General features: G+C 42.7%; 1 protein-coding gene across 1 annotated transcript; it reads right to left on the bottom strand.

The window, feature by feature from the left end:
- Nucleotides 1-15099: 15099 nt before the first annotated feature.
- Nucleotides 15100-55939, bottom strand: LOC308668400 (cytochrome P450 2J6-like; the record flags this gene model as incomplete). The annotated part of the gene is made up of 9 exons (XM_081328278.1): nucleotides 15100-16340; nucleotides 23567-23708; nucleotides 26295-26482; nucleotides 29369-29507; nucleotides 32531-32707; nucleotides 36629-36789; nucleotides 37370-37519; nucleotides 38739-38901; nucleotides 55772-55939. 9 exons carry the CDS (start codon nucleotides 55937-55939, stop codon nucleotides 16162-16164), a joined length of 1467 nt encoding a protein of 488 aa, XP_081184404.1. The 3' UTR covers nucleotides 15100-16161.
- Nucleotides 55940-72089: the final 16150 nt, after the last annotated feature.

Below are 72089 nucleotides of genomic sequence, written 5' to 3'. Positions count from 1 at the left end.
CCCATCCGTCATCATCAGGCTTTAGCTTCCTTTTTCTGGGAGAAGCATGTGGCTCTTTGTTCCTCTTTTTTAAACTGCCAGAGGGGGTGTGTTCTGTGGAGGTGTGCTCTGATTGGGTAGGGGACCAAGTGTGTTCTGATTGGGTGGGAGTGTGTTTTGAATGGTGGGTGTGTTCTGATTGGGTGGGGGGGTGTTCTGAGTGGATGGGCTGGTCTCAGCTGCCATTGAGATAGAAAAACGCCCCCACAGCATGAATAAACGAGATGATACCTCTCGTCTACCAGCCATTTGGAAACCCGCCTTGATTGACAGACAAGGCCCAGCCACCAAGAATGATACCAGACCCAAACTCATGATAACATCACATGACATCACCACCACACAACCATTCAAAAAGCAAATCCGAACCCACAACGATAAAGACACACAACCACAAATGATGACGGATGGGATTCCGTCGAAACGTTGCGCCTTAGTTCTACGCGGGGAAAAACCCGAAAAACCAAGGATCCACTCAAAGGCACTGCTCTCATAGGCCTACCACACACCCAACATTTGGTTAAATTGAACATCCTATGCACTTATTCTGCAAATTCCACAAACAAATTTTTACCTTCATTTCCCAGGCTGCTCTGGTGTGTTATTGTGGGAAGTCAGCCCTCCCTCCCAGAGAAGGAAATATTAAAAGTGCAGAAAAATACATTTCCTAAAAAGAAAAACATGCCCAGTTTTTCTTAATAGCCCCAAGTCTCCCTCCCCTAAGCAGAAACCAACCCTATAGAAATGCAGATGTAAACCATTCAGGAAGGTTGAAGCTAAGAAGACTTTAGACATCTAAAATCTACATACCCCGGCCCCAAGGAGGTGGGCTGGGACAGACAACCAGCAAGAATCCTAGAGGGGCACAACTAGGCTCAGGACAGAATACGTGACAAAGGAAATACAAAGCTTGAAACAGAAAATAAATCCAGACAATAGAGTCCAGGGGGTATAAAAACTCACTACCCATGTGTGGTCACTCTTTCTTTTTTCTGTTGGATCCATCTTTCTGTCTGGCTTTCCTCTGCAATAAACTACAACCTTCTTTTCTTCCCAAAGCAGTTGCCATGTTTATTCCCCGCTTGGAGGAACCATGATGAAGACTTTTCTTCCAACAATTTTGGCACCCCAGAATGGGACTCCAGGCTAACCTCTCCAATGGACTGAGACTGGTAAGCCCATCCTGCCTGCAGCAGACTCCTTTGCGTCTGTGGATGGATTTCCCAGGCCCTGCTCATGTGGAGCCGAAGGTAGTAAATGTTCTGTACCAGCCTGCTACCGGCCCTGCAGAAAAGGCAGGGACAACCCCTTTACAAATGGCAAGAGGCTGGAATTACGCCTGCCAAATTTATAGCTACAAAAACAAACAAGACACGAACCAAGAAACAGGAGCTTTAAGAAACATGAACTATCCAAGCGGTTGCCTTCAGCAAACCAGCCCTCCCCACACATTCCCATTATATAGAGTTCAGGGTGTGGCTTCTCTCTGCCTCCTTCCACAGCTGGGTCTCCGTGGTGACCAAATGGGAGGGGCCTGGCTGAGGGCTCTCATCAGCAAGATCTTCAACCCCCTCAGCAAGGTCTTCAACACCCCCCTCCTCCTCCTCTGAGTCATCCGACCCAACTGCCGAACCCACAGGCTGACCCTGAATCACAACAGTAAAGGGAGTTTTGGGTTTGAGCTCAAGGTCTGCTTTGGAAAGAAGGTGAAGGTGAGTACCTCTAAATTTTAACTTTAAAGCCCAGGGGAGTGAAAGAAATGTGTGCATGTCTCTGGGCGCGTGAGTGAGAAAACCCTTTTGGTTAGAGTGCAGGACCTTTTGTTAGGAAAAAGGGAGAGACTGCGTGAAAAATGGAATGGAATGAGAGAATTGGATTTGGGCAACTAGCGGGTTAGGCCCCGTAAGCAAAGCAAAGCAAAGTTAGGAAATTAAGCAGAGGTCCTCCCAGACGTTTGAAGTCTGCAAACGGCGGTGGTGAAAAGTGAAGGTAAAGCCGGTAAGACAGCATCCACGTACCTTCTGCAGGGGAGCAGAAGAGTCCTCAACAGACGCCTTTTTGGTCTGAAACCGTGGTGGTAGATCCCTAAAGGAGCATCCCAGTTCTCTGTGAGGGATCCAGAGTGCTCCTTCAGTTCCTTTTTTTGACCCAAAAACTGTGGCGGTAGGCGGAAGTCTCACTAGGAGGCTTCAGTGCGCCAGACCCGATAGAAGCCTGGGGTGTTCCAGTTCAAGGGTCGAGATAGGCTCCCCAGTAAAGCTTGCTTGAGGTCTGGGGCGGGAATCAGCTGCCCGTTCAGGCAGGTATGAAAAAGAGATAGGTAGAGAAACTATATATGGCCTGCTTGCACCAATTGAGCCATCACTTTTATCTTACGTTTATCTCTCTCCTCTCTTTGCATAAACTTTCTGAGCCTCTTTTAATAAATCTTCTATTGTTTTACTTTCCCATGTGTCTAATTTTTGCCATTTTACCCTAACAGCTTCCCATGTTTTCCCTACAAATTGATATTTCAAAATCATTTGATGTCCTGGATTATCAGGATCCAAATGTCCATACTTTTGAAGTTGGCTTTTTAATCTTTCTAGCCACTCAGTTGGTGTTTCCTCCTTTCCTTGTTCTAATGGCAGTGCCTTCTGAATGTTAAGACACTGAGGCGCTGCATTTTTAATAAAAAGGTAAAGGTAAAGGTTCCCCCGCACATGCGTGCTAGTCGTTTCCAACTCTAGGGGCCGGTGCTCATCTCCGTTTCAAAGCCGAAGAGCCAGCGCTTGTCCGAGGACGTCTCCGTGGTCATGTGGCCGGCATGACTAGACGCCAAAGGCGCACGGAGCGCTGTTACCTTCCCACCGTAGTGGTCCCTATTTTTCTACTTGCATTTTTTTACGTGCTTTCGAACTGCTAGGTTGGCAGAAGCTGGGACGAGTAACAGGCGCTCACTCTGTTACGCGGCACTCGGGAATCGACCCGCCAAACTGCTGACCTTCTGATCGACAAGCTCAGCGTCCTAACCCACTGAGCCACCGCGTCCCTTTTTTTAATACCTTCTATTAAATATCCCCTATAATCAGCCATAACTTTCCTCTCTGCACTCATGTTACCTTCCCACTTTGGATCTGCATCAGGGATTTCATTCTGTTCATTCTTTTGTGGAAACTTTTTCTTACGTTGTTCCTTAGCTGCTCTCCTAATCATCCCATTCTCTTCTCGTGTAAATAACATATGAAATATAAATTGCATTTCTCTCCATGAATATTCCATAGGTCCTAAAAACATTTCAACCTGTTTTCCTACTTCTTTTTTTTATTGAAAAGTTTTACAGTTCATTTTATTTTTAACAATCCCCCCTCCCCCCACCCCTACCTAACCCTCCCTATCCCTCCCCCCCATTCCCCCCTTCCCCCCCGACTTCCCAGAGCTAAGTACAAGGTATAAAAACAAAAAACAATCATAAACATCCATATGCTAACAACAATAAACTATTAATTCTATCGCCCTCTAGCTCATATAAAATGACTACAAGCAATACTAATGTTAAATATAAAAAGAAGGAAAAAAAAGAAAAAAGAAAAAAGAAAAGAAAACTTATTCAAATGCTAAATGAAACTTTTTAGTCCCATATTTGTTCTGGATATAATCGATCCACTTTTTCCACTCCATAATATAACGTTCTTGCGAATGATCTTTCAAGTAAGCCGAAATCTTTGCCATTTCCGCCAGGTCAGAAACCTTTAGAGTCCATTCTTCTATAGTTGGCAGTTCCTCCTTTTTCCAATATTGACCTATTAATAGTCTTGCTGCTGTAATTAAATTCAACATCAACTTAATGTCCACAACAGTAGCATCTGTAATTATGCCCAGCAAAAACAATTGCGGACAAAACTTTATCCTTTGCTTAAAGATCTTTTGCATATTCCACCAAATTTTTATCCAAAAAGCCTTAACTTTTTTGCAGGTCCACCATATATGAAAATAGGTTGCATCTTCACCACCACATCTCCAACATTTAGGTTGATAATTCGGATACATGCTTGCAAGCTTTTTAGGATCTAAATGCCATCTATAAAACATTTTATAAAAGTTCTCTCTTAAGTTTTGAGCTTGCGTAAATTTTACGTTCCTCACCCAGATCTTTTCCCAAGTGTCCATTGTAATAACTTCTTGAATATTCTGGGCCCATTTTATCATACAGTCTTTAACAAGTTCTGTTTCTGAGTCAATATCTATCAATGCAAGATAAATCTGTTTAATATGTGCTGGACCCTGATTTCTAATTTGCTTTATCAAATTTTCATCAGTCATTGAAAAACCAATTTTCTGGTCTTCCTTCCACCTGGCTATTGGATTTTCTACTAATTTAGGCAGTTCCTTCTTGAACTGTCTGATTTCAAAGGCCGTTAGAGGGGCCTCCACATAACCCAGATTGCCTTCTCCTATAGGCACGTCTAAAACGTGCTATAAAGACTTGTCCCATTTTCTGCTGTCTTGTGACTATAGGAGAAAAGCCTTCTGACATGCTCTTTTTCATCTCTTCCTCTAGTTCCTGATTATTTTTGGCTAATTTTTTGGTTTCCTTTGGTAGGTCCTGTAATGTATTGGGATTTTACTTGAACTGTTTCATGTGTCTATCATGCAACAACAGTAACAAATCAAGACTGATTTGCACGTTCACCTGTATTCTACTTCGCTCACAGCTTGAGAAAGAAATGGGAAGAGGTGGGATGGAATGCAGAGGCAATTGCACTTCAGTATCATCTGAGACAATGCCCAACCCAAGGACATACTGAGCAGGTGGACTCATGTGGCTTGCTGTTTCCCATAACAAAATGAACAGAAAAATTGGTGGACCTAATGGCCTGTGTGTGGCCCACAGGGAAAGGGGGAGGGGGATTAACTATGCTAGCTTTTGCACAGAAAAATCCAGAGCTGGTTTCGCTTCATCTGTGCCAATATGGTTTATTCAGTAAAGTTTATGCTCTTGTCTTGGTAAAATAATGTCCCAGGAGTTTATTTTTCTGGATCCAGCTGGACAGGCGACAGTGTCCACTAGACCTTCTTTTCATCAGAGTAGACATACCCAATTTCTGTAACCGTTCTTTGGATGTTTTAGCCTCCAGTTCCCTGATCATCCTTGTTGCTCTTCTCTGCACTTTTCTTCATATATTCGTGTGTGTGTGTGTGTGTGTGTGTGTGTGTATTCATATTTTTCTTCATAGACGTTTCTTCATATGAAGGCAAAATAAAAATACAGTATCATATGAAGGCGAAATAAAAATACAGTATATCACTAAACTCGTTAATAATAATTGTCTTCTGCATCACCATCACAGGAAGCTCTGCTGGCAAGGATTTCCACCTCACGCAACCTACAAGCTCCTGGCTCCACCCATCTCCCCATCACCCCATTTTTTTTCTGATTACTGTACGTTTCTGTCTTTCACTAGAAATCCTGTACAAAGAGGAAAGAAAGAAAACAGAACAAAGATGGCTGCCTGCTGTAGCATTTTATTGTTATCGTATGCTTCAAGGAATGAAACAGAACAAAACCAAAACAGAATGAAATCACCCAATAGAATGAAGCCACACCTTGGTCTGGTTTTTCTATCCAATAAGACTTCCCCGCTGTGGCTGGGGGAGACTTTTCATTTTAAACAAGGAAATTTTACTAAAGTAAACTGTGATTTTATTATTACATAAGTACATATATTATTGCTAGCATGCCATCTATATCTAGGCATTAATCCTGCTGTTTTTATTTTATCGAATTATCCTTTCCCCCACCCCCACCCCTTTGGTTCAATTGCATCCAATTCTCTGAGACAGCTTGAACAAGTCCCTGTAGTTTTCTTGGCAAGGTTTTTCCATTCCGTCCTTCATAGGGCTGAGAGTAAGTGGTTGGCCCAAGGTCATCCAGCTGGCTTTATGCCTAAGGCAGGACTAGAACTCATGGTCTGCAGCCTGATGCCTTAATTACTTCATCAGACTGACTCTCCAGTTATCTTAATATCTTACTCCTAAATGCTAAATGCTCCTTAATGCTAAACTTACACTGAGATATTGTTTTATATATTAGCCTCTATGCCTACATTATGCCTTCAAAGTCCTATTTCGCCTATCGCATTTGTTTGTTTATTTAACAAATTTATATAATCACCCAAGTTATACACAGAGATTCTGGGTGGCATCATACAACATGAGGGGTTAATAAAAGCTAATCATAATATTCTACTCTATATCACTACAATATGATTTGATGGCTACTCCATTTCTTTGGTGCTAAACTCTATACCATGTTGAGTTCCTATTGCTTCTCTTTAAGGGTGTGAATCGATGCATGTCAAGTTTGGAGGCTTTAAGATGCGTAGACTTCAATTCCCAGAATTCCACAGCTGGGATTGATGGCTAAGGGAATTCTGGGAGTTGAAGTCCACACATCTTAAAGCTGCCAAGGTTGAGAAACACCGCTCTATGTTCTTATTCAGCAGATTTCAAATGGGGGTTCTTAGATCTTGGAGTATTCCAAACTACTGGAATAAAGGTAGTCCTTCATTTACAACCACAACTGAGCCCAAAATTTCTGTTGCTAAGCAATACAGTCATTAAGTGAATTTTGCCCCATTTTATGACCTTTTTGCCATAGTTGTTCAGTGAATCACTGCAATTTTTAAGACAGTAACATAGTTATTAAGTGATTCTGGCTTCCCCATTGACTTTGCCTGTCAGAAGGTCGCAAAAAAGGTGATCACATGACCCCAGGACACAGCAACCGTCATAAATATAAGTCGGTTGCGGCTTCAGGTTTGCTGAGGCAACTGCCATGGACATCTGGAAGGTGAACTCCATCTTCTGCACCCAGTTTCGCTTCCTTGGAGGACCCTGGAAAGGGTTAAAATTCGCCCTGTATGGGCGACCAGCAAGGAGAGGATCCTCGTTAGATTGCAGGAGGGCAGCAGCCCTTCCGCTTGATCCAGGGCAGCCCTCCAAACTGGTGGACGAAAGACCGGTCATAGCAATATGGCTCATCACTAGGCTGCAGACAGCCGAAGTCACAGTTACCACCAGGCACTTTTAAAGCAGTGTGGATGAGACCGGGTGAGATCTGCCTCTTTTAAATCCTAACTATTTTCTTTACCTGCATAAGCTGCCTAAAGTACTTTGCCCCCTGTGGAGAGGGGAGGGAGATTTTTACCCCTCCCTCCCTCCAGAAACAGCGGTGACTGACTATCCAGGGGAGTTTAAAATGTTGAAAGAATAATTTGATTCTAATTGGAATTCTATTTTTTAAAGTTTGTGGACTAAAAGATTGGGATTTTTACTTATAAGAAAGAAGCAAAATTGAAAAGATTATAAAAAGTTTGGAATTTAAAAGAAAACTTTAAATGGCAGAGATGACATCTTGTGGCTAAACCTGATACTACAACTTGTTATTGCTAAAAAGAGACTTGGCCAGCAGCCCAGACAGTAGATAAGATTTATGTAACCTTGAGACATCAGCTGAGAGAAGCCCAGCTGTGTTCCTCAGTCAGTGACAAAATCTTTCGTTTTGCATTCTCTGATTGTAAAGCTCTTAACACTCTACTAAGAGAATATCCCCTTCATGGATTACTGCCTTGTCGTGGCGAAGGGGCTTGCGTAATTCAATGAAGCTATGAGCTATGCCGTGCAGGGCCACCCAAGACGGAAAGGTCATAGCAGAGAGTTCTGACAAAACGTGATCCACTGGAGAAGGAAATGGCAAACCACTCCAGTATCTTTGCCATGAAAACCCTATGGACAGTACCAAAAGGCAAAACGATATGACGCTGGAAGATGAGCCCCTCAGGTCGGAAGGCGTCCAATATGCTACTGGGGAAGAGCAGAGGGCTAGTACTAGTAGCGCCAGAAAGAATGAAGCGACTGGGCCAAAGCCGAAAGGACGCTCAGCTGTGGATATGTCTGGTGGTGAAAGGAAAGTCCGATGCTGTAAAGATTTTTTCTCCATAGGAACCTGGAATGTAAGATCCATGAATCAAGGAAAACTGGACGTGGTCAAACAAGAGATGACAAGACTGAACATTGACATCTTAGGTATCAGCGAACTAAAATGGACAGGAATGGGTGAATTTAATTCAGATGACCATCAGGTATACTACTGTGGGCAAGAATCCTTAAGAAGAAATGGAGTAGCCTTCATAGTCAATAAAAGAGTAGGAAAAGCAATACTGGGATACAATCCTCAAAATGACAGAATGATCTCAGTTCGAATCCAAGGCAAACCATTCAATATCACAGTAGTCCAGGTCTATGCCCCAACCACCAGTGCTGAAGAGGATGAAATTGACCAGTTCTATGAAGCACTACAGCACCTTATAGAACTAACACCAAAAAATGATGTTCTTATCATCATGGGGGATTGGAATGCTAAAGTAGGAAGCCAAAAGATAACTGGAATAACAGGCAAGTTTGGCCTTGGAGTGCAAAATGAAGCAGGGCACAGGCTGATAGAATTCTGTCAAGAGAATACGATGGTCATAGCAAACACTCTTTTCCAACAACCCAAGAGACGGCTCTACACATGGACATCACCAGATGGTCAACACAGAAATCAGATTGACTATATGCTTTGCAGCCAAAGATGGAGAAGCTCTATACAGTCAGTAAAAACAAGACCAGGAGCTGACTGTGGCTCAGACCATGAGCTTCTTGTTGCAAAGTTTAGGCTTAAACTGAAGAAAGTAGGGAAAAGCACTAGGCCACTTAGGTATGAATTAAATCATATCCCTGTTGAATATACAGTAGAGGTGACAAATAGATTTAAGGAATTAGATCTGATAGACAGAGTGCCTGAAGAACTATGGACAGAGGTTCGCGACATTGTACAACAGGTAGCAACCAAAACCATCCCAAAGAAAAAGAAATGCAAGAAAGCAAAATGGCTGTCTGAGGAAGCTTTGCAAATAGCTGAGGAAAGGAGGGAAGCGAAAGGCAAGGGAGAAAAAGAAAGATACACCCAATTGAATGCAGAATTCCAGAGAATAGCTAGAAGAGATAAGAATGCCTTCTTAAATGAACAGTGCAAAGAAATAGAAGAAAATAATAGAATAGGGAGGACCAGAGATCTTTTCAAGAAAATTGGAGAAATGAAGGGAACGTTTAATGCAAAAATGGGCATGATAAAGGACCAAAATGGCAGGGACCTAACAGAGGCAGAAGAGATTAAGAAGAGGTGGCAAAATTACACAGAAGAACTATACAAGAATGAGCTTAACGTCCCAGATAATCACAATGATGTGGTCACTGACCTCGAGCCAGACATCCTAGAATGTGAGGTGAAGTGGGCCTTAGAAAAGCTGAGCAACAACAAAGCTAGTGGAGGTGACAGTATTCCAGCTGAGCTATTCAAAATCTTAAAAGACAGTGCAGTAAAAGTGCTACACTCAATTTGCCAGCAAATTTGGAAAACTCAACAGTGGCCACAGGATTGGAAAAGATCAGTTTACATTCCAATTCCAAAGAAAGGCAGTGCCAAAGAATGTTCAAACTATCGCACCATTGCACTCATTTCTCATGCTAGTAAAGTCATGCTTAAAATCCTACAAGCTAGACTTCAGCAGTATGTGGATCGAGAACTACCAGAAGTGCAGGCAGGATTTCGAAGAGGCAGAGGAACTAGAGATCAAATTGCCAACATACGCTGGATCATGGAGAAAGCTAGGGAGTTCCAGAAAAACATCTACTTCTGCTTCATTGACTATGCTAAAGCCTTTGATTGTGTGGATCATAACAAACTGTGGCAAGTTCTTAAAGAGATGGGAGTACCAGACCATCTTATTTGTCTCTTGAGAAACCTATATGCGGATCAAGAAGCAACAGTGAGAACTGGACACGGAACCACTGATTGGTTCAAAATTGGGAAAGGAGTCCGGCAAGGCTGTATACTGTCGCCCTGCCTATTTAACTTATATGCAGAGCACATCATGAGAAAGGCAGGGCTAGATGAATCAAAAGTTGGAATTAAGATTGCCGGAAGAAATATCAACAACCTAAGATACGCAGATGATACCACTCTAATGGCAGAAAGTGAAGAAGAACTAAAGAGCCTCTTGTTGCGGGTGAAGAAGGAGAGTGCAAAACTTGGGTTGAAACTTAACATTAACAAAACCAAGATCATGGCATCTGGCCCTCTCAATTCCTGGCAAATAGATGGGGAAGAAATGGAGGTAGTGACAGATTTTATTTTCCTGGGCTCCAAGATCACTGCAGATGGGGACTGTAGCCAAGAAATTAAAAGACGCTTGCTCCTGGGGAGGAAAGCCATGGCAAATCTAGACAGCACACTAAGAAGCAGAGACATCACCCTGTCAACAAAAGTGCGTATAGTCAAGGCTATGGTCTTCCCAGTTGCAATGTATGGCAGTGAAAGTTGGACCATAAGAAAGGCTGAGCGCCAAAGAATTGAGGCCTTTGAACTGTGGTGCTGGAGAAGACTCCTGCGAGTCCCTTGGACTGCAAGGCGATCAAACCGGTCAGTCCTAGAGGAGATCAACCCTGACTGCTCTTTAGAAGGCCAGATCCTGAAGCTAAAACTCAAGTACTTTGGCCACCTAATGAGAAGGAAGGACTCACTGGAGAAGAGCCTAATGCTGGGAAAGATCGAGGGCAATAGAAGAAGGGGACGACAGAGAATGAGGTGGCTGGATGGAGTCACTGAAGCAGTAGGCGTGAGCTTAAATGGACTCCAGAAGATGGTAGAGGACAGGAAGGCCTGGAGGAATGTTGTCCATAGGGTCGCGATGGGTCGGACACGACTTCGCAGCTAACAACAACAACAAAAGAGAATATGGATGAAGACCAGGAACAGATTCTCTCTATGTTGAAAGCAATCCATAAAACTATTCTTACAGCCACTGATGAAATAAGAGGTTACAGAAAAGAACAAGATGTCAGTCCAAATACAAGAAACTCAAATTTTGATTACAACTAAAAAATCAACTATACAAAATATAACTGAAAAGGTGGAACAATTAAAGACTATGACAGAAGATTCAACTGATAAAAAAATACGGTCAACCAAAAACCCAGAAAAAAGACTGACAATATGGAAAAAGAAAAAGACTTTCTACATAAATCAGAAGGAACCTGAGGATCAAGAAGAAGAACAGATTGAAGAGAAGATAAACAATCTAGGACAACTACATTGAGATGGAAAAATAGAGAGACAATTTGTTGGTCCTCTTAAAAAAATGGCGACTGGAAGGTTTTTTTCTACGTCAAATAATCTGTACAACAACACAGGGAGATTTGTTTGATGACTCAAAAGCACAGACATGGAAGACAATTTGGCAAATAAAGAAAGCCAGAATAAGACTGAAGAAAATTGGGGTTTTGACTTACTCGTGAGAATTAAAATAGAATATATTCAAATAAATAAGATGTGATTTTTGAATACTGGATACTGTTATGAGATGAGATAAAGAAAACTTTGGTCATTTATAACTTAGAAGTATAAATATTAATAGTTAAATTTGAACATTGATTTGCTCATAAAGGTTAAATGTAAATTAAGATATATATATAAGCTAAAAATTAATCGATGAATGCAATATGTTTTTATCTAACGGTAATAATAAGAATTATTAGCTTAAATACGAGATAGTAAAGAGAAAAAAGACAGGAAGTATTAAAGGTTGAAATAGGAGGAATTTTGGTTACCAAATTTAAGATACCTGGAAACTACAAGAAAATAAGATTATATTGTATAACTAATTAGTTGATGTAAGATGGTGAAAACCCAAATAGGTAAGATGTGTATTTTGAACCTTAGATCATGTGATGAATTGTGATAAAGGGAATTGGGGTTATTTAAAACTTGGAAATTATAAATATCAAACATTAAATATAAATATTAGTGGGAAACCTAAAAATTGGGAAAAATTAGTCAGGACATTGATTCTCTAAAAAGACTGTTAATACAACTAGGATATGTATAAATTAAAAATTATTGATAAATGCAAGAAAGTTATTTTTGATTTAATTGATATAATAAGAATTGTATTAACTTAAAGATGAGACAGTTACTAAGGGGAAAAGAGAGGAAACATTTAATGTGATAGTTTGAGATTTGTACCAAAGATATTTGTTTGTTATTGAATTGTTGAACAACTCAGCTGCCACGTTGCTTTTCAAATATTCAAATGTAAAACTAGAAAACCAATAAAAAACATGAAAGTGTCATTTTTATCATGCTTAGTGGGCTTGCAAGAAATCCAGAAAATGTTGGGTTCAAATGCATATAGTGCTATAAAGAATTTTTTTTTTAATCCCATTTATATCCCGCCCTTCTCCGAAGACTCAGGGCGGCTTACAATCTAAAGCACAATGTGCTTAGCAATAGCCTTCATTCTATGTATATACCTGCTTATTAGGGCTTTCGCCCCCCAAGTGGCATTTTTTACAAAGTCAGCTTATTGCCCCCAACAATCTGGGTCCTCATTTTACCTACCTCGGAAGGATGGAAGGCTGAGTCAACCTTGAGCCTGGTGGGATGCGAACCTGCACTAATTGCAGGCAGCTGGTGTTACTTAAGGAGGCATTAGCCCACTGCTCCACCAAGGCTTTTGAAGATTAATATTCAGTTGAAACCAGAACTTTCTCAGTTGCAATTAACCGATAGATAATTAAAAAGAATTATGGAAGTTTGTTTTTATATATAATAACTGCTGCAAAATGATATGCACAAAAGTAGAAAATTTCTGAAATATCCACAAGGGAAGAATAACTGGTGAGGATGAGAGAAATAGCAGAGATGGCAAGATTGACTTGTCTGGTTAGAGAAAGGCTAAGAATTACATTTATTAGTGATTGGAACCACTCTTTTTTTTGGCTAAAAGAAAAAAGAAAAAAAGTGAAATTGGTGTTTCATCAGTTTGATGATCAGAAAGGATAAACTATGGAAAGAAGAAATTATCTCGTAATATTAGAGAGACAGATAAATGTATTTGTAATTGCTGTTAAAAACAATGGAAGCTGCTTCTTTATACATAGTCCTTGATTTACGACTAGTCGTTTTATGACATCCTCCCTGCGGTCACAAGACCACATGTCCAGCATGTCAGCTTTATGTCCTGTTGTGGCATTCTGTAGTCACATGACTGCAATTCACTGCATTTGGGGCTGATTTCCAGGGGGGGAGGAAACACCCATTCAAATAAAAGGGTTCACTTATGAAAAAGGCCAGAAAATTACTTCCGGACATGTGCATGCCTCAACTTACAACTGTAATAATTTATAACCAGATTTCTGGTCCCAATTATAGTCGTAAGTCGAGGACTACCTGTATAACTTTTTTTCTTCTCTCTCTCTCTCTCTCTCTCATTTTAAAAATTATTTATCTTTTTTTAAAACAAAAATAACTTTTTTCTTTCAAAATTTGTATTTTTATTCTCTTAAAATTTCCTATCTATATCTATCTATCTCTATGTCTATGTCTATGTCTATATCGATCTATTTCTATCTATATCTATCTATCTATCTATATCTATATCTATCTATCTATCTATCTATATCTATCTATCTATATCTATCATCTATCTATCTATCTATCTATATCTATATCTATCTATCTATCTATCTATATCTATCTATCTATCTATCTATCATCTATCTATCTATATCTATATCTATATCTATATCTATCTATCTATCTATCTATCTATCTATCTATCTATCTATCTATCTATCTATCTATCTATATATATATATATATCTTTAGAAGAATTTATTTCACTAGGTGAACCCCTAATACTTACACCAAGTCTGCATCTGAAAATAATTAAGCTGTAATCCGTTGATCATATCATATCATTCTCATCTAAATCATCTAACCATTCCTAGTTCTAGTTTCCTGCTGCTTACCTGTTCATTTATCAATGACACTTTCCTTTGGATCTCTACTTGCTTCTTTCTAGGATTCCATAACCCATAACCTAATGATCTTTTGGCTGATTTCACACACCACGTTGAAACCGATTATTGAATAAAACCGTGTTTCTGTATCTGTATCACACATCAAACATACATTCCCCAAACAACGTGTGTTACTACACAAAAAAGTGGGTTACATCACAAAAACTAAAGATGGATGCACACACTTCCATCCTAGCTCCACCACAGGCCCTCTATAAGTGCAACTGAGGATCTTTCTGCACTAAATGTAGCCTGAAACCTGACTGAAATGGGAGTGGATAATCAGCTTCTTAAAGGGTGCTCTGCAGCTGTAGACTGACCAAGTGCTGAGATTCAGCCGGTTCGCACCGCTTCAGCAGAACCGGTAGCTAATTTTTTGTTGCCCAGGCCCAGAATGGACTTCCGGAAGCAGCATCCACACAGAGAACCAGTTCTTCACCTATTTGAATCCCACCACTGGACTGACCCCTTTTTTTCAATAAACTTTCCCAAAAAAAGAAAGATTGGAGACAGGGCAGCGATTATCTAAAATTGTTTGGTCAAAGGACAGCCTCTTGAATATAGGGCGTATCACTCCCGCCTTGAAAGAGATGACTGGAGGCACCAGATTTGATGCTGCCAAAATCTGAGCAACAACAGACTAAGGGAGTCTATTGCCAGTTCAGCAACTGAATCCAGCAACACAGGTAGAGATAACGCCAGTCAGCATGGAAATCAGTAGAACACCAGCAACCTCAAGTGTTCCCTAATACAGGGCTTTTCAACCAGTGGTACGGGTACCACCTGTGGTACATTGGCACCTGGCAGGTGGTACGCAACCATCCTAGAAAAGTAGCGGGGGAGGGGAATGAGCTGAACCGGTGGCAGCAGCACACAAGCCTGAGCAAGAGAAGGCTGGAGCTGCAGGGCTGTCGGGGCTCAGAGGAAGCGCCAGCGTCAGCGCTTCTTCGGGGCTGTCAGGGCTCAGCGGAAGTGCCAGGATCAGTGCCAGGCTCCAGCTGAAGCTGAGCACTGATCCTGGCGCTTCTGAGCCCAGAAGAAGCACCGATCAGCTGGAACGTTGCAGCATCTCCAGGGTCTTGTGATTTACATTCAGATGCTTGGCAACTGGTTCATATTTATGATGGTCACAGTGTCCCAGGGTCATGTGAAGTGACCAAAACCTGCTGCAAGCACCCAGCAGACAGGGAGAATAAAAACCAAACACCCCCCACCCCACCCCCGCTGCCAATACTCAACAGAAATGCTCACAACAATGAAAACCTCGGACAGGAGGAAGAGCGCCACCGGGCGGGCAGGCAGGTGTCTTGCTCGGCTGTGGCTTGGGGGGCACTTTTCTCAGTGCCATTGTAACTTCGAACAGTCGCTAAGCGAACTGTTGTAAGTTGAGGGCTACCTGTACTTCATCACTTTTGTCCTTTTTCTTTTTGGTCATCAGGTTTTTGACTCCTTGCTAGGCGACCGGTGGTCCTCGGATGTTACCATATCCTAAAAGTGGCACAATGGGTGAAAAGGTTGAAAAGCCCTACTCTAATAGACTGTGTTTTGAGGAGGGGGGGGGGTCCTTCGTGCTCTCTGAGTGTGCTTGTTTTCCTGCAGACGTTTCACTACCCTGTGTAGGGAATATCAGGAGTGGGGTTTGCTGAGTTTATATTCTGATGTCTTGCCTGTCTGAGTGGGTGGGTGGGGGCGGTCTTAGGGATTCTTCGGTGAGGCTGTTTACTAATGGTTCTGTGGCAGTTTCTTGATTGGGGTATTGCTTACTTGCTTGTTGGTCTGAAGGTGACCTTGGAGGTAAATCTATGCTCATCTGAGTGCTGAATACTAGTGGAGAAGCACTGGAGATTTTTCTTTTTTTTCTTTTTTTTCAGGGGAGGGGGGGGCTGACCTGCCCAAGCTCAGAGAGCACCAAGGACTCCGCATTTCAATCCTGAGCTACAAATATTCTCCTTCATTGAAACTGTGTGTGTTTTTTCCAGTTCTTGCTGTTTTTCTAGCCTATTCTTCCTCTTTGGAGGAATCTTCTTCAATTCTGAGCCCTTCGTTTTAGATAAATATGGTAATGTACATGTGAAGACTTCATAGACAGATATCACTGAGCAAAACTATGAAAAGGTGACCTGAGGAGTAAGTGATAAAATTAAACCAGAAAATTAAGCTCTGCCAGGGCACTGGAGATTAACGAGAAACTGCACAGATCTTCAACGGGGAAAGTTGCATCCCAGCCCCTATTACATGCTCCATGTTAAGTTCTTTTAGTCCTTCTGGATGCTGGAAGGTAAATGTTTTCATAAGGTTGATAAAGAAAAGAAAGAGCTCCATCTGAGCCAAAGTCTTCCCCAAGCATTCACGGCACCCTAAAAAAAATAAAGAGACGTTCAGGAGATAACTTGAGCAACTATCAAAGTTATAACCTAGATTTTTAAAATAGCACTTAGCAGTGAAGTAATAGCACTTATATATTGCTTCACAGTGCTTGGCAGCTATCTCTAAGCTGTTTACAAAGTAAGCCTCTTGTCCCGCAACAATCTGGACCCTCATTTTACCGACCTCGGAAGGATGGAAAGCTGAGTCAACCTTGAGCTGGTCAGGATCGAATTACTGGCATGTGAGGTGTTCTCACAATGAATCGTTAAAGGTGCTTCCAAGCAAAGGCATCACGCAGAGATGCAATCATATTATCTTTATTCATGATAGATCAAAGAGAAAGAAATACTTGGCATGAAAGCATTCATGCCTGCATGTAAGAGAGAAATAAAATAAAACAAGCTAGCATAACATGACTAAAAGAAGGACTAAGAGCTAGGAGAGGAGAAATGGAGACTAGAAGCTGAAATAGAACTAGAACAAAGAGCAGCCCCTCGTGCAGAGGTATTTATGGGGGGTCTTGGTCCCTCCCCGACCATAAAACACTCTCACCAATGGGGCTGTGGGTCCGAGACCCTTGGCTCATCAGTGGAAGCAAAGAAGCCTCTTTGCCTCCATCTGATGACCCTTTTGGGGAACTGCCAATGGCTGGCACTAATCATCTAACAATTCCCCTTCTTGCCAGCCAATGACAGGGACCAGTGAATGTATGTAAGGGGCGAGCAGGTGTCATAGAAATGCATGAAAACATTCAGAAGGCCAAACACAAACGCTTACACAGAAGGTTGTGCCGGTCAATGGGAACAGGTTTGGTAAACAGATCAGCTATCTGGTCAGCTGTATTACAGTGCTCAACATGTATAAAACCCCTTTTGGTAAGCTGCCTGACATTTTTATATCGTATGTCTATATGGCGAGATCTAGATCCTACTGCATAAGCCTCCGAGATTGCAATTGCGGCAGTGTTGTCCTCTAGAATTTGGATGGGCAGAGGGGGAGCTGCCCAGATGCTTGTTATCAGCTGATTGAACCAAGTCAAATCATTGGCCGTGTCTGACAGGCTGGCATATTCAGCCTCGGCCGTGGAGCAAGAAATAAATTTTTGCTGCCTAACATGCCAATGTATTGGGCAGCCATTTAGCAATATGAGGAAGCCGGAAGTGCTCCGTCTAGTTTTGGTGTCGCCAGCCCAGTCTGCGTCTGAGTAAGCGGAGAGCTGGGCCGTCTTCCCCTTCTCTGGTTCTAGCATAAGGAGGGCATCAGCTGTGCCCTTAAGGTATCTAAGCACCCTTTTAACAGCAGTCCAGTGGAATTCCTTTGGGTGTTCCACATGCCTGGACAATAGATTCACAGCTAAAGCTATGTCAGGTCTGCTCCAATTGCTGATGTATAGCAAGGAGCCAATCACAGATCTGTAAAGCGTGTTATCTGTGAACTCAGGACCGTCCTTATGGGTGTGGTTGTAAAAATCGGTTTGCATTGGGCTATGCGTAGGATTAGATTCTGTCATTTTGCATTTGGCCAGTAATTCCTCTATCTTTTCTTTTTGAGATAGAGCGAACCCCCCTTTAGTGGCCAAAATATGCACACCCAAGTACTTGTCAACCCGCCCCAAAGACTTCAGAGTAAACTTTTCTTCCAGGGCCTTGGCAAATTCATCACACCCTTTCTTGTTTGGCCCTACATATAATAGATCGTCCACATAAACTAACACCCATTCTGTGGTACCCTTGGAATTGCGTGTGAAAACACATTGATCTGCATGAGATGTATGGAAACCAACTCGCTCTAAACTCTTTCTAAGACAGTCATACCATAATTTCCCTGACTGCTTAAGACCATATAACCCTTTGTGAAGCAACCATGTATTTCCCCATTCTTGCTGGTAGCCAGGTGGGGCCCTCACGTAGATCTGCCGGTCCAAGTTGGCGTGGAGGTAAGCCGTCTGGATGTCGAATTGGAAGACTTCTTCTCCCAGAGCAGCTGCAGTCACGAGGGCGGCCTTGACGCTCTCTGCCCGGATGGTTGGAGAGTAAGTCTCCGAGTAGTCTTCCATATAACGCTGAGCGAAGCCCTGGGCTACCAAACGGGCCTTATACAGGTAGAGACCATTGGCAAGTGGTTTAGCCTTGTAAACCCACCTTGTGCCAATGACTTTCCTCTCCTTTGGAGGTTGCTGGGGGGTGAAGACCTTGAGTTGTTTTAAGCTCTGCATTTCCTTCTCCATCGCGAGCTGCCATTTCTCCTGCTCTTCGATGGGCAGCTCCTGGATGTCAGAGAAGGATTTTGGGGTGACCACAACGCTGTTGACAGACGCTATGTGGCCAATGTCAATTCTCTTTGGCGGGACCCCCTTGTTGGACCGCTTTGACCTCCTTACCTTCTGCCACTCACCGCTCTTTTCTTCCGCGGGTCTCTGAGGTGTCGCTGGGGGTGAAGACGGCGTGTCTTCCTCTGTGGGACTGGACGCATCTTCATCTTGTTCCTCACTTTCGTCGGTGGCAGGGTACGAGGTCGCCTCTGGTGATGTCGCGGTCGGTGTGTCCTTGCTGGGTCGGTTGGCATATGGGCTCAGATCATTTGAGTGGATCTGAGTCCAATTGGAATCCTCTTCGAAAGAGGCAGATTTGGAAGTCACAGGCCTGCCCCCTTCTCCCAGGAAACGATAGGCCTTGGAGCCAGGAGCATAGCCCAAGAACCTTAGTCTCTGGGAAACAGATCTCCCCTTCTTCCGCTGCTGCTTGGGGATGTGTACCCATGCATAGGTACCAAACACGCGCAAATGTGCCAGATTTGGTTTCCTACCGTGAACCAGGAAATATGAGGTCTGGTTCACAACACTGCTCCAGGTGCGGTTTAAGGTGTAATTGGCATAATGAATTGCCTCCCCCCAGTATGATTCTGCGACACCCGCGTCTGCAATCAGACTACGCATCATGGTTTGCAGGATTCCATTTCTTTTCTCAGCTACACCATTTTGCGACGGGGTGAACGGTGCAGTTAGAAAATGGCGGATGCCCTTATGCCTTACCCAGTCCTGGAACTTCTGAGACATGAACTCAGCCCCGCGATCGCTCTGCAATTGTGCGATCTTGGTCTTGTACTGGGTCTCTACGAAGTTGTACAGCGACTTTATGGCGTCAAAGCCTGTGAGAGTATACACGTGACCGTAACGTGAAAAATTATCAACGGCAGTGAGAAAATACCTTTTCTTTCCTAGGGATGGTGTAAAAGGCCCAACCAAATCAACATGTACTAGTTGGTAAGGGTATTGAGTCTTACGGGATGACACCTTTGGTATAGGAGCAGCCTTCCTCTTTGTTTTCTTGCAAATGGCACAGTCCAGAAACACGTCACAGTCCTTGAGCTGGACTCCCTCAGCAAATTCTCCCATCTTTTTAACTACAGGGAAGCTTGCATGTCCTAGCCTTCTGTGCATGAGGTGGACGCACTTATTGTGAATTGGCTTTCCCATTGACACTCTCTTGGCTCTTGTTGCTTTGAGTGTTGCTGTAGGTGCCTGCTGAGATTCAGGCTCCTTGCCCACACTGCCCTTGGAAAGCCTTGCGGCAGGTTGTGGTGCCTTGGGAGAAAAATATGGCAAGCCATTTATTATTGTAATATTTCCAATGACCTTCTGGTCCCGGGTGACATGACCTCCCTTTGCGAAATAAGACTTCCACTTTGTCATCGTCACACAATTTGGTGATGCTTAAAAGGTTGTTGGCTATGGAAGGCGCGTGCAAGACACCTTCAACATTCCCAAGTCCAGGTACAGAAACAAAACCCTCCCCAACAACTGAAGCAGTATCACCGTTTGCAACCTTGACAGATGAGGTAATTTTCTTTAACCTTTTAAAACCTTGACTCATATTTGTAATGTGAGAAGAAGCTCCAGAGTCCAGTAACCATAAGTCAGTGGAGCTATCAGCCTTTGTTGTGGGGGTGAGGGAACAAGTATGCAGTGAATTTCCCTTGCCCCTGCCACGCCCCCTTCCTCCCCCTTTGCCTCTTACTTGATTGGGACCACGTTTAGGGCCTTGATGTTGATGGGGGCAGTCTTTCTTGAGGTGCTCCTCAGAGCCACAGATGAAACATTTAAGCAGAGCATTAATTTGCTCTGAGTTGTGGCGCCCCCTTCTGGCTTGCTGAGTGGTGACTCTAGCGTATTCTCCAGCATTTCTCCTTCTCCGATCTTCTTCAATCAGTCTCCCTGTGAGGTAGGACAGATTTATGTCTTCCCTCTTGACCGCTTCGAGTGAAACAATGAAATTGCTCCAACTCCTGTCTAGAGAAGTAAAAATTATGGAGAGCATGCTCACATCAGACACAGGAAAATCTCTGGAAATCAATTCTGCCCTGAGTGCCTTTAATTTTGCAAGATGTTCAGGCATGCTGGCACCAAATTTCAGTTTGGTTGTATAGAGCTCAGTTGTATATCTGGTGATGGAACCAATGGTATCGCTGTTGAATAATTTGAATAACAGTTCCCAGACCTGAGCAGCTCTGAGACCAGCTGGGATGCTAGGGAACAAGTTATTGTCCAGGGAACTGAGTAGAGCAGAATAAGCCTGCAAGTGTCGCAGCTCTTCTTGACGTCCCCATGGGGGAGGGGGTGGTTTTCGAACCATTTGTAGAATCCCATTCTTTAAGAGATATAGCTGTATATCTTTACTCCAAGTGCTGTAATTTTCTCCCCCTATTTGTAGTTTTTTAAAATCTCTAGGAAGGTCTGTAGCTAGGAACTCAGACCCATATTCAAAAAAATCTGACATGTCTATTGATGTAAAAGGTTGACTCAGCCTTCCATCCTTCCGAGGTAGGTAAAATGAGGACCCAGATTGTTGGGGGCAATTAAGCTGACTTTGTAATAATGCCGCTTGGGGTGTGTGTGAAAGCCCTAATAAGCAGGCATATACATAGAATGAAGGCTACTGCTAAGCTTGTAAGCCGCCCTGAGTCTTCGGAGAAGGGCGGGATATAAATGGAATTAAAATAAAATAAAATAAATAAAATAAAAGGAAGCGGAAAAATGCTTGCTCCTGAAGTGGTTCCTTCATTGAATCCTTCAGTGAAAGGGGTCCCTCTAGTGGTCGAGGAGGGAATCCTTTCTTGATTATTTATTGACTCCAGATGGGCGTGCCCGGAGACCATGTGACACGGGGAGGGCGTTGTTCAGGGTTTCTTCCTTCTTCCCATGAGGCATTGGGGGGGCGGAGCCCAGATTTACCAGCCCGGGGTTGCTTCAATGGATCCTCCCGAGAATTAAAACCACATGGATTTTCATCATTGCCTGGCTTGCCTTGAGGAGCCCATTGCTGGTCCTGAAGACTTGAAGAGAAGGTGGGAGGCCGCAGGGGTTGATTGTTGGGAGGCTGCAGGCTGGATTCCCCCCGGCAGTTGGGCCCTGGGGACAGGATGGGAGGCCTTGGGGGGGGGTGGGCACCTCCGATGTCTGTTTGGCCGCTGTCTTGCTGGCCTCAAAGGCAGTGGCCAGAGCTTGCATGGCTGTCTGGAGAGCCGTTGTAACAGTTTTGGCTGGACAGACATCATTGTCATCATAGCATTTTAGGCTTTGTGGTGGGGAAAACTCAGGATTTTGCATGCTGTTGTGGCCGGAAGCCAGGGATTGCATGTCATTTCTGCTGTATGCCAGGGACTGCTGGCTATTTTGGTTGGAAGCCAGGGACTGCTGGCTTTCCAGACTTAAAGAAATCAAGTCTTTGTTAGACCGTGTGGGCTTATAGGGGGCCGCCATCTTGTTTCCTGTTCCAGACCATGTGGGCGGAGCCATCTTGTTTCCGCTTGCCCCAGGAAGTTGTAGCTCACGGCTGGGAGGGGGGGTTCGCGCCAAAAGCCCTGGGGTCCCGGGGTCACTAAGGGTGGCAGGCGCCATATTTGGGAGCCTCGTGGTGTCTAGGGAGAGACTCACCAGGGTTTCTGAGGCTTTGGTTTCCTGGGCTGTCTTCCCCCTCCCTTTCCCCTGCATTGCAAGGATCTCTTTAAGCAGCTCTTCACGTTCCTGTGCAGTCAGTTTACTCACGCGGCGTTTGGTTTCAGCCAGGTCCGTCTCTGCAGCATCTGAGCAGTCTTGGACAGTCTGCAAACCTTGTATGCTCTCCTCTGTGGCGTTCAGTTGTAGAGAGGCATGTGAAGGGGTCCTGGACGCTCTGCTGGATCCTCTGACGGAATGAAGGTCATTTGCGCTCTCATCTGCAGCTGAGGTTGCTTCAGGGACTGAAGTCTTGGATGTAGGCAGGGACGTTGTCTTCGATCGATGACTCCTAGTCACGATGGGAGAAATCCTGCCATCTGTTATAAATGGATTGGAGCCGGGCCTTTCAGACATCTTGTTGGCTAGTTCCTGGCTGGCTTGGAAGCTTTCCTTTAAACCATCCTCTGGCTACCAACTTGTGAGGTGTTCTCACAATGAATCGTTAAAGGTGCTTCCAAGCAAAGGCATCACGCAGAGATGCAATCATATTATCTTTATTTATGATAGATCAAAGAGAAAGAAATACTTGGCATGAAAGCATTCATGCCTGCATGTAAGAGAGAAATAAAATAAAACAAGCTAGCATAACATGACTAAAAGAAGGACTAAGAGCTAGGAGAGGAGAAATGGAGACTAGAAGCTGAAATAGAACTAGAACAAAGAGCAGCCCCTCGTGCAGAGGTATTTATGGGGGGTCTTGGTCCCTCCCCGACCATAAAACACTCTCACCAATGGGGCTGTGGGTCCGAGACCCTTGGCTCATCAGTGGAAGCAAAGAAGCCTCTTTGCCTCCATCTGATGACCCTTTTGGGGAACTGCAGTCGTCAAAATTAGCCTGCAATACTACATTCTAACCATTGCGCCACCAGCTGTCAGAATGCTAGGGAAACTCTGTTCTCGGTCACGGAATGAAATTAATTGGGAAAAGTTCCATGCAATAACCATTCATCCTTGACGTGAAGATAGCCCTTTATGATTCTATGTCACGCTGCTCCTAAAATGGGTTGGTCATATGACTGACCCCATTCAATGACTTTTGCAGCAGTTGTTAAGTAAATCACTGTGGTCATTAAGTGAATTCACGTTCATTAAAGCTTTTAGCTTTAAAAATCCATTACAGCACCTTTGCAAAACACTAAGGGTCAGCCAAGCACCAAAACCATGGCTCAAAGCTATTGCTAAAGTTTGCACATAGGCCAATTATATTGTCAGCGCATTTACCTGCCCCAAAGGTAAAGAATTCTTCTCTGATTACAAATTTGCCATCTTTATCCAAAAAGTGGTTGGGGTTGAACCGTTGCGGTGTCTCCCAGCATTTGGGATCAAGCAGAACAGAGCAGAGATCAGGGATCACCAGGGTATCCTACAAAAGGAGAAAAGGGAACTTTTTATTTCATAACTGCTGTTTTCGCAAAGACTGCTAAGCCTGCTGATCCAGTTAATTTATTTCCTGAGGGGGTGTGGAGGGTGTGTGTGGGGGGGGGTGTCTTCCAATCAGTGTAACTCCTGGACATGTCTCTGCAGTTTTCTTGGCAAGGTTTTTCAGAAGTAGTTTGCCATTGCTCCTTTCCTGAGGGTTGAGAAAGAGGGACTGGCCCAAAGTCACCCAAGTGCTTCATGCCCGAGGCAGGACTACAAGTCCCAATCTTAACCACTATATCAAAGTGGCTCTCTTTCTGAGTTACACATGACTGGCATCCTGCCCAATAGGTAGGGTTTGCACTGCACACTAAGCCACAAGTAAACAAAACCAAGTGCAACTGGCAACTCATCACAGCCGACTCACCACGATCAACTTGCCACAGCTAACTCACCACTAATATCAAAAAAAAAATTTTTTTTTAAAAAAATGGTGGAATAGAATCATTAAAGAAAGGATGCAAAAAGGAAGGACAAAACAAAATGTGAATGACAAAAAAATAAAACATTTTTTATTTATTTATTTATTTTAAATAATTAAATTGAATTGTTAAATTGTCCCACAGCAAGTTGTCCCACAGTGACTTGGCCAGGGTGAGTTGGCCACGACGAGTTGGCTGTGGTGAATTGTCTCATTCCACCTCAGGAAGCCCATGGATGAGGCACTTAATAGCACTTAGACTTATACACCGCTCCACAGTACTTTGCAGGTCTCTCTAAGCAGTTTACAAATATCAGCCTATTGACCCCAACAATCTGGATCCTCATTTTACCAACCTGGGAAGGATGGAAGGCTGAGTCAACCTTGAGCTGGTCAGGATCAAACTCCTGGCAGTCAGGAGAGTTAGCCTGCAATGCTACATTCTAACCCAGTGATGGCAGCGGTGTACTTAACTTGTGGCCAGGAAGCCAATGTTTGAAATAGAAGCAAACCTATGGCATGTATGCCAGAGGGGGCACTCAGAGCCCTCTCTGTAGGCACATGCGCCTCACTGTTTGCCTACATTTTTGCAGGAAAAGGCCATTTCTCAAGCCTCTTCCTAGCCAAAACAAGCCTCCAGAGCGAGCACACTGTTTTCAGCTTTGAATTATATCAAATCTGACACCAGAAACAGACTAACAGATGATCTGAGTGCTGCATGTGTTGCTTTCAAACTTACAAAGTATAAGCCAAGGTTAGACAAATTATCAGCATGCATACAACAGCAAAAATCACATTAATTGTTCAAAAGCATGCCAAAAGCAAACTTTTACCTTTCAGTAAAAAGTTGTTTGTATCATTGAAAGCTTTGTTATTGTGTTTTTATTTTAAGACAAAAAGTGTTAATGTATGAGTTGTTTTTTCTAAACTAAAACCTCAGTATTCAGATTAAATTGCCATGTTGGCACTTTGCGATAAATAAGTGGGTTTGGGGTTGTATTTTGGGCACTCGGTCTCTAAAAGGTTCACCATCACTGTTCTAACCACTGCACCACCAGGGCACTAAAAATGTCCTTAGCCATTCCAGTTTCAAAGAAGTGTTTTTCCTTTTTTTTTTTTTTTGCCCACAGGACTTTTGCCATGGGTGTGACCTGGCATGATTCACTGGCCCCTTCATTACTGACCCAGGAAAAGCTTGAGATCCCCTCTTATTGGCCACTTCCTGCACTTATGACCTCCCCTTCCCTTTTGGCTTGGGCTGAAGTGAAGAGCTGGTAGCTGGCCTCTAGAGGGATATCTGTCCATATCGTCCATCGAATTTATCAGCTCTTATCTGAGCCCATTATGACATGGATTCAAAACTCCACGGGTCCTGCTTTCTTGTTTTTGTTCTGTACCAGCCTACTACCGGCCCTGCAGAAAAGGCAGGGACAACCCCTTTTACAAAACGGCAAGAGGCTGGAACTAAGCCTGCCAAATTTATTAACATAAAACAGAGCAAACAGAGCAAAGAGAGCAAACACGAACCATGAAACAGGAGCTATTCAAACGGTTGCCTTCAGCAAACCAGCCCTCCCACACATTCCCCTTAAATACAGTTCAGGGCGTGGCCTCTCTCTGCCTCCTTCCAAGGTGCCCCATTGCCTTCCTCTGTTTACTCCTGATTGACTGCCTGCTGCGTTGGGCATCCTTGAACAGGGCCAGCTGTGGGTCATCTTCATCCACGCTGTCAGGCTCACACAGCTGGGTCTGCGTCGTGACCAGGTGGGAGGGGCCTGGCTGAGGGCTCTGCGGAGCCTCAATACTATCCTCAGCAAGGTCTCCAACACCCCCCTCCTCCTCCTCTGAATCGTCCAACCCAACTGCCGAACCCACAGGCTGACCCTGAATCACAACAGTTTTTGTTTTTAAGCCTAGGCTTAGTGCTCTCTTGAAAAACTGCTAGTCCTGTGCTGCACAAAAGGTGAATTGCGCTTGGGGAAGGTGTGCGTTGCTAATGCTGCCCCCCACACACAGAGAGACAGTTTTCTATTACTTTGGCTGAGAATGTAGGGGTTTGGGTTTTTTGTTTTTGTTTGTTTTTTGCATTGATGTACTGTTATTCTGTACCTTTTCAATATAAGAATCAAGTATGTTCATATCTACTGTGCACAATCTAAAGAGAGTGAAAAATACGATACTGCTGAGACGCTGGGTTTCGTGAATGACGGCATAGGAATAAGGCAGCTTCTTCCGATCTTCAAAGCAGATTACTTTGTGGGGATCCAGTGCGTTTTCGATCTCCTTCTGTACTTTCTCTAAGAAGAAAACAGATGCATTCTGATTGACAGGTAAGAAAATAACCTCTATAGGGAAGGCTCAAGAAATTCAGTCTCAACTTAGTTAAAGCTCGGGTTAAATTACTAGCTAATTGTGTAAGAGCTATAACTAAAGGGAAAATTAATGCTATTATGAATACCTAGATAAACGGAATGGAATAGAGGCAGTCTTTGGTTCACAACCAACTCGGAGTGACAGGATATCAGTCTTCCAATAGTTGAGGGGCTGCCACAAAAAAGAGGGGGGTCAACTTATTCTCCAAAGCACCTGAAGGCAGGACAAGAATCAATGGATGGAAACTAATCAAGGAGAGAAGCAACCTGAAACTAAGGAGAAACTTCCTGACAGTGAGAACAATTAATCAGTGGAACGATTTGACTCCAGAAGTTGTGGGTGCTCCAACACTGGAGGTTTTTAAGAAGAGACTGGACAGCCATTTGTCTGAAATGTTATAGGGTTCCCTGCTTGAGCAGGGGGTTGGACTAGTCACTAGAAGACTTCCAAGGTCCCCTCCAACTCTCTTATTCTGTTCTTATTATTGTTCCATTATTATTATTATCAGGGCTTTTTTGGTCATAGAATGCACCAGAACAGAGTTCTGGCACCTGTTTTTCGACGGATTTTTCAGACTTGCGTTCTTTTCCTATTCTTGCGCTTCCTAGCTGCTGCTCAGCCTCGTTTGTTTTTGAAAATGCCCCACTGGCGGTATGGTGCGAGTGGGGTCTCCTCCGGTGCTGTCCGCCTCCTCTAGGGGGAGCCATGAGGCACCGGTGCTGTCCGCCTCCTCTAGGGGGAGCCACGAGGCACCGGAGCACCACAGCCAGAGCGTGGCTTGATTGGCTGGGTCAGACCACATGACGTGGAAGCCGATGGTGGCGGTGGAAGACACATAAACATGGAGACCCTCTTTCATGAGAGGGCGGGCGAGCCTTTTGCCTTCCCTTACAGAAGGTGGGGTGTGAGGTTAAAAAGAGACAAAGCAAGAGGAAAGAAAGGCGGCTGGCGTGGAAGCTTGCCCAACAGCGAAACTTTGCCTTTTCGGTTCCTTGGGTAGTTCAAAGGCTGGGATGTCCAGAAAAATCTCTTTTTAGTCTTTTATACTTTATATTCAAACTGCAGAGGGGAAGAATAAGAATAAAGCCAGTGTCTTGTGATTTGGAAGTTTTATTATTATTAATAATATATATTAAATATGTATTGGTCAAATGTAAAGGTAGACCTACAGTATGAGGTTTAATCAGATCCATTTGTTAAATTGGGTTGAACTGAAAGGTAAATTAAAAGGAATCCGTTCACCGACACAAGTTTCAACTTTAATTTGTTTCAAGTCAATATCCATATTAAACTCCAAATGCAAATTTTGCCCACCTTGTTTGACAACTTCTTAAAAATAATCCAATCTTTTACAAGCAAACACATTTTGTTTTATTGGGCCAATTTCATTCCACATAGAAAGCTGACATTTCCACTCATTAAACTAATTGGGTACGCCAGTGGTAAATGTCCCCCCCCAAAAAAATGTCTTCTTGTAATTTAAACCACACAGTGCATGGTGACATTAATAGTATTAACATACCTTGAACAAAATAATAGTCTTTTATATACACTAAAAATTGAAGGGTTTTTTTTTCAACTACAAAGGTAAACCTTGTAGGCAAGGCGGGTTTTGTATGATGTGTGTGAATTCCGGCACCTTTGTTTTTTTACAAAAAAGCACTGATTATTACCATTCATTCAGTAATGATTTGAAGTTACAACAGCATTGAATGAATGGGATTCATGCCCAGTCCTGGATGCTGTGGCCATTGCAGTGCCCCTGCAGTCATGTGATCAAAATTTGGGCACTTGGCAGCCCACCTACATTTACGACCGCAGTACAGGTAGACCTCGACTTACAACAGTTCATTTAGTGAAGGTGGGAAGTTACAGCAGCACTGGAAAAAAGTGAGTTATGACCGTTTTTCACACTAAGACCTGTTGCAGCATCTCCGAGGTCACGCGATCAAAACTCAGCCACTTAGCAACTGGTTCATGTTTATGACGGCTGCAGTGGCCTCCCCCGAGGGTCACGTGATCCCCTTTTACGACCTTCTGACAAGTAAAGTCATTGGGGAAGCCAGATGCACTTAACCACCCTGCTACTAATTTAACAGTTGCAGTGATTCACTTAACAACTATGGCAAGAAAAGTCATAAAATGGGGCACCGTTCGCTTAACTGTCTCGCTCAGAAACATAAATTTTGGGCCGAATTGTCATAGGTTGCGGACTACCTCTATGCACTTCAACTTCTATCCTGCCCATCTCCTTCTGTCTCTGGCCTTTTGGCTCACCCTGCACCGCCATCACCTCTGCTGCCTTGCTCCCCACCACCACCCTGTGCTCTACTGGCTTTGTGGCTCCACCCTGCGTCCCATAGCCCTGTGCACCGCTGATCCCGCCATGCTGCTGCGCTGCTCTCCACCAGTCCTGCCACCCTGCCATTCTGCCCTTTGCCACCCCTACTGACCCAATTTGACCTTTGTGTCTTCTTCCTCCCACTGCTGACAAAATGTACCCAGCTCAGCCCTTTGTGAAGATCAGCTGGAGGCGGCAGGTGTGGTAGAACACAGAGCGGTCAAAAGAGCAGAGATGGGGAGAAGATAAATGGGCAGTAGAGTTGGCGTGAAGGCCACTTCATGGCCTGGCAGAAGCAGAAGGACCTTGCCTAATAGGCGTGACAGTTCCTTCAAGCCCACGCGGCCTCCAGGTATTGGGGACAGAATCATAACAGCCTCCCTTGGTCAGTACAGAATTGGAAGATCTAAAGGTAGATGTTGAAAAGAAGGGAGGAGAGACTAGAATTCTCACCACAGGCTGTTCTCACCTTGAACGTTGGGATGAACCCCCATAAAAAACAGGGCCCAAGAAAGGCTGACAGCTATTTTGTCTGTGCCTGCGAGGAACAAGTCGACGATAATGTGAACCAAATTGTCGTGAAAAGGCGACATGGAGTTCCTTTTCTCCTGTGGATCACATGAACAAAGCAAAACTGAAATCCAAGATATTCAGAGTTATGGAGCCTTAATTCCAACCACTGTACTGCATTGCCACTTAGAAGGAGGGATTCCTGGCCACTGTATTGTACCCCAAGACCATTCACAAGATGTGGAACAGGAGCTTCCATAGCACTATTGTGACCTATCTGCATGCAGAATGGGACAATTATCCCCGAGCCATGGTGCGGGCGGTGGTTCAAATGAAGTACTGCAGGCTAATTCTGCCGACTGCCGGAAGTTCGATTCTCACCAGCTGAGGGTTGACTCAGCCTTCCATCCTTCCGAGGTCGATAAAATGAGAAGCCAGATTGTTAGGGGCAAGAGGCTGACTTTGTAAACAGCTTAGAGAGGGCTGTAAAGCACTGTGAAGTAATATATAAGTCTAAGCGCTATTGCTATTATCAGCAGGCACGTGGCTGTGCCTACTTCACTGTGGACCCCCCACCACCACCGACTTACTGTGGGTATTCATCCTCAGCTGGCACTCCTTCCCTGCACCCTTGTCCAGGGTGATTTCACAGCACGGGACAAGTAGCTCCATGTCCCAGCAGCCAACATGCATACCGAAGGGTGGGCCTCTGCCTTTCCATTGGATGCAGTCCCGCCAGCTCAACTTCCTGAAGTGGAAACTAGAAAGGTTGGAGCGGGGGGAGGAGGGACCAAATGTGTTCTTTCCCTTAGCCAGAAGTAGAATAATACGACCCACTGTGCTTTGTGTGTGGACCCAGGAGGCTGGGATGGCAAAGCTGTTGCCTTCCAGATATTTCACACTGTTGTAGGGATCCCCTTGGCTGAACTCTGCAGAGGGCGGAGATTGTTGGTGCTTCTGATATAAGTAGTCCTCGACTCACGACCACAATTGAGCCCAAAATGTCTGTCATTAAGTGAGACATTTGTTAAGTGAGTTTTGCCCCCATTTTATGACCATTCTTGCCACCGTTGTGAAGTGAATCACTCCAGGCCGATAAGTTAGTAACCCGGCTGGTCAAGTGAATTTGGCTTCCCCGTCGACCTTGGCATGTCAAAAGATCACAAAAAGTGATCACGTGACTCTGGGACACAGCAAGAGTCATAAATATGAACCAGTTGCCAAGCATCATCATAGGGATGCTGCAAAGCTCGCAACTGTGTGTGGGGGGGGGTGGGGTGGAAGTCACATTTTTTTCAGTGCTGTTGTAACTCTGAACGGTCACTATACCAACTGTTGTAAGCCGAGGACTACCAAGCACATCTAGAAATCAGGAATTTGTTTTCGGTTTCGGGATCAGCCTCCCTGTGTTCTAGGAACCCAAAATGAAATGGAATTATCCATTTCAGCCACATTTGCATAAGAAAAAAGCCCCCAAGCAAGAGGCATGATAAATGTACAGAACCCCACTCAGAAGAGGAACTGTGAACCGCACCACGAAATCTTCTCTGACCGAGAACATTCTTTATAATTTTAGTCAGCGGGGAGAAAAAATGAAAATATTAAAGAAAGTCATTCGCTCAGAGAGAGAAAGAGGGACAGTGTGTGTGTGGGGGGGGGGAATCTCAAACCTCACCCCACACAGGTAGGACTGGATGAAATGACATTATTCTTATGAAAACGTTCAGAGAGTTGTTTGCCACAAATCTTGTAATCCTCAGAAGGGAATCCATTAACCTCTTTAAAAGAAAGGTGTTTTCTTGTAAAGGTAAAGGTTCCCCCGCACATACGTGCTAGTCATTTCCAACTCTAGGGGCCGGTGCTCATCTCCGTTTCAAAGCCGAAGAGACAGCGCTTGTCCGAGGACGTCTCCGTGGTCATGTGGCCGGCATGACTAGACGCCAAAGGCGCACGGAACACTGTTACCTTCCCACCGTAGTGGTCCCTATTTTTCTACTTGCATTTTTACGTGCTTTCGAACTGCTAGGTTGGCAGAAGCTGGGACAAGTAACAGGCGCTCACTCTGCTATGGGGCATTCGGGATTTGACCCGCCAAACTGCCGACCTTCTGATCGACAAGCTCAGCATCCTAACCCACTGAGCCACCACGTCCCATAGAATGAAGGCTATTGCTAAGCACATTGATTTGTGCTTTAAATTGTAAGCCACCCTGAGTCTTCGGAGAAGGGCGGGATATAAATGGGATTAAAAAAAATGTTTTCTTGTAAATAGAGGCATAAGCCACTAATCCTGACCTGGCACACAATTATTCTCCCAGCCAATATGTTTCCTTTGATCTTATTAAGGCGATGTTTCGGGTGAATTTCAATAGTAGGCACTTCCACCTTATTCTGCTTCTTGCCAGGGGGAACAACACGTTTGCCCACACCCCAATCTTTCCCATTTCCACAAAGAAGACCAGGTCAACTTATTTTCCAAAGCACCAGATGGATGGAAACTAATGAAGGAGAGAAGCAACCTGGAATTAAGGAGAAATTTCCTAAGAGCCAGGACAATTAGCCAGTGGAACAGCTTGCCACCAGAAGTTGTGGGTGCTTCATCACAGGAGGTTTTTAAGAAAAGACTGGACAGCCACCTATCTGAAAGGTTATAAGATCTCCTGCTTGAGTAAGGGGTTGGGCTAGAAGACCCCCAAGGTCCCTTGCAGCTCTATTCTGATGGATTGATAGGCCGAGTCAGCAAGACTGCGCCCAATGGGAAGGCAGAGGCCCGCCCTTCGGTGCAGATTGGCTGCTGGGATGTGCCACTACGCACTGTGAATTGGCCAGGGACAAGTGAAACATTTTCATGGGAAAAAAGCCCCCAAGAAAGTCCAGTTGCCTTTTGGAAAAGCACCTTTGGGATGGGCCCTATACATTAACTATATTTAATTCAATTCAGTTTGGCTTACACTGAAATTATCTTTAGCCCAATTTTGGGTTTTAATTGCTACATTGGAAAGAGGTTTTGTATCCCTGTCCTACTGGCATGCTGTGCCTAGCAGTCAATGTTTGGGGGCTTGGTGAATCAAAAATTATGCAGGTCAAATAAGGTTTTTGCACATTAAAACATGGAAACCTACATTGTCCATGTGAGCTAAATAGAAGTCAACAAAGCTTTGTGGCTCGTGAGGTGCCTGAGAATTCTTGGAATCTCTCATTTTCTTCTTGATATAAGAAATCATAAATTCACAGGAGGAAACCACCTTCTTGTGAGGCCCAGGGAAGTATTTCACAAATGAAGGGAAGAGGTTATATACCTGGAGGAAGAGAGATAATATTAATTATAATTGTCAGTAACCTTGACAGCTTGAATATGCAATATATAAGCCACCATGTGGAGTTCTTATTGCTGTCTTGTGCTTGGTTATTTGCTTGTGAAGATCTGACCTGGATCCTCTGTGAAGATCCTGACCTGACCTGGATCCTCTGTGAAGATCTGACCTGGAAAGTTAACACAACCCAGGTGGCTAGAAAGGCCCAACAGAGGCTTCACTTTCTTAGGATCTTGCGGAAGAACAGGGTAGAACAACAGCTAATGACCCTCTTTTACCGGTCTACCATAGAGAGCATCCTCTCGTATGGTATTGTGGTTTGATATGCTGGTCTGACAGCCGCAGGTAGGAGATATAGGAATATAGCCAGCCGTACCAACAGGCTGAAAAATAGCTTTTATCCGTGGGCTGTTAGGCTTTTAAATGGGACATAATCTTATGCAGAATTGACTTGGGAGGCCGGTGTGTGGTGTAGTTGGTTCACATAGTGTGGTGGGATGGAGGGTTTGTTGTCACTGTGTGTTGGGGGGAGAGAACACGGGGGGAGGCTCAGCTAATCTCAATGTACACATGTTGTACTTTGACAATAAAGGTTTATTATTATTATTTATTTATTATTGTAGATGTTTTATCTGAAACGTTATAGGGTCTCCTTCAGGTTTCCTTCCAACTCTGTTATTCATCACCCGACACCATGAATTATTATTATTATTATTATTATTATTATTATTATTATTATTATTATTATTATTATTATTATTATTATTATTATTAATAATAATAATAATAATAATAATAATATAAAATAGTGAAAACTGAAGGAATCAAGATGCCCCACGAAAATAACATTAAAAGTCTGGATAAGGAAGATTACTACAAATTTATTTATTTATTTAATTAATTCAAGTTATATACCGCCCTTTTCCCCGAAGGACTCAGGGCGGTTTACAGGGCAAAATTAAAACAATACAATATAAAAATTAAAATAAAATTAAATCAATAGCCCCAAAATTTAAAATTAGTATTTAAAAACCTTAAAACCCCTCAGTCCAGGCCAGCTAACTCAAAAAGCCAGGTTTTTAGGTCCTGGCGAAACGAACGAAGGTCGGGGGCGATCCGGAGTTCCACCGGCAATTGATTCCATAGGGCAGGCGCGCCCACAGAGAACGCCCTCCCCCTGGGGATCGCCCGCCGGCATTCCCTGACCGGCAGGACCCTGAGGAGGCCCTCCCTGTGGGAGCGCACAGGACGATGGGAAGTTGATGCTGGCAGCACGTGCTCCCTGAGATAATCCGGACCCATGCCATTTAGGACTTTATAGGTCATCACCAGCACCTTGAATCTCACATACTTGGCTATCCTTCAAGCTGACAACATCAAGCACACTGAAGTCAAGAAAAAGATTAGAGGCGAATACATCAAGAGAGTGAAGAAGATCTTAAAGTCCAAACTCAATGGAGGAAATACCATGAAGGCAATCAACACCTGGGCAGTTCCACTCATTAGATACACAGCTGGAATAGTGGACTGGACTCAAGCAGAACTAAAAGCAATGGATAGGAAGACCAGAAAAATAACAACAATGAATCATGCCCTTCACCCACGCAGTGACATTGACAGACTCTATCTACCAAGGCAAATAGGTGGACGTGGAATGCTGCAAGTTCATTGGGTGGTTGAAGAAGAAAAAATGGCTTTGGAAGAATATTTGAAGGACAATGATGAAGATGCACTGAAATTAGTATATCAGGAAGGCTTACTGACTACTGGAGAGACCAAACTGGCCTACAAGAAAGACCAAAGGACTATGTGGCCAGTACATTAAAAAATAGCAGGGAAAGCAGATAATAACAAGACTTGACAATGGCTAAGAGCAGGAAAGTTGAAGAAAGAGACCGAGGGACTAATTCTGGCTGTACAAGACCAAGTCTTAAGGACAAATGCATACAAAGTCAAAATTAAAAAGACAACAATAGACAGTAAGTGCCGCCTATGCAAAGAAGCTGAAGAAACAGTGGACCACCTGGTAAGCTGCTGCAAGAATGTCGCACAGACTGACTACAAGCAGCGGCATGACAAAGTAGCAACAATGGTGCATTGGAAGATCTGCAAGAAATATCATTTACCTGTAAGCAAGAACTGGTGGGATCATAAAATAGAGAAAGTCATAGAAAATGATAATGTTAAACTGCACTGGGACTTCAGAATTCAAACAGACAAGCACCTGCAACATAACAAGCCGGATTTAACAATTGTCGATAAGAAAGACAAAAAAGTCTGGATAGTGAATGTGGCAGTGTCTGGAGACAGCAGAATAGATAAGAAAGAACTGGAGAAGATAACAAAATACAAAGACATACAAATAGAAATAGAAAGACTGTGGCAAAGACAAGCAAGAGTAGTACCAATAGTAATAGGCACCTTGGGTGCAATCCCAAAACAACTTGGAGCACCACTTGAACACCATTGGCATTGACAAATTCGCCATTAGTCAATTGCAAAAGGCAGCCTTACTAAGAACTGCTTCTATCCTGCAACGATATCTGTAATACCATCAAACATCCATATATGCCTATCCCAGGTCCTTGGTAAGGACTCGATAGGTAGACAAAAATGCCAAATCCAGTCTGAACCTCTGGCTGACTGTGCGATGATGATGATGATGATGATGATGATGATGATGATGATGATGATGATGATGATTAACAACAACAACAACAACAACAACAACAACAACAACAACAATAATAATAATAATAATAATAATAATAATAATAATAATAATAATAATAATAATAATGTTGGAAGGACCTTGGAGGTCATCTAGTCCAACCCTATACCATTTCAGACAAATGGCTGTCCAGTCTCTTCTTAAAAACTTCCAGTGTTGGAGCATTTACAACTTCTGGAGGCAGGTTGTTCCACTGGTTAATTGTTCTAATGCCAGGAAATTTATCCTTAGTTCTAGGTTGCTTCTCTCCTTGATTAGTTTCCATCCGTTGCTTCTTGTCCTACCTTCTGGTGCTTTGGAGAACAGTTTGACTGCCTCTTCTTTGTGGCAGCCCCTGATATTGGAAGACTGCTATCATGTCCCCCCTCGTCCTTCTCTTCATTAAACTAGACATACCCAATTCCAGCAGCCGTTCCTTATATGTTTTAGCCTCCAGGCCTCTAATCATCTTTGTTGCTCTTCTCTGGAGTCTCAACCTCTTTTTTACATCATGGTGACCAAAACTGAAGGCCTTAGTTGGACCACACTTGGAATACTGCATCCAATTTTCATCACCACAATATAAAAAAGACGTTGAGACTTTGGAAAGAGTGCAGAGAAGAGCAACAAAGATGATTTGGGGTGGGGCTGAAGGCTAAAATATATGAAGAAAGGAATTGGATATGTCTAGTCTAGTGAAAAAATGACCAGGGCTGACATGATATCAGTGTTCCAATATCTGACAGGCTGCCACAAAGAAGAAAGGAGTCAACCTATTCTTCAAAGCACTTGAAGGTAGGACAAGAAGCCACAGATGGAAATTAATCAAGGAGAGAAGCAATCTAGAATTAAGGAGTTAGAACAAATAAACCAGTGGAACTGCTTGCCTTCAGAAGTTGTGGATGCTCCAACATTGGAGGCTTTTAGGAAGAGACTGGATAGCCACTTAGGGTCTTGTATAGGGTCTCCTGATTGAGCAAGGGGTTGGACTAAAAGACCTCCAAGATCCCTTCCATCTCTGTTATTCTGTATTCTGTATGATTTTTCCCTCTGCATTGTAAGACATATTTACATCTGTTTATACAGATAGCATTGGACAAGGTAGATCAATAAAGTATTCCAGGAAATTATAAGGCAATGCATTCCAATGCAGTAATAGGAAAGAAAAGCTTTTATTTACTTTTTTTTTAACTTACCATCTCTCCAAAAGTGCCTCTGCATTTTGTAATATTATGTATGTGTTCAACAAGCTTTTGGAAAGTGTCATCCTCTGTGAGAACAGGTTGTCCAAAAACTGCTGTGTGGATTATTTTGGAGGCTGAATGCATGATGGGTGGCAAAGGATCCAATGGTTGACCTGTACCCAGAAGTTAACAGACTTGTTACAAACACCACAAAGCCGATAGGAGGAAAGAATATTCTGTAAAGCAAAATGCCTGCCATTGCTAAATAAAGAAACAGGAGACAGGTCAGCCAGAGAAAGACTGCCTGTCAGCTGCCACCTTACGCTTGTTTGTGCTTCGCTGCCATGTGGTGACAGTTTGCCATGAACTCTGGGAAGGATGAATGAGGGAGGGTGTGCTTGGGGAAAATGAAAGTAACTGCCGTATCTCCCTGAGACGCTGCTTCAAGGTCACCCGGCTGGGAGAAGAAGGCAGCTGCATATCAACCTACGTTTGAATTGATTGTTCAGAAAACATACTGCCTAAACCTGACTGGTTATGGGAGAATCAGCAACAGGAGGCAATTCAGGGAAGAAGTTTAACTTGGGGATTTTGGCGTGCAATTCTCAGTATTGGCTATGCTTGACTGCGATAGACTTCTAATAAAGCTATACCTTTTCCATTGCATGGAGCCAAGGATCGTTCTTACTTAGAAGTTTAAGTCGTGGCGGGTCTGACATTGTCTCCCTAACCTTTTAGCCCTCAGCTACATACCCTTGGTCTGGGCAAAACTCTTCACAAGCTGACAAGCCTCCTCTTGTATATGATGTTCCAAACCGTTTTTCATTTGTCCCAATTTCTGGAGCGTAGAATTTCCAAACTGTCTCTGCTTCTTCCAAATTTCTCCATTGGAAAACATAATGCCTACAACACATAAGAACCATTAATACGCTTTACTACAATGTATCATTTTTATTAGAGATATATTTCCATCTTACATTTGGGAAATATGGTTGTGTCTACAGAGATTCTCAGTCATCCGGGTCATAGTTAACCCAAAGGTGCCATTTCATAAGACAAGTGGACTTTCTCGTTTTTCTTTTGGATACATTTTGCTTCTCATCCAAGAAGTTTCTTCAACGCTGAGAAAAATATGGTTGTGTACATCAGGGGTCCCCAACCCCCTGGTCTATGGACCAGTACTGGGCTGTGGGATGCCAGCAACTGGTCTGCACAAACAAGCGAAGCCCCATCCATGGGGTGCAGGTAAAAGGTAAAGGTAAAGTTTTCCCCGCACATGAATGCTAGTCGTTTCCGACTCTAGGGGCCGGTGCTCATCTCCGTTTCAAAGCCGAAGAGCCAGCGCTTGTCCGAGGACGTCTCCATGGTCATGTGGCTGGCATGACTAGATGCCAAAGGCACACGGAACGTTGTTACCTTCCCACCGTAGTGGTCCCTATTTTTCTACTTGCATTTTTACGTGCTTTCGAACTGCTAGGTTGGCAGAAGCTGGGACGCGTAACAGGCGCTCACTCTGTTACACGGCACTCCATTTTTCGACCTGCCAAACTGCCGACCTTCTGATCGACAAGCTCAGCGTCCTAACCCACTGAGCCACCATGTCCCTATCCATGGGATGCAAGCAGCACACAAAACCATGCACAGTCTGGTCTGCAGAAAAGCCTCTCTCCACGGAACCGGTCCCTGGTGCCCAAAAGGTTGGGGACCTCTGGTGTATGTCACACCATCTCCTCCATTTTTCCCCATAGCAACAAGCATGTAAGGTAGGTTGGGCGGAGAGTGATTGGCCCAAAATCACCCAGTGAGATTCAGTGGCTGAGGATAGGTGAGAATCTGGATATCCCAGGTCCTTTTCAAACGCTTTAACCACAACATCATAATGAATCTCAGCAATGGTTGGTTTAAAGCGAGATCTGAGACCTGGATTCCAAAGCTGTTTGACCTATCCATCATCAAAATCCTTATCTCCCCAAACCATTGAACCCAGCCTAATCTTTCACCAAATATCATTAAACATTCACATAAAGTCACTCTCGTGCTATCTTGGTGGCAATAAAAAATAAAGACCTATCACAAAATAAAATGACTGAAAGGAACACGCACAAATTTTCTGTCTACTTACCCTTTCCATTTCCCAGAATTTGTAAAAAAGGAAATATTGGTCGCCCACACAATGCTTCGGACTGTTCAATTAATCCATTTTTCACAGTTGTGAATCCGGTTAACACAACCACTGGTGTGTGTCCTATCCAAATGGTGAAGATGTTCCCGTAAGTGTCTGTAAGCTATATATGGGGTCAACAAAGTCAGGGCAGGGAAAGAGATAAACATTGTGTGAAAAAATATTGTGGCATTTCAGATATCTGTGGTTGTTAATTTCTTTGTTTAAAACTAATTTATTAAACATTACAGATGAAATTAATACAAATAAAAATAAAAGAATAGAGAGGGAAAAATAAAAAAAGTAGAAAAGAGCAAAATAAAAAGAATGAAATACTGTAAAAGAAAAATTGAGGGGGAAAATAAGCTTGTCGATCAGAAGGTCGGCAGTTTGGTGGGTCGAATTCCGAGTGCCGCATAACAGAGTGAGCGCCTGTTACTCGTCCCAGCTTCTGCCAACCTAGCAGTTCGAAAGCACGTAAAAATGCAAGTAGAAAAATAGGGACCACTACGGTGGGAAGGTAACAGCATTCCGTGCACCTTTGGCGTCTAGTCATGCCGGCCACATGACCACGGAGACGTCCTCGGACAAATGCTGGCTCTTCGTCTTTGAAACGGAGATGAGCACCGGCCCCTAGAGTCAGAAACGACTAGCACGCATGTGCGGAGGAACCTTTACCTTTACCTTTACCTATGGTATTACAACTTGTTATTGCCTAAAAGAGACTTGGCTTGAAGCCCAGACTCTAGAAAAAAACTCTTTTGATCTTGACAGATACCACCTATGAAAAACTCAGCTGTAAAGACGGAACTTCAGGGCAGCATATCTGGCCTGTTTGAACTATGAATGCAAACCTTTACTTATTTTCAGACTTATATGTGGGGAATTGCTTTCCTATTTCTTTACATGAGAAGCATCTGTTATTACACCAGATGATGGAATACTTTGGACTATAAATTCTTACTTGGCAAACAATTTCCACTATAAAGACTACCTACAACACATGAAATAGATGTCCCATACCCAGTTATAAAAAACAAAAAACTATTTTTAATGTTTGATTTTAAAGTCTTCAACTTAACACATTATCAAGAGAATATGGCTGAAGATCAGGAAAAATTCCTTTCTATGTTGAAATCAATACATGAAACCATTCTTTCAGCTTGTGACAAAATAAGATGCAACATAAAGGAACAAGATGCCAGCTTAGATATACAAACCCAGATCTTGACTACAACCAAAGAACTAACAATGCAGAAAATAACAGAAGTGGATCAACTAAATACTAAGACAGAGGATCTAATTGACCAACAGATCCAGCCAATGGAAAAATCAGAAAAGGGAGTGACAACATTGAAAATGGAAATGACTTTTTACATAAATCAGAAAAAAAATGAGGAAAAGGAAGAAGAACAGATTGAATGGAAGATAAACCTATCAGGACAATTGTGGGAAATTGGAGTAATAGGGAGGTGATCTAATGAATATAAATGGGCTAGTTCTTCCAAAAAAACTATAACCAAATGGTCTTTCTTATTTCAAATAATATATATAATAATAGAGGGAGAACTTTGATTATTCAAAAGTATTGACATGGAAGGTTAGTTGGCAAAGGCAGAAAGCCCGAGTAAGCCTGAAAGAAACTAGGGTTTTGATTTATTAGAGGGGATATCATATTACTGATTAGAGGGTGGCATCATGGCATCTGGCCCTCTCAATTCCTGGCAAATAAATGGGGAAGAAATGGAGGTAGTGACAGATTTTATTTTTCCTGCACTCCAAGATCACCGCAGATGGGGACTGCAGCCAAGAAATTAAAAGACGCTTGCTCCTTGGGAGGAAAGCCATGGCAAATCTAGACAGCACACTAAAAAGCAGAGACATCACCCTGTCAACAAAAGTGCGTATAGTCAAGGCTATGGTCTTCCCAGTTGCAATGTATGGCAGTGAAAGTTGGACCATAAGGCTGAGCGCCAAAGAATTGAAGCCTTTGAACTATGGTGCTGGAGAAGACTCCTGCGAGTTCCTTGGACTGCAAGGCGATCAAACCGGTCAGTCCTAGAGGAGATCAACCCTGACTGCTCTTTAGAAGGCCAGATCCTGAAGCTAAAACTCAAATACTTTGGCCACCTAATGAGAAGGAAGGATTCACTGGAGAAGAGCCCAATGCTGGGAAAGATCGAGGGCAATAGAAGAAGGGGACGACAGAGAATGAGGTGGCTGGATGGAGTCACTGAAGCAGTAGGCGTGAGCTTGAATGGACTCCAGAAGATGGTAGAGGACAGGAAGGTCTGGAGGAACGTTGTCCATAGGGTCGCGATGGGTCGGACACGACTTCACAACTAACAACAAAGTAAGACCACACCTGGAATACTGCAGCCAATTTTAGTCACTGATAAATATGTATCAATAAGATGAATCTTTGGGAGAATATGGAAAGAGAAGGGATTGATAACTAGCAGGGAAAAGGCGCTTATCCATGAAAAACTAGTAGAAGATGTTATGGAAAAGCTAGGTAAGGTAAGGTAAGGTTCCCCCACACATGCGTGCTAGTCGTTTCCGACTCTAGGGGCCGGTGCTCATCTCCGTTTCAAAGCCGAAGAGCCATCACTTGTCCGAGGACGTCTCCGTGGTCATGTGGCCGGCATGATTAGATGCCAAAGGCGCACGGAACGCTGTTACCTTCCCACCATAGTGGTCCCTATTTTTCTACTTGCATTTTACGTGCTTTCGAACTGCTAGGTTGGCAGAAGCTGGGGCGAGTAACAGGTGCTCACTCTGTTACGCGGCACTCGGGATTCGACCCGCCAAACTGCCGACCTTCTGATCGACAAGCTCAGTGTCCTAACCCACTGAGCCACCACGTCCCCTTTTTTGGAAAAGCTAGACTGGCCCCTTAAACTGGCTGTCATCTATGTAAAAGGACACCAGAGGGGGCTGTTGCCTGAAATAAGAGGGAATCGCTTGGCTGATGAGGAAGCTAAAAAGGCAGCAAAAGAAGCAAAACTTTGTACCTTAATACCTGTGTTGGAAGATCCCAAAGAAGAACAAGTCTTCACTCAGAGAGAATTAGAAAGAATTCAAGAATTAGGATCTAGCTATGACAAACTGGATAAACAATGGAAATTACCAGATGGGAGGGCCTGGTTATCACAAGGTACTGCAAGAATGGGGATCCAAAAATTACATGAGGGGAGTCATTGGGGAACTAAAGCGCTGGTAGAGACGTACTTGAAATCCTATGCTACCCTTGGAACTTATGGGATAGCCCAAAGGGCCACAGAGGGATGTTTAATATGTATAAAGGTTAACAAACATCAGAGTGTGAAGGGCCCCAAAGGAGGGAGACCAATAGCTATTAGACCCTTTCGGTATGTGCAGATAGATTTTACTGAAGTGCCTCAGATAGGGAAATTAAAATATCTACTTGTGTCGGTCGATCATTTGACTGGGTGGGCAGAAGCATTTCCTACCACCTCTGCCACAGCTAATGCAGTGGGCAAAGTTACTTTGGAACAAATACTTCCAAGATATGGTATTGTGGAAGCATTCGACAGTGATAGAGGGACTCATTTCACTGCAAAGGTATTACAAATAATAATGGACTCTTTGAGGATTAGGTGGGAACACCACACAGGCTGGCACCCTTCTAGCTCTGGAAAAGTAGAGAAATCAAACCAAACTTTGAAAAATCAATTAAAGAAATTAATATTGGAAACCAGGATGCCCTGGACCAAAGTATTACCATTGGCCTTATTTAGGATTAGAACTAAACCAAGGGCCAATGTAGGATTATCGCCTTATGAATTGATGTTTGGATTGCCATTGCCAAAGATAGAAGGTGGGGGCATTCTACCTGAAATAGCCGATCTGTTTATTAAAAAAAAATATGTGGAACAAGTACTGGGGTCTCTCTCTTCTCTTTAACGGGAAGCCTTGGTGGCACAAACAGCTCCTTTGGAATTTCCAGTCCATAAGATCCAGCCAGGACAGTGGGTGCTGATTCGTAAATGGAAGGAGGAACCTTTGCAACCAAGCTGAGAAGGGCCTTCTGTTATATATTCAAGTTGGACAGTATTTAATATTTTATGTATATGTATATGTATATGTATATGTATATGTATATGTATATGTATATGTATATGTATATGTATATGATGTATATGTATATGTATATGTATATGTATATGTATATGTATATGTATATGTATATGTATATGTATATGTATATGTATATGTATATGTATATGTATATGTATATGTATATGTATATGTACTGGAATACTGCATCCAGTTTTGGTCACCACGATGTAAAAAAGAGGTTGAGACTCCAGAGAAGAGCAACAAAGATGATTGGGGGACTGGAGGCTAAAACATATAGGGAACGGTTGCTGGAATTGGGTATGTGTAGTTTAATGAAGAGAAGGGTGAGGGGTGATAGCAGTGTTCCAATATCTCAGGGGCTGCCACAAAGAAGAGGGAGTCAAGCTATTCTCCAAAGCACCTGAAAGCAGGACAAGAAGCAACGGATGGAAACTAGTCAAGGAGAGAAGCAACCTAGAACTAAGGAGAAACTTCCTGACAGTTAGAACAATTAACCAGTGGAACAACCTGCCTCCAGAAGCGTTGAATGCTCCAACACTGGAAGTTTTTAAGAAGAGACTGGCCAGCCATTTGTCTGAAATGGTATAGGGTTTCCTGCATTAGCAGGGGGTTGGACTAGATGACCTCCAAGGTCCCTTCCAACTTATTATTATTATTATTATTATTATTATTATTATTATTATTATTATTATTATTATTATTATTATTATTATTATTATTTATATGTATATGTATATGTATATGTATATGTATATGTATATGTATATGTATATGTATATGTATATGTATATGTATATGTATATGTATATGTATATGTATATGTATATGTATACGTATATGTATATATAGGGGTGTAGGTCTATACATATGTTGTATGTAGTATGTTTGGGGTGTGTGTCATGTATGTGTCTCACTTTGAGAGCGGGCAACTAAATTTCATTTTTGATGTGCGCCATTGTGCCCACAGTAAAAAAATGACTTACCTTATCTTATCTTACCTAGTGTTACTGACTACTGAATCTGCCATCCAGACGGCTGAAAAGGGTTGGTGAGTGGACCTGAAAGAGGTTGGACGGTTATTCCAGGACAAGGACTGAAAGCCACATGTAAAAGAACTTGAATGGGTGGTGGAACAGAATTCCCATCTATTTCAAACATCTCTATTAGAATCCCAGGGGACCCCAGACGAACAACAAAAGTGTTGGTGGTGACTCATGAGAAAAGTAAAAGTGGTTTGTTACAAGTAAAACCAGTAACTGAGACAGAAGTCACACCATTAGAAACTGGAAAAGTAGATTTGCAAATTGTAAGAATGAGGTGGTGGATGTGTCACCTTTGTAATTGCTAGTGTGATTGATGTTATTGTTATTATTGTTGTGATTTTGGATCAATTTACGGGTGTAAGATACTGTGTAATAATCATGAGGGGGCGTATTCTAATTCTAATATTCCTGAAGATAACACACCAGAGCAGCCTGGGAAATGAAGGAAAAAATTTGTTTGTGGAATTTGCAGAAGTGCAGAAGGTGTTCAATTTAACTAAATGTTGGGTGTGTGGTAGGCCTTTGATAGCTCAATGGCCTATGAGTGCAGTGCCTTTGAGGCCACGTTTTCTTCTCCCTGACTCTGAGGATTATGCTAGCAATTGGACTGATACTAATCGACATATGTGGGAGTTAAATAATGTTCCAACTGGCTTCTTTTGTTTAAATAGAAGTAAGGGACATCAAATGTGGGGGAAAAGTCAGTGTGTTTGGACTCAAACATATGACAAGATTCCACTTACAACAGGCCCTGTAAACTGTACTCAACTTAAAAAAAACATACACTAAAAATAATGTTCTTATGCAGCAAATAGGTTAAGACTGGGATGTTTATGCAGAAAGCAGAATAAGGAAGGGATAGTAAAACAGTTAACAGAATGGACCTGGGGTTGGAGACATATAAATGGAACATAATCGCAGGATTCACTGAATATTAGAACATTTATAAATGGCCTACAGATAAATGTACAAAAGAAGGGAAAGTATATAGATGTGTAGGAACAACCTTGTGGGCTATGCCTTGCCACATGGAGGACAATGTATGACTATAGCACCAGTTGGATGGGATGGCAATTGGAAGGGACCTTTTCCTAAGGGACAGCCAGTAAGAAAAGGTCAATCCTGGATATGTGGCTCAAGAGAATATTGAGCATTGCCCCCAGACTGGACTGGAATCTGCTATCCAGGGGGTTGTGATATCTGAATTCTTTTTATTAGAAAATGAAAAGGATAATGAAATACAAATTCCCTGGTGTGAAAAATATAGGGAAAAGAGGGATATAGCTAAAGCCCCAGAACAGAATTGGAAGGGTGTATGGTCCACAGATAGAATAATAAAAGAATTACAACCAGTAAACTGGAATTGGTGGACCATAGGGGGATATACATAGAGGGGTATATACTTTGACCAATGGAATGATACGATTACAAGCTGTGGTAGAAGTAATAGCTAATCGAACAGCTACAGCTCTAGAATTACTGGCTACTGAAGTAGGACAAATCAGAGAAGCTGTAATTCAAAATAGAATGGCCTTAGATTACATATTAGCTTCTGAAGGAGGAGTATTTGGAAAATTTAATTATACTGTGTTTTTTTTTAATCCCATTTATATCCCGCCCTTCTCTGAAGACTCAGGGCGGCTTACAAGCTTAGCAGTAGCCTTCATTCTATGTATATGCCTGCTTATTAGGGCTTTCGGGGCCCCCCAAGCAGCATTATTACAAAGTCAGCTTATTGCCCCCAACAATCTGGGTCCTCATTTTACCTACCTCGGAAGGATGGAAGGCTGAGTCAACCTTGAGCCTGGTGGGACGCGAACCTGCACTAATTGCAGGCAGCTGGTGTTACTGAAGGAGGCATTAGCCCACTGCTCCACCTGTTTACAGATAGATAATAATAATGAAGCAGTGGTGGACATTGCAAAAGGAATTAGGAACGTGGCCAAAGCTACTGAACAAAAGTATGAAAATATGTGTGGTCATTGGAGTTGGTTAACAAATTGGCTTCCTAATTTTGGATGGTTAAAACAAATATATATAGGATTAGTGTTTATAGTTGTGATAGGTATTATGTGTTGTGTTTGTATCCAATGTTTACCCTGCTGTATATCATTTTGCACCAAAACACTGGGGTCAGTAGTGAAAAGCATCTCTGGAGAAGACGTACAGATTCAATGTATGTTATCCAATATAGCCAAAAATGAAGATTCATCAGAGTATACAGAAATACAGGGAGGATTGATAAATATGTATCAATATGATGAATCTTTAGAGACAGTTAAAACTACAGCACAATGGAAACTAACTGAATAGAAAAACAAGTACAATTGATGGAAATTAGGAAAAGATAAGATAAAAGAAGGAAGTAAGATAAAACACGTAGGCAAAAATTAGCTGAGTCTTAGAGTGTGAAAAGGAAGAAGACAAACTATAAAAAAACACACAGCTGTAAGAGGAAATGGCTAGCCAGGAAAGGCATGCTGAATTGAAAAACAGGAAAATGAGCTGAATAAGATATTTATTTATTTATTTATTTATTTATTTATTTATTTATTTATTTATTTATTTGGTTTATTTATTTGATTGATTGATTGATTGATTGATTGATTTTATATACCGCCCTATTCCCGAAGGACTCAGGGTGGTTTACAGGGCGAATTAAAACAATACAAATAAATACAATTAAAATAGAATTAAATTAAGACTAGCCCACAATTAAAACAAATTAAAATTTAAAATTTAAAGTTAAATTAAAAACCCCTCAGTCCAGGCCAGAAAGATCAAATAACCAAGTTTTCAGATTATACTGAAAGGTATACTAAATTGAAAAACAGGAAATTACCTATTGTTCTTAAAGGGGGACATAAATATCCACAGAGTTCAAAATATCCATTTAAATGTCTAATTTTTGTCATGATTATTGTATATGTGAATATGACTGAATATGTCAGTAGGAAATGTGTAAGAAGTGGACGGAAAGAGTGTAACCTCATAGTACCTCAGCCAATGGGGAAACAGGAGGGATGTGCAGCCGGGACATCCCGGTATAATGAAGCCCATATTTTGGGTTAGAACTTGGAAGAGAACCAAGCTTTGAAAGCTTCTCTCCCCGCTTATTGCAATAAATAAAACTAAAAGGCCTTCACTGTGTCTTGGCTGGTTATTGGTCAGGCGAGATTGCCTTTGGTCAGGAAGGAAAGTAACCAGGAGCACATAACAGTCACCATATCACAAAAAAGATGTTGAGAGTTTAGAAAAAAATCAGAGAAGAGCAACTAAAGCCTAGAGGCTAAAACATACAAAGAAGGGCTGCGGGACTTGGGTTTGGCTAGTCTAAAGAAAAGAAGAAATAGGGCAGATACGATAGTAGTGTTCCAGTATCTGAGGGGCTTCCACAAGGCAGAGGGGGCCAGATTGTTCACCAAAGCATGGGAGGGAAGGATGAGAAACAATGGTTGGAAACTGATCAAGGAGAGAAGCAACCTGGATTTAAGGAGAAACTTCCTGACAGTGAGGACAATCAACCAGTGGAACAGTTTACCCCCAGAAATCATGGGCGCTCCATCACTGGAGATCATTACTGGGCACTATCTAATAAAATGAAATTCAATGGTGAAAAAAGTAAGGTTCTACATTTAGGCAGGAAAAATCAAATGCATAGGTATAGTATAGGTGGTACCTGGCTCAATAGTAGTAACTGTGAGAGGGATCTCGGAGTCTTAGTAGACAATCACTTCAATATGAGCCAGCAGTGTGCTGCAGCTGCCAAAAAAGCCAACACAGTGCTAGGCTGCATTAACAGAGGGATAGAATCAAGATCAAGTGAATGCTTTGGTAAGGCCACACCTGGAATACTGCATCCAGTTTTGGTCACCACGATGTAAAAAAGATGTCGAGACTCTAGAAAGGGTACAGAGAAGAGCAACCAAGATGATTAGGGGGCTGGAGGCTAAAACATATAGGGAACGGTTGCTGGAATTGGGCATGTGTAGTTTAATGAAGAGAAGGGTGAGGGGTGACATGATAGCAGTGTTCCAATATCTCAGGGGCTACCACAAAGAAGAGGGAGTCAAGCTATTCTCCAAAGCACCTGAAAGCAGGACAAGAAGCAACGGATGGAAACTAGTCAAGGAGAGAAGCAACCTAGAACTAAGGAGAAACTTCCTGACAGTTAGAACAATTAACCAGTGGAACAACCTGCCTCCAGAGGTGGTGAATGCTCCAACACTGGAGGTTTTTAAGAAGAGACTGGACAGCCATTTGCCTGAAATGGTATAGGGTTTCCTGCCTGAGCAGGGGGTTGGACTAGATGACCTCCAAGGTCCCTTCCAACTTTATATTATTATTATTATTATTATTATTATTATTATTATTATTATTATTATTATTAAGAAACTAGACAATCACCTGTCTGAGATGGTGAGGTTCTCCTCCAAGAGACCTCCAAGGTCCCTTCCAGCTCTATTCTATAATATAATAAATCTATAATAATAAAGTATTTAGTGCAATGGAAGGTATACTACCCCTTATCAGAGGCCACTTGGGTGAAAAGTACTGATGTAAAAGCTGAAAGGTTGATGTGCAGGTTTTTCAATAAACATCCAAATAAGCCTTGAGGAAACTCCTAATTTTAATTCTTTCTAAATTGCAGTATTTCTCTTTCTTCTAGAGGATCCGAATGTCAACTCTGCAATGAAATCAGCTGAAGCCATTTTTATTTCATTTTCGGTTGCCACTGATTTGGAAGGAGGAAAATGAGTGTTCTTGTCTTAGCCATAACAATACATTGTTTTGTGGGAACCAAGATCATTGCTAGCTGTATTTTGGCGGGTGGTATTTTTGCTAGAAAGCCCACATGGGACACGGTGGCTCAGTGCGTTAGGACGCTGAGGTCGATCAGAAGGTCGGCAGTTTGGCAGGTCGAATCCCGAGTGCCGTGTAGCAGAGTGAGCGCCTGTTACTCGTCCCAGCTTCTGCCAACCTAGCAGTTCGAAAGCACATAAAAATGCAAGTAGAAAAATAGGGACCACTGCGGTGGGAAGGTAACAGCGTTCCGTGCGCCTTTGGCATCTAGTCATGCCGGCCACATGACCACGGAGACGTCCTCGGACAAGCGCTGGCTCTTCGGCTTTGAAACGGAGATGAGCACCGGCCCCTAGAGTCGAAAACGACTAGCATGCATGTGCGGGGGAACCTTTACCTTTACCTTTTTACCACATGAGTAGTTAATTGGGGAACGTGATTTATGACATACTACAGGGGTGGGAACTTTCACTTGCAACTTTGTAACCTTGGGGGGGGTGTTCAGTCTTGGGTTCACTTTTGAACATGCCGATATTATGTAGCCAAATAAATATGCTCTTTAAGGAAACCTTTTTGCCTTAAGAGTTCTTTTTACTGGTCTCATCTATCGGAATCATGATACCACCTGTATTTAGAAACTCGAGTGACCTTGGGAGGTGTACAGATAGACAACATCTGATGAAAACTCTGCTCATCAGAGCATTCCTCACTAAGGCAGTTTGCAAAATATGAGAGGTGCGGTCAAGAAATCTATTGGTAAATATCAGGATTGAGAAAGAACCTAACTTGGGCTGAGCAAACAGGTTCCACAGCCATTGAGGGCTTCATCCCTAGCCCTGCCTCTTGAAAAGTCACATCTACCATGTCCATGTCCCCACAGAGCAGCTAACTGAAGTGGAGAGATTGCAGGGAAGAAGAAAGTGGTGAGGAAAGAGCTGAGAATCTTTTATAAACAACATCCACCTGGACACACACACACACACACACACACACACACACACACACAGAGTCATGCTGATTCTGCACGTAATCTCTGCCAGAGCAAAGCTGAAGTCAACTCAACTGAAGCAAGGAAGGAGGTCTGGTTGCAAGCTTTAAATTCACACAAAATGTTTAACCAGGTCAAGTGACGATGAAGGAGAAAATGCATTAGCATAATAAGCTAGACTTAGTTAATTCCTATAGTTTAGAATTTTGCCGGGCAGACCATTTGATTACAGGTAGTTCTCAATTTACAACCATTCATAAGTGACCACTCAAAGGTACAATAGCTCTGAAAAAAGTGACTTATGACTGTTTTTCTCACTTACGACACTGCAGCATCCCTGTGGTCATGTGGTCAAAATTTGAACACTTGGCAACTGGCATGTACTTGTGACGGTTGCAGTGTCCCAGGGTCATGTGATCACTTTTTGCAACCTTCTGACAAGCAAAGTCAATGGGGAAGCCAGATTCACTTAACAACTGAGTTATTAACAGCTGCAGTGATTTACTTAACCCTTTGCAGTCATCCTCCTGCAACGTGCAGCCTCTCCCTGTAAGAAATTCGGCTCACCCAGGGTCAGGTTGGCCATCATGGGAGGCTTGTGCCGTATGTAGGCCATAGAAAAAAATAAAACACTTCCCCAAAATAAGCTCTAATGGTTTTTTTGAGCCTAAAATAAATATAAGACCTGGGCTTTTTTTTGGGGGGGGACATGGTAGTAGGGCTGTATTACTATTCTCATCTTTCCTTTTACCTATTTCCTTAGCTTCTTATGACTATAACTTTGTTGTTTGCATCTCATGATTTGTGTTGATTGCTTTTATTTAGTATCTTATTATATTGATTGATTAGTATCCTATATCTATCACTGAGTGCTGTGTCTTACGATTTATGATGGTTCTATTTGATGAATAGAATAGTGCTAGAAGGGACCTTGGAGGTCTTCTAGTCCAGCCCCATGCTCGAGCAGGAGAACCTATACGATTTCAGACAAGTGACTGTCTAGCTTCTTCTTAAAAACCTCCGGTGATGGAGTGCCCATGATTTCTGAAGGCAAGCTGTTCCACTGGTTAATTGTCCTCACTGTCAGGAAGTTCCTCCTTAATTCCAGGTTGCTTCTCTCTTTGGTTAGTTTCCAATCATTGTTTCTTGTCTTGCCTTCTGGTCCTTTGGAGAATAGTTCGACACCCTCGTCTTTGTGGCAGCCCCTTAAATACTGGAATTCTGCTATCATGTCGCCTCTGTTTCTTCTTTTCTTTAGACTAGCTAAACCCAAGTCTTGCAGCCATTCTTCACATGTTTTAGACTCCCGGCCTTTGATCATTTTAGTTGCTCTTCTCTGAACTTTTTCCAAGGTCTCAACATCTTTTTTGTGATATGGTGACCGAAATTGACTGCAGTATTCCAGGTGTGATCTTACTAGGTTTTTATAAAGCAGTACTAAAATCTCATGTGATCTTGATTCTATCCCTCTATTTATACAACACAGGAGTGCATTAGCTTTTTTTGGCTGGTGCTGCACACTGCTGGCTCATAGTCATGTGATCATCCACTAGGACTCCAAGGTCCCTCTCATGATTATGATCATGATTTATTACTTGTTTCTTGTATGTACACTGAGAGCTTATGCACCGGAGACAAATTCCTTATTTGTCCAGTCACACTTGGCCAATAAAGACGTCTACTCTATAAGCTACAATATCAGAAAACCTAACCATGTTTCTCCTTCTTTCCCTTTTATTCCAAAGAGACTCAAGGCAGGATGATCTTGAGCATTTGCCTCACCCTCTCCTGTTTTTCCTGGGCTAAGTTTATATTTTCCTAATGGCTGCTAGGTATATTTTTCAAAGCTGTCTCCATACTCCCCCACAATGGGATTCAAGACACTCTTCCGGATGGCAAGGCGTCACCGGAGGCAGCCATTCTTCGGCTGTCAGCCTCGCGGCTCCATAGAGCCACCAAAAACAGCGCCGATCAGCTGTTTCGGTGGCTCGGAAGCCCCCTCCTCGGGAGAAGAGGAGGGGGTGAGCGCCCAGGTAGGGGTAGAGCTCTCTGGGGCCGCCAGAACTTAAAGTTTTGGCAGCTGAAAGATTGAGCCCCCCCGAAGCCTGGGCATGCTCCGGACTGCAAGGCGCCTCTGCTCCAGGTTTTTTGGAGCAGAACAGGGCGTTCGCAACCATCCCTGCTAGCAAGAAAGAAATTTGGAGAACGAGGACGCAGGCAAAGCGATACAGGAGATTTAGGTGAAGATGGTCTTTTGATCTTTAACTCAATGGACTTTGCTGAGCTTGTAAGTGGAAGTGCGTAGCAAACAATAGCGGGTGAAAATGGCGGCTATATCTTCTAAAGTTCCTGCTCTGGTGCAGCAGTCTTCATTGCAAGCTTTATTGTCCCCTGCACCCGTATCTGCATCAGCCCTTACAGTTAAAGATTTGCAGAATGTGCTGCAAGAGACTATGGAAAAGCAATTGCAACAATTTGCTGAGATAATGGACAAAAAGTTGGAGGAGAAGTTAACAGAAAAACTAGCTAAGGTTATGGATGAAAAGATTACAGAGAAATTAACAGAAATGAGAGCAGACATTTTATCTGCTTTGCAAGGCATGGCTATATGTATTGAGAATTTGGATGAAAGAGTGGAAGATCTCAGTCAAAATGATATTAGACTGGAAGCAAAAATGACAGAAACTGAAAATGTGGTAGAGAAAATTGATTGTGATTTGACCTCGATACAGTATTATCAGATGGAGTTTGCTTTAAGGATTAGAGGCTTAAAAGAAAATCCTAAAGAAAATTTGAAGAAAATGGTTTCTGAGGCTCTGGAAGGGGTGCTGGGGCGACCAGCAGATGAAATAATGGAAGATATAGATAAAATTTTTCATGTTAATTCGTGGATCGCAAGACAAAGGAAATTACCTAGAGATGTGGTGGTTTATTTTACAAAGAGAGTGATTAGAAATGAAGTTATTCAAGCCTCCTACAACATTGAATTTGTAATTGCTGAGCAAAAAGTCTTGATCTTAAAAGAGATCCCTCCAAGAATTTTAAGAAAAAGGAAAGAATTTGCTGTTCTGACACAAGATTTGAGACAATATGATATCAAGTTTAGATGGCAGATACCAGCGGGTATGGTGGTGACTTATGAAGGTACGAGGCACCGATTTACCACGGTGATTCAGGCACGTGATTTTTACAGTAATGTTTTAAAAGCAGCCCCCATACCACTTTTGGAATCTACAAAGAAGAAAGGTGAGAGAGAGTCTCAACGATACAGAGAGAATCTACAAGGTGTTGAAGGAATAATGCAGACAGAGGAGAAAGCTACAGGAGTGGATCAAATTTCAGTATCCCTGGAGGAGGCTAGAAATTGGAAGAGGCGTGCGGCTTCTAGACAAATGAGCCAAGCCTGAAGATTTAGTTGCATAACTGAAGGAGATAATAATGTAATAAGGATTATGGGAATTGAAATTGTTAGAAGGGCTAAATATTTGGGGATATACTTTTCACCCTTATAAAATAACTATGTGTTGTAATATTTTATGTTGTTTTAATTTTAAGATAATTATGAAAACTTAATTGGGAAGATTTGTAGTAGTGCTTACTGAAATTTTGTAGGTTATGCTTTGCTATTTAGTTGGCATGTATATTTATGGTGTGATAAGAAGGTGGATAATGTGTTCAAGGTATATACTTTGTGATATGCTCTGGTGCAAGTTTGGGAAAAATTATAGATGAAAGCTAACTTGTAATATCTTTATGGGCAATAATGAAACATGTAAAGAAAATATAAGAATGATGTGATTATATAAAAAAATTTAAGTTTGGAAAGTAATGTATGGTATTTGAAGCTGTATAATATATCAGGAGAAGGAAAGATTGCATAAACTTGGTTTTAGTATGGAAATTTAAAGCCCAGTTGGAAAGAAGAATAGTTTTTAATGATTGATGTAAAATTGTTTTGCCTGTAATTGTTTTTATTGGGTATTATTGACATTATTGCAGTGGATATCAAGTGGATGTTGAATTTAACTATGGCAGTAAGATTTCTAGTTAAAAGGTAGAACTACCGATTATAGAAGAATGGACTGTAAAGTTTTTAATTTCGAGGATATGGTAAAGACCTTAGTGCACCTGAAAGACTATTTGCAACAGAGAGATACTACGGAGTAAATATGGGACTGAAGTATTGTTTAGCATTTGAATAATTATTGATGTGATATTTATACGTTTGGAGTTTATCTATATGAGTTAAAGTGCGATAGTTTTAATAGTTTAGGATTGTTTGCATAAGGTAAATTATGATTGTTTGTATTTTTATACCCTGTACTCAGCTCTGGGAAGTCGGGGGGGGAGGGGAAAGGGAGGGAGGGGCTGGGGAGGGTTGGGGAGTGGGAAGGGGGTGAGAGGGGAGGGGGTTGGGAGGGGTTTTGTTTTGCTAAAGATAAAATGTATTGTAAAACTTTTCAATAAAAAAAAGACATTCCATATTCAGCAGCACAGATAAACAAACAAACAAACAGGGAAGATAAAGGTACTGATAAAACAAACAAAATGATCTGGTATAATGGTGATCCCACCAGTAACGTACAACTGTGAACCCAGCCATTGAGAAAAAAGGCATAAAAGAAGATACTTTGGAAGATAGCTATTACTGTGGGCTGAAAAAAGTATTAACCGATCAATCGATTCTGATTACTCTTGATTACTGCTTTGAGGTAATGATAAACAAATAGAAACTTTACATATTAATTATGTGTGTACAAGCAGATGATGGACCAGAAAAAGAAAATCCTGAGTCCTGAAATGACTGTCAGAATCCATTTATATCATATTCATAAATGGAATGTTTCAAACATTATTCCATGGATTCTGCCATCTCCCGAAGAGAAGAGAATAGATGTGTATTGAACTGGCAATAGGCATTTCAAAGGAAAGGAGAAGCCTTTTGAACTGGGGGAACAAAAGGGGGGGCTAGCATCTGGTTTTTGTCACGGAAGACAGCAATAAACATGAAGGGTCCTAAGTTCCTTTTTCCCACGAGATGGATGATACGAGAGAAAGGATGGGGGACTGACCAAATGGGGGTTAAGGGGGGTTAAACCGGGAACTCTTTATAAGGGTTTACTTCGTGGAAATATTAAGTCCTGTCTCGCCTCCTACAACCAAGCATGTCATAGTAAAGATTCCTTTTGGACTAAGATTTGGCTCCAAGAGTTTTGTCTTCCTAAGACGTGGTTTGGGGTGGGTCCTGACATTAGACAGGACTTGCACTTGAAAGTCAACCTGGGAAGAGGAACCTTACCGGGGGACTTTGCAAATAAACATGATGTCTGACGATGAAGCAAGAAGGGAGGGAAGCCCCACGGAGAAGGAGCCTTCCTCCCAGCCGAATTCCCAGAAACATTGGGAAGGTGAAGCGTCATATTCCTCCTGGGAGGAAACAGCGGAGCAGCACGAACGAAAACCCCGGTGGTCGATGGGCATTGGAAGGAAAAGTGAGTGGGAAAAGGCTGCGGGAGAAGTGACCCTGAGACGGAGCGACCACCAACCGGAATGGAAACAAGAGATGGAGAACTCCCTGCACGCCAGTGAGGAAGAGCGGTTTCTGGAAAAAGCTATTGACTTGATGAAAACAACCCTGAGCTCACTAAGGGAGGAGAGAGCTGGAAACCGCAACCGACACAACACCTGGGGTCGCAACTGGAGGGGTAACGGAAGGGATCCAACACCTGAAACCCCAGGGCCGTCCAATGGAACAGGAGCCGCTGACAATGACAATGACACCTATTCCCCTCTCCCTTGCTATTGCAATCAACTCACAAATGCCTTTGAAACCAAAGAAGACATGCCTTTAAAAAATTTCTCCAGATCTTAATCTCCACCACTCCTTCAAAAGCCCTTCATTTATCTAAAAACTCCAATTACATTCTCCAAATCATCAGACTCAACAGATTCATCAGCTTCCAGTTTTTATCATACTTGCTTGCAGGACCCTGGTTGTTTTTGCCATGCTTGTCCAAATATACCTGCTGCCTTGTGAGGATTATTTAGAAAAATACCTTCCTGAAGGCATCCTGGTGGATCTTCCATCCAGTTCTCCAGAGGCTTCCAAAGAGAGGCAAAGGCACAGGTCCAGGTGGGAATTTCCTTCGTGTCCAAAGAAGCATTATGAACTGGACTATTAAAAAGCATATTCCTGTAGCAATCAGGAACTGGCTCACTTCCATCTTTAACTGATACCAAAGTCAAAATATTGTTCTTGCTTCTTTTCTGATTTGCGCTCTTGCAGTATTTGTTTGCTTCATCTGAAGATGCCAACTGCCTATATATGATAATTAAGCAGGCAGATTGGCATCCTCTCAATATATTAGAAACAATTACTGCATAGGAATGTGCCTTTCATCTTGTGCATGTGATTTTTACCAGCCTAATTGCAATGGGGCCTGTGACTGTTTTCAAGGGATTTGGGAGGGGATGTGGGAAATATGGAAGCTATTAGATCCACTTGAGTTTTTCTAACAGGTCAGTGATCATTAGGTTTGGCTTGCAAGGGCCCACCAGGTGGAGGCATCAGCTACATTCACAGTAATGTGTGACCACATTAGAGAATTAAGCCATTTTCCAACTTTACATAATATACCAAGCCAACACAAACAACCCAGTTGCTAAAATAAGGCAGGACATAAAGTGAGACAGGACATAAAGTGAAGGCAGGACATAAAGATGAGGCATAAAGACAACGTGTGTATTAGTTAAAACAGAACAAGGAAATGGAAAATGCCAAACCACAAGTTCATCTGTCTCTCACACCTATTTAGTCAAGCATAGAGCTATGATACATCTAACCACATATGTCTCGTTTGTAGCTAACCACAAACATGGTGCCGGAAACATAAGCGCTTCTACAAGGAACCTGTGACCTTGATCAGTAAAAAGGTTGCAAGATGTTTAGCTAAATATCAGCATAGCAACAAGGGGGAGTTGGGGGCTGTAATTCAAGTAACCAATCAATGCTCATAAGTTACATTTCCGTGTTTTGCTACTTTTGAAGACTGTATATGTACTTGCTTTTCCCTGAAAACGTGTTCAGACATTGACATTGCTTTTTGCTGTGAACCTTTTGTGCAAAATAAAACAAACTTCTTTTGATTCCGGGGTCTGAGTCTCTCTTTTTTTTTATTGAAAAGGTTTTCAATACATTTTATCTTTAACAACCCCTCCCCACCCACCCCCTTACCAGCCCTACCCAACCCTCCCCCCCTCCCCTTCCCCCCCCCGTCCCCGACTTCCCAGAGCTAAATACAAGGTATAAAAGTAAAAACAATCATAAACAACCATATGCTAACAACAATGAACTATTAAATCTATCGCACTTTAGCTCTTATAGAGAGACTACAAGCAATACAAATATCACATCAATACTTATTCAAATGCTAAATGAAACTTTTTAGTCCCATATTTATTCTGGATATAATCAATCCATTTTTTCCACTCCGTAATATAACGTTGTTGCGAATGGTCTTTCAAATACGCCGAGATCTTTGCCATTTCTGCCAGGTTAGACACTTTTAAAGTCCATTCTTCTATAGTCGGCAGTTCCTCCTTCTTCCAATATTGACCTACTAAAAGTCTTGCTGCCGTAATTAAGTTCAACATCAACTTAGTGTCCACAACAGTAGTATCAGTAATTATGCCCAGTAAAAACAATTGCGGACAAAACTTTATCCTTTGCTTAAATATCTTCTGCATGTTCCACCAGATTTTAATCCAAAACGCTTTAACCTTTTTACAGGTCCACCATATGTGAAAATACGTTGCATCTTCGCCACCACACATCCAAAATTTAGGCTGATAGTTCGGATACATACTTGCAAGCTTTTTGGGATCTAAATGCCACCTATAAAACATTTTATAAAAGTTCTCTCTTAAATTTTGAGCTTGCGTAAATTTTACGTTTCTCACCCAGATCTTTTCCCAAGTATCCATTGTAATAACTTCTTGAATATTCTGAGCCCATTTTATCATGCAATCTTTAACAAGTTCTGTTTCTGAGTCAATTTCTATCAATGAAAGATATATCCATTTGATATGTGCTGGACCCTGATTTCTAATTTGCTTTACCAGATTTTCATCAGTCATTGAAAAACCAATTTTCTGATCTTCTTTCCACCTGGCCTGTAGTTGCCCATATTGAAACCAGGTTTGAACAATCTTCTCTTCTCTTAAAAAGTTATATGGCTTCAAACACCATACATTCCTCTCCAAACTTAAGATTTCCTTATATGTAGTCACATCATGTTTGAACCCAACATTTATGTTTTCTATTGCGTGTTTTGGTATTGCCCATAAAGGTATCTTGTAATTTAACTTATGTCTATACTTTTTCCAAACTCGCAACAAAGCATGTCTTAAAATATGCACCTTAAACACATTATCTACCTTCTTATCATACAATAAATATGCATGCCAGCCAAATAACAAGTCATGGCCTTCAAGATTTAATAATCTCCCTTGTGTTAAATTAATCCAATCACTTATCGCTGACAACGCAGCAGCTTCATAGTATAGTTTAAAGTTGGGCATTCTAAGACAACCTCTTTCACGCGTATCCTGCATAATCTTAAATTTAACTCGTGGCCTTTTCTCTGCCCATACAAATTTATTGATACCCTTTTGCCATTCCTCCAAGTTTGAGTCCTTTTTAAGAATGGGTATCATTTGAAATAAGAACAGAAATTTCGGCAAAACATTCATTTTCACTGCTGCGATTCTTCCCAGTAATGACAATTGTAACTTTTTCCAGCTGTCCAATTCTTTTTGAACTTTACCCCATAGCTTTTGATAATTATTTTTATATAACTTTGCATTTGAGGGTGACAAATAAACCCCCAAATATTTAACCCTTTTGACAATTTCAAATCCAGTTAACCCTTCTAAAACAGCCTTTTGTAATACTGTCATGTTTTTAGGCAATATTTTAGTTTTTTGTATGTTAACCTTGAATCCAGAAACTTTCCCATATTGCATTATTATCTCCATCAGGTCCACAACAGAATTTTCTGGCTGGGTCACCATAACAACCAGATCATCTGCAAACGCCCTCAATCTATAATCCTGATCTCTTAGATATTGAGATATTGATGCATATTTGAGGAATGCCAAAATTCTTACGCAAGAGCAAAAGGAAGAGATGAATCAATTGATAACTGAGGAAGAAATTCTTCTGGCAATTAAACAATTGAAAGTGGGCAAAGCGCCAGGCATGGATGGATTGACTGCGGTGTATTATAAAAATTTACAGTCGGAGACGATAAAGCCTTTAAGAGAATTGTTTCAGATTAAGGGGTGGGAGGGGTGCCTCCGTCATGGAAAACTGCTTTTATTTCTTTGATCCCGAAGGAAGATCAGGATGTCACTCAAGCAAGAAATTATAGACCAATATCACTTTTGAATACAGACTACAAGATATTTGCTAAGGTTTTAGCTAACAGATTAATGAGGGTACTGCAACAGATAATTCATGGTGATCAAACTGGGTTTATTAGTGGTAGACAAATGAAAAATAACGTGAGGCATATAGTTGACTTGTTGGAATTTTTGGAAAGGAACAACCAGATCCCTGCAGCGCTGATCTTTCTGGACGCTGAAAAAGCCTTTGACCAACTGGATTGGCAATTCTTGATAAAAGTATTAGATAAAATGTATTTTGGGGATAAATTTTTACAACCAATTAGGGCATTATATCAAAAGCAAACAGCCCGTATAATAGTAAATAACAGTCTGACTGAAGTATGTAATATTGAAAAGGGCACAAGGCAAGGGTGTCCGTTATCACCTCTATTATTTGTTTTAACATTGGAGATATTATTGATTAAAATACGGAATTCAGAAAAAATTAAGAGAATTCAAATAAGAGACCGGGGTCTGAGTCTCTTGATTCTGCAACAAAACCGCAAAATTATGTCACCAAAGTTAATACCAACCAAGCTTGGGTTGCTGTGCAAACTGATCTGGTCAAACATGTTACACAAAAAGAGCTCTAGGGGGAAGAACAAAACTTTAAATGTAAATTGTCTATTATATAGAGGCCAGAGTTACAGAGATACACGGTTATAGGTATCAATGGGCCTGTGATGGGTACCTGCATTTGATACCCAAGAGTGTCCTTCTCTCACTGCCTTTAATTTTGTTGAATTAAAATGAGCAAATAAATGTGAAAGCTGAACCACTGCAAAGCATCATTCTCCAGAAGTATCTTTATTTATAAGAATGCCCCTAGTTTCCATATGAGAGTTTTGTATAACATCTATCTATCTATCTATCTATCTATCTATCTATCTATCTATCTATCTATCTATCTATCTATCTATCTATCTATCTATCTATCTATCTATCTATCTATCTATCTATCATCTATCTATCTATCTATCTCTATCTATCTATCTATCTATCTATCTATCTATCTATCTATCTATCTATCTATCTATGAAATTTATCTGCCACCCATCTCATATCCAACGACCCTGGGTGGCTTACAAGATAACGTGACAATGGTTAAGGCATTTAACTCGAAATCAAGAGGCTCTGAGTTCACCTTAGGCACAAAGCCAGTTGGATTAACTTGAGCCAGTCCCTCTTTCTCAGCCCTAAGAAGGAGGCAAGGGCAAAGCACTTCTGAAATCCTGACAAAAAGAACCATATGAATGAGACCAGGTATTCACCAGGAGTCAATGCAGGCAGTCCTCGACTTACAACTATTTGCTTAATGACCATTCAGAGTTGCAGTGGCACTGAAAAAAGTGGATTTAACTTAACTTACTACTTTTGCAGCATCCCCAACATGGCGCACGGCAACTGGTGTGTATTTATGACTTTTGCAGTGTCCCAGGATCATTGATCACCTTTTGTGACCTGACTAGCAAAGTCACTAGAGAAGCCAGATTCACTTAACGACCATGTTGACAAGTTAGTAACATTATCATCATCATGTTTGTTTGTTGCTCATGCTCTGTGCATTGGTGTATAGACATTTGAGTCCTTTATGACTGACCCTGTGTTACTTTACTGACCCTGCCTGGGTTGCCCTATTTTCTTATCACCTGTTTGATTAGTGCATTTTGTGTGGCACTCGCTATTAAAAGTCTGATTTTGCTTGACAGCAAGGTTGATATTCTTGTCCACACACACATCTATGTTACATGCACTGACAACCCTATAATTTTTAGATTGCCGGGGACAGGGATGTACTGTATCAATTAACTCCCTGTCCCCATTGTTTAGTTTAAATATTTTTCCAGAAAATCTGTGAATTTAATGCCAAGTAACTCAGTCCCTTTCTTTGATGGAGGCAAACCATCTTTTTTGTACACTTTTTCATTGGACCAGCTGCAGACATCGTGACTAATATAACCAAAGCCTTCCCCTTTACATCGCTTCTTTAGCCACATATTGAATTCTGCTATACGCTGCCTTTTTTCATTTTGCCCTTATACACTGGTAAAACTTCTGAAAAAGTAAGCCTACAGCCTATCTTGTTACGTTCCTGCTCCAAACTTGTAGTGGTTGACTTAACAACTGTGGCAAGAAAGGACATAAAATGGGGCAAAATTCACTTAACAACTGTCTTGCTTAGCAACATAAATTTTGAGCTCAATTGTGGTCATAAGGACTACCAATATTAAGTCGAAGGCACCAAAAAACTAAGATTTCATATGGGCTTCAGAGAAAATTGTAAAATGAAATAAAAAATGGTGGCATGGATAACTGCACTGAGCATTCAGCTCACTGCCCAAGTCTCTTGTAAAAAGGAAAGAAAACTAGAATGCATCCTGGAACAGAGATGATGAAGAACACCCTTATATATTTGCTTTCTCTGCTTTGTGACAGACAAGCCCCATATCATGACAGCCATTTCTGACTAGGCAAGTCCCTCATCATGGCAACCATTTTCTGACTAGGCAAGTCCCTCATCATGGCAGCCATTTTCTGATTAGGAAATCCTTCATCATTGTTAGATGTTTTTGTGCCAGCCATGGCAGTTCTCCAAAAAGGTCATCAGATGGGAGCAAAGAGGCATCTTTGCTCCCACTGGTGGGTCAGGGGTCTCCGGCCCCTGCAGCCCCATTGGAGAGAGTTAATGGCCCTCCAGCCCCCTCATTGGTAAGGGAGGGGCTGAGGACCCCCATAAAAACCTCTGCTCAGGGGCTGCTCTTGCTCTCTTGTTCCTCTGTTGTTGCTTTCTTGTTCAAGCTCCCTCTGGGAATGATCCATGAGCTCAATCCAGGCATGGATGCCTCCATGCCAGGGAACTCTTTCTCTTTACTCTATCTTTAAATAAAGCTTCATCTGATTGCATCCCTACGTGCTGCCTTTTACTTGGAAGCACCTCAACGAACCATCGGTCTCGTGAGGCCATCTCACAAATTGGTAGCAGAGAGGATGGTTTGAGGCAACGCTTCCAAGCCAGCAGCTACAAGCAAGATGCCTGGTGGTTCCAGCAAGAACCCATTTGAGACGGATGGCAGGAGATCCCTGATTGTGACCAGGAGTCTTCAATCAAGGACGGCAGCCCTGCATCCAGCCCCTGACGCAAGCTTCGCTCCAGGTGAGAATACAGATGACCTCTATTCCCCCAGAGGAGCACCTGGGACCCCTTCGCATGCCTCCCCAGTGGCGTAGCGTGGGGGTGCAGGGGGGGCCGGCCGCACCAGGTGCAACATCTGGGGGGGCGCGCTCCGATCCGAGCCACCAGGTCACCGCCCACTGTGGAGGGGGGGTGCAAATTACTTGCCTTGCCCCGGGTGCTGACAACCCACGCTACGCCACTGTGCCTCCCTACAGCTGCAAGCCACAGAGGGAAGCATGGAAGGCTTACAGTCCACCCAAGACTGCCCAGACACCGGGGAAGTGGCCCGGGCCCAGGCCAAGCGCAGCGTGGACCAGATGACTAACCAGGAATGCAGGGAGCTGCTCCAAACGTTCCTTGCAGCACAAAGGACCCCACAAGTCTCTCCACGAGGGATAACAGCGCAGGGGGCCTCTGGACACCGGGTAAGTCCTTCCCCAGCGCCCACAAGGCCCCCTAACATGGCACCGGCCACCCTGGGGGGCCCTGGAGCTTTTGGTGGGAAATTTCCCGCCAAACTGTGATCTGCAGCTTCCGGGGCCAACCGGAAGCAAGATGGCGGCCCCCAGGACACCAACGTGGTTTGATAGGCCCCAGCCAAGCCTCGAGGCCCAGCAATCGGTGGCATCCAGCCGAAGCGGCACAGAAACCGCCCGGTCTTCCCCACCGGAAAGCCTCAAGGCCTATGATAGCCTCGAAGCCTGCCCAGCCGAGCCTACTGCAGCAGAGATTGGAGCAACTATCCGAACCCTGGTTGTGGCCCTGGAGGCCAAAACGACCGCGGCCTCGACATCGGGGGTAGCCAGCCTCCCTCACTACCCCCAGGAGCCTCCTGGAAGTGCTCCGGGGCCTCCAACCATCTCCCTGGGGCCTAACTGCCGGGAGGCGTCCAGCCTGGAGCCTCCCAGCTATGTCTTGCAACGCCAGAGGGCCCCCAGTGAACCCCTGGGTCCTCCGGCCTACTTTTCTCCGCCGCCCAGATGCCCTGCTTGCCAGATGGTCTTCGGGGGGCCTCCAGACGAGGCCCCCTCCTCCGGACGAGGCCCCCTCCTCCAGCGCCGTCTTCAGCCGCCTCCAGGGTCTTCAGGACCAGCGATGGGCTCCTCTGGGCGATCCTGGGCGTCTGTGCCATCCCGGCCCCATCCTGCAGTCTTCGCCCCCCCGGTGAGTGTTCCAGTGCCAGGGGGGGCTTCAGGAGGAATCTTTGGGGCTTCTGTGGCCTTCAGCCCCTCTTCAGGCCCAAATCCCGGCCTGCAGGCCTAGGCCTGGGCCTGGCCCAGAGGCAGAGAGAGAGACATCCGCTCCCTCCGCCTCCTGGGATCAAATGAGTTCTGAGCATGCCCAGTCGGGGCCATCCAAAAATCAGAGAAAAATACCACCACCTGCCAGCAGAGGGATCCCTTTTCCATTCACCTCAATGGAGAACTCACAGATGTATAGAAATGGACAAAGAGCTAAGGAAAATTCCCTTTCTTCTGCTTCTGCCCTCCCAAATAATATTGCAAAACTGCATCTTGGGGGGGAGAATTTCAACAGTTGGAGTAAAGAAGTGCAGATATGTCTATTAAAGGAAGGGACTCTAGAGATGGTTCTGGATCCACCACCTCTTCCCTGGGGACCCCAAGAAGAGTGGTATCATAGACAAGCATATACCACTCTACTGAGCTCACTGGATGCTAACTTGTACCCCAGCATTCCAGATGGGCTCACAGCTGTCTTAGGAAGACAAAAACTCTTGGAGTCAGTTCCAATCCAAAAGGAATCTTTACTAGGACATGCTTGGTTGTGGGAATACAAGACAGGACTTAGTATTGTTTTCCAAATTGAAATTTTATAAAGGGTACCCGGTTCAACCCCCCTTCCCTCAACCCCATTTGGTCAGCCCCCATCCTTCTACTTCGTGTCATCCCTTTCGTGGGGGAAAAAAGGAACTTTGAATCTTTATGGTTATTGCCTTCTTCCTCTCCAGAATTAAAAGAAAACACAAGCCAGATACCTTCTTCTCTAACCCTCCCTTTTGTTCCCCCCAGTTCAAAAGGTTCCCTTGGTCTTTGAAATAACCTAAGGCAGGCTGAATCCACATATGCTCCTCCTTCCTCGGGAGATGGCAGAATCCATAGGGGGGGTAATGTTTTAAACATACATTTATGAATGTGATATAAATGGATTCTGACACAATGGTTCCCTAGGACACACCATCTACCAGAAAAAAACACACACCAACCGCTACTTAAATGCAAAATTTCATTCTTCTCCCAGAAGAACGAAGCTGAAGCCACCAGCCTGAGGATGACGGATGAGATTTTATCGAAACGTTGCCCTGATACCTCCAATTCTACGTGGGGGAAAAACCTGAATGACCAAAGATCTACATACAAACACCAGGCCATCTTATTTGTCTCTTGAGAAACCTATATGTGGGCCAAGAAGCAACAGTGAGAACTGGACACGGAACCACTGATTGGTTCAAAATTGGGAAAGGAGTCCAGCAAGGCTGTATACTGTCGCCCTGCCTATTTAACTTATATGCAGAGCACATCATGAGAAAGGCAGGGCTAGATGAATCAAAAATTGGAATTAAGATTGCCGGAAGAAATATCAACAACCTAATATATGCAGATGATACCACTCTAATGGCAGAAAGTGAAGAAGAACTAAAGAGCCTCTTGTTGCAGGTGAAGAAGGAAAGTGCAAAAGTTGGTTTGAAACTTAACATTAAGAAAACCAAGATCATGGCATCCAGCCCTCTCAATTCCTGGCAAATAGATGGGGAAGAAATGGAGGTAGTGACAGATTTTATTTTCCTGGGCTCCAAGATCACTGCAGATGGGGACTGTAGCCAAGAAATTAAAAGACGTTTGCTGCTGGGGAGGAAAGCCATGGCAAATCTAGACAGCACACTAAAAAGCAGAGACATCACCCTGCCAACAAAAGTGCGTATAGTCAAGGCTATGGTCCTTGGGAGGAAAGCCATGGCTGTGAAAGTTGGACCATAAAAAAGGCTGAGCACCAAAGAATTGAGGCCTTTGAACTGTGGTGCTGGAGAAGACTCCTGCGAGTCCCTTTGGGCCGGCAAGGTGTTCAAAACGCTCAAGACATATCTCCCCTGCCTCTTTCCTCCCCGATGCAGCTGACAAAGTGAGAAAGAGCCTATGGCCTAGAGGTTAAAACAACTGCCTAATGTGCAATCAGCCCAGGTTCGAATCTCAGAAGGGTGTGGCTGACTGATGAGAACAAATAAGTTTGAAATGGCTATATCAGTCTCCCTTTAATTCTTTGTTAGCAATATATGTAAATATGAATTGTTTGCAATCAGTTGCATGTCATATTTATCAAAGATAATTGAGCCGGCTCCTAGCATAATAACAACAGTAAAAATTCCTGAGATTATAAAAACCATCATATGATCATATCCCTCAGCCCTCAATCAACAGTAAAACCATAGTGCAAATTCCATAGGTATCAAACTGAATAGAATGAAAGACTGCTGACCAGGACTTAGGGGACAGTGAATGTGTTCAGATGGCCCCTCTTTCTCTGGTCACTTGCAGGCCTCTGAATGCTGGGTCACAAAAGGACAGCAAAGGAAACACCCAATATTCTAACTCACCCGGGGACAGCTAGAGTCTTGGGGAAACCCTCAGGTTTCCTGTATTTTGTTACCGAGCAACACCTCAGAACCTGCACATCAAGACTTTTAATAAGGATTAATGAAGCTAAACTATTTAGCATTATGTAAGTTAATGGATGCAGGCCTAATAAAAACTAATTTTATTTCAAGCCACTGTAATGAACTAAAGCAAGAGCTTAAGAGGAATTTAATACTTACACCAATTTTGTCTGTACAGGTTATCCATGATTTGGGACCACAGCTGAGCCCAAAATTTCTGTTGCTAAGTGAGACAATTGTTAAGTGATTTTTGCCTTATTTTACAACCTTTCCTGAAACAGTTGTTGAGTGAATCATGGCAGTTGTTATCAACATGGTTGTTAACAGAAATAGAGCACAACAATAATGAAAACTGTAAACTTGAATGCATTGGGTCAATATAAAAGGGGGGGGGGGAATGACATTGCCATAGGTGTATACTATAGGCCACCCAACCAAACAGAGGAAATAGATGAACTTTTTGCTAGTCAGTTAACTAAGATATGTAGGAAGCACATCACAATAGTAATGGGGGACTTTAACTACCCTGACATCAACTGGGAGACAAACTCCACACCAAGTAGAAGATCAAACAGATTCCTGACAAACCTAGCAGACAACTTTCTCTCCCAAAAAGTAGAGAAGGGAACTAGGGGATTAGCCATTTTGGATCTAATTCTCACTAGCAGAGATTAAATGATAGAAGGTGTTGAAGCCACAGGAACCTTGGGAGGAAGTGATCATGCAATATTGGAATTTAACATTATGGAAGCACAAGCAGTAGAATACAATCAAATTAGAGTCCTAGACTTTAAGAGAGCTAATTTCAATAAACTTAGAGAGGGCTTGGGAAGGATTCCATGGATGGGAATCCTCAAGGGGAAAACAACTCAAGAAGCTTGGGAAATTTTGAAAAGTGAAATAATAAAACCCCAGTCTAGCACAATACCAACGAAGAAGAAAAATAACAGCTCTCAAAAGAAACCAGCGTGGCTGCATAAAGAACTCTCTGACAAATTGAAAGATAAAAAGGACAAGCATAGAAAGTGGAAAGGGGCACATAACTAAGTCAGAATATCAACAAATAGCCTGAGCCTGCAAAGATGAAGTGAGGAAAGCTAAGGCTCAAAAGGAACTAAGGCTTGCGACCAAAGTCAACAATAACAAAAAAAAGCTTCTTTCAACATGTAAAAAAACAAGAAAAAAGTAAAGGAAATGATTGGTCCATTAGTGGATCCAGGAAATTACAGACCTATCAGCCTGACCTCAATACCTGGGAAGATTCTGGAAAAGATAATCAAACAATGAATCAGCGAGCACCTAGAGGCAAACAAAGTCATTACTAAAAGCCAACATGGTTTTGTCAAAAACAGATCATGCCAGACAAATCTTATTGCATTCTTTGACCAAGTGACAAAATTAGTGGATCAGAGGAATCTGTGGATATAGTTTACTTGGACTTCAGTAAGGCATTTGATAAAGTAGATCACAACCTTCTACTTGATAAGATAGAAAAATGCAGGTTAGACAGAATCACCACCAGATGGATTCATAGCTGGCTGAACGGCCGTACTCAGTGTGTGGTCCTCAATGGAACCGCATCTACATGGAGGGAAGTATGTAGTGGGGTGCCCCAGGGCTCTGTTCTGGGCCCAGTGCTCTTCAACATCTTCATCAACGATTTGGACGAAGGGATAAATGGGGGAACTCATCAAATTTGCAGAGGACACCAAGCTGGCAGGAATAGCCAATACTCCACAAGATAGGCTTAAGATACAGGAAGATCTGGACAGACCTGAACACTGGGCGCTATCTAACAAAATGAAATTCAATGGTGAAAAAAGTAAGGTTCTACATTTACGCAAGAAAAACCAAATGTACAGGTATAGTATAGGGCAGGGGTAGGCAACCTTGGCTCTTTTATGACTTGTGGACTTCAACTCCCAGAATTCCTGAGTCAGCCATGTTGAGGGGAAAGGGAAAGGTTTCCATGCTTAGCCACGCTGGCTCAGGAATTCTGGGAGTTGAAGTCCACGAGTCATAAAAGAGCCAAGGTTGCCTACCCTTGGTATAGGGGGGGTACCTTGCTCAATAGTAGTAACTGTGAGAGGGATCTCGGAGTCCTAGTGATCAATCACTTAAATATGAGCCAGCAGTGTGCTGCAGCTGCCAAAAAAGCCAACACAGTGCTAGGCTGCATTAACAGAGGGATAGAATCAAGATCACGTGAAGTATTAATACCACTTTACAATGCCTTGGTAAGGCCACACTTGGAATACTGCATCCAGTTTTGGTCACCACGATGTAAAAGAAATGTTGAGACTCTAGAAAGAGTACAGAGAAGAGCAACAAAGATGATTAGGGGTCTGGAGACTAAAACATATAAGGAACGGCTGCTGGAATTGGGTGTGTCTAGTTTAATGAAGAGAAGGACAAGGGGGGGACATGATAGCAGTGTTTCAATATTTCAGGGTCTGCCACAAAGAGGAGGGACTCAGGCTATTCTCCAAAGCACCCAAAGGCAGGACAAGAAGCAATGGATGGAAACTAATCAAGGAGAGAAGCAACTATTTGAAAACAAATAAAATATTTTTGGAAGAAAATTGCTGTTTAGACAGAACTTTGCCTGGTAAATATAATTCTTTATTGGCCAAATGTGATTGGAAACTCAAGGAATTTGTCTCCAGTGCATACGTTGTCAGTGTACATACAAGCAACAAGTGATAAACCATGATTATAATAATTAAAAATATTAATCCTAAAATACAACACTCCGTGATGGTCGTAGGATATTAAATAAGCAATCAACATACACTAGAAGGGAAGGAAGGGGTTAATACAGCAGCTACAGGTAGTCCTTGACTTACAACAGTCCATTTAGTGACCATTCAAAGTTATAATGGCACTGAAAAAAAGTGATTTATGACTTTTATTTGTTTTCATTTATTTATACGTATCCCACCTTTATTATTTTTACAAATAACTCACGGTGGGGAACACATTCAATACATTTTCCCCTCCTAACTTCTTCCTCCCCTTCATGGATTACTGCCTTGTCGTGGCGAAGGGGCTTGTGTAATTCAATGAAGCTATGAGCTATGCCGTTCAGGGCCACCCAAGATACTCCCATATTACACCTCTGCTCCGTGAACTGCATTGGCTTCCGGTTACCTTCCGGGTGAGATTCAAGATACTGGTAATGACCTACAAAGCCCTACATGGCATGGGTCCGGAATACCTTAGGGAGCACCTGCGGCCGGCATCAACTTCCCTCCGCCCAGTGCGCTCCCACAGAGAGGGCCTCCTTAGGGTGCCACCAGGTCGGAAAATGACATCTGGTGGCTCCCAGGGAGAGGGCGTTCTCTGTGGGTGCGCCTGACCTTTCGAACCATTTACCGGTTGAGCTCTGGATGGCTCCCGACCTTCGCTCCTTCCGACGTGATCTAAAAACCTATTTGTTTGAACAAGCCGGCCTGGTCTGATGGGTTTGGGTTTTAATTATTGTTTTAATATAATTTATTTTTACATTTGGGCACTAAGGTTTAATTTGTTTTTAATTTTGTATTTTGGTTATTTTGGTATTTATGGCCCTGTTCACCGCCCTGAGTCCTTCGGGAGAAGGGCGGTATACAAATTAAATTAAATAAATAAATAAATAAATAATTCATAAGATATAAACAACAAGTACTAAAAGTAGAAAGATGAACGAATCAAAAGATGAGAAGACAGGAAGGATAATAGCAATACAGCCCTACTACATGGCTAGATAACTTTAGGCATAAGACAGTCCTGTGGTAATGAGGTGTTTAGCAGAGTGATGACATGCGGGAAAGCTATCTTTCTACTTCATACTGATGAACTTCTATCCCCTTCTAATCCCTGCAACAGATTCCTGGAATTGTTGCTTCAAATTCTGAAATAATATTCAAGTCTCTAAGCTGATTGGGATGCGGTGGCTCAGTGGGTTAGGACGCTGAGCTTGTCGATCAGATGGTCAGCAGTTTGACAGGTCGAATCCCGAGTGCCGCGTAACAGAGTGAGCACCTGTTATTTGTCCCAGCTTCTGCCAACCTAGCAGTTCGAAAGCACGTAAAAATGCAAGTAGAAAAATAGGGACCACTACGGTGGGAAGGTAACAGTGTTCCGTGCGCCTTTGGCAACTAGTCATGCTGGCCACATGACCACAGAGACGTCCTCAGACAAGCGCTAGCTCTTCAGCTTTGAAACGGAGATGAGCACCGGCCCCTAGAGTTGGAAATGACTAGCACACATGTGCAGGGGAACCTTTACCTAAGCTGATTACCTTAATAAACGTGACCTTTTGCCTAGTTCTCAGGAACAATAAGACTCGCTGAACCTGTTTGACGGGATTATATATATTACTCCCAAACCTGCCTCAGAGGCTTCCCAAAATTAAAATGGAATACTCCTGAAGGTTTAAACAATACTCAAAATCTCATTCCAATGATCTCTACTGAATATCAGTGTCTAGCACACTGTTTATTTATGGAAATCTCTCTGGTTTTCACATATCAAAAATATCAATATAGAACAGATTTATTTGAAATCCCTCCCCACTCCGGGGAAAAAAAATAGGCTGGAATGAAAAAAAACGCTTGGTGCCAAATGAAGTGTCAGGAAGCACTCGTTGCAGTTTTTAATGGTGATTCATGGCTAGGAGGCGAAGACTTCTCCCTACACATGATATTTTGTGAGAGTATCCATGACATCCTCATGTTTCACATTCTGTATATATTTTTACCCCTTCATGGATTACTGCCTTGTCGTGGCGAAGGGGCTTGCGTAATTCAATGAAGCTATGAGCTATGCCATGCAGGGCCACCCAAGACGGAAAGGTCATAGCAGAGAGTTCTGACAAAACGTGATCCACTGGAGAAGGAAATGGCAAACCACTCCAGTATCTTTGCCATGAAAACCCCATGGACAGTACCAAAAGGCAAAACGATATGATGCTGGAAGATGAGCCCCTCAGGTCGGAAGGCGTCCAATATGCTACTGGGGAAGAGCAGAGGGCTAGTACTAGTAGCGCCAGAAAGAATGAAGCGACTGGGCCAAAGCCGAAAGGATGCTCAGCTGTGGATATGTCTGGTGGTGAAAGGAAAGTCCGATGCTGTAAAGATTTTTTCTCCATAGGAACCTGGAATGTAAGATCCATGAATCAAGGAAAGCTGGACGTGGTCAAACAAGAGATGACAAGACTGAACATCGACATCTTAGGTATCAGCGAACTAAAATGGACAGGAATGGGTAAATTTAATTCAGATGACCATCAGGTATACTACTGCGGGCAAGAATTCCTCAGAAGAAATGGAGTAGCCTTCATAGTCAATAAAAGAGTAGGAAAAGCAATACTGGGATACAATCCTCAAAATGACAGAATGATCTCAGTTCGAATCCAAGGCAAACCATTCAATATCACAGTGGTCCAAGTCTATGCCCCAACCACCAGTGCTGAAGAGGATGAAATTGACCGGTTCTATGAAGCCCTACAGCACCTTATACAACTAACACAAAAAAATGATGTCCTTATCATCATGGGGGATTGGAATGCTAAAGTAGGAAGCCAAAAGATAACCGGAATAACAGGCAAGTTTGGCCTTGGAGTACAAAATGAAGCAGGGCACAGGCTGATAGAATTTTGTCAAGAGAATATGATGGTCATAGCAAACACTCTTTTCCAACAACCCAAGAGACGGCTCTACACATGGACATCACCAGACAGTCAACACAGAAATCAGATTGACTATGTGCTCTGCAGCCAAAGATGGAGAAGCTCTATACAGTCAGTAAAAACAAGACCAGGAGCTGACTGTGGCTCAGACCATGAGCTTCTCGTTGCAAAGTTTAGGCTTAAACTGAAGAAAGTAGGGAAAAGCGCTAGGCCAGTCAGGTATGAATTAAATCATATCCCTGTTGAATATATAGTAGAGGTGACAAGTAGATTTAAGGAATTAGATCTGATAGACAGGGTGCCTGAAGAACTATGGATAGAGGTTCGCAACATTGTACAAGAGGTAGCAACCAAAACCATCCCAAAGAAAAAGAAATGCAAGAAAGCAAAATGGCTGTCTGAGGAAGCTTT

Source organism: Vipera berus, assembly GCF_964194415.1.
Source record: "Vipera berus genome assembly, chromosome: 5".
Taxonomy (NCBI): Eukaryota; Metazoa; Chordata; class Lepidosauria; order Squamata; family Viperidae; genus Vipera; species Vipera berus.
Note: the sequence above shows the minus strand (reverse complement) of the source record. Positions and strands in the feature narration are given on the sequence as shown.